We start from the raw sequence: 72,089 nt of genomic DNA on the forward strand, positions 1-72,089 counted from the left end.
AAAGGCAGAAGGCCCAGCGGGAAGAAAAGAAACGCAACCAGGTCAAGGGAGGGAACATACACGCACACAACGACCAACCATAGACTCGACTCCGTCTCCTGCTGCTTACGTAATTTGATTTACCTTATTTGTTTACTGATTGAAAATTTTGTGTTCCTAACTTCTTGTCATCCTATGTAAACATTATGAGAAATATATTTAATTTCTTTATGATATTAGGTGTCACAATGCCGAAGTGGAAACATAAATCCAATGTTGCGATCAGGAGAAAAAAAGAGTGAATCAACTTATTGAATCAGGAGGAGATGCTTTAAATAGGTACTTTTTTTGGCAACAAGTAGTGTTGATGTCCACCACCAATTGAGCATTGAATTTTGGTTTTATTTGAGGTACTCAAAAAATTAGTAGGGAATGTTATACTTTGCATCTCTGTTTGTCTTCCTATAGCTATATCCACTGTTAAGAAAATCGGCCGATTCAGCGATTAGTCGCTACTCGATGGTCACCGATTAACCAATTAACTCATGTATCGACCGATCAACTGATTTATCGTCCGATTAATCGGCTAATTTGCCCATTAATCACTAATCGTCAGCCTACCGAGTTGACACTGATAAACAATTTCCTCAACACCGGCTATATGGCATTTCTTAGTGTAACAACTTTTTATAGACATCTCAGACTATAAACGTATCATAGGATGTTGATTTTTTTTAATATTTTACAAGTAAAACTAGACACATATATGCATACATACATATAATCTTCGGAGCCTTTTTCTTCACCTCGCCCAAGGGCCTCGTTAAAGATAAAGCCGGCCCTGGGAGTAACTTTGCTGAGTTTTACCGATATAGTTGCACAAACTACCACAGTTAAAATAGTCTTGTTTTGGAGACCGTGGCAAAAAGCACCATCAGCTCAACCGTACGGCCTGAGATGGAGAACACTTGGAGAGCGCTGCAGCATTTTGACAACCTGTTTGGAACAAAAGAAAACTTGCAGAAATATCAGAGGATTTTCTATAGGAAAATTCCTACGGAGCATTTAGAACAAAAGAATATGAACACTCCTTATAAGATTTCTTTGAAAATCCTATGACACCTGCTAATTCATAGAAATTTTGGAGGACAACTAACATGCGGATTCACCTCGTGTTTTCGTCTACTTTATATCTATACTTTCAGTGCTCTTTTCTATGTAACATTCAAACAATGTATTTGAAACTTTTCTAGGTTCTGGTTTCTATAGAAATTCAGTCTACATGATATCTCCTGCATTTTTCTTATTCCTATCCCAAGGGTGCTTGAAAGGAGACACGTGTGACCATTCTGAAATACTCCCTCGGTCCTAAAATATACTATATGTTAGAATATTAGGCAATTTCCGTGTGAGTTTAATTACCGGAAGCAACATTACAGATGCACAAGCATACTTAACCACACACATCAGACTAAGCACATGCATCAGATCTGAACATGGAACAAGTAGCAGTGCAATGTAGGAGAGGAAAAGCACGTATATCGCAACCGGGAAGGTCGCACCAGCAGCAGCAGCACCATGGGAATTGTTGATGTCGCATATGGTGTAGTCGGAGTCGTCGATGAAGCATTCGAACCAGCGAAGAAGAACACGAACAGCAGCGAGCAGTCGCGCCGAGACGCTCCCCAAAAACCTTATCGTCCGTCTCCGGTGCAGGATATCAACGGACGGGGTTTCGGAGGCCTGCTCTCCCGGACGGCTGTGCACGCAGTCGCCGGGATGGGGAAGACTAGAGAGTAGCGCAGCAAAAGGAACTTCGTGAGAGAGACGGACTAGAGAGTTCTGAGAGCTGTGGACTCCAGATCTGATTTGTATCCTTGTATAGCCTGGGAGGAGAGCCGACCCGACCGCGTTGTCACGCGTAGGAAGTCAGGGACACGCGGCGAGCATGCACATGCAGGTCGACATGTACCCAACTCAGTTGGTGCACCAAGCAAAAGTTTAGGCTTCCTTGAGTGTGTCTCGAACTCGAACTCGAGTCACGAAACGCGACGTGCGAGCCGAGGCGGGCGGAGGAGGAGGAGTGCGCGAGGGCTCCTTCTATTCTCACTCACTTGGAAGGACTAGAACAACAACCCTTATATACCACTCCAACTCTCTCCCAACTAGCAATATGAGACTAAACTTTGTCCCCCAAGGTTGTCCCAAGCTGCCAACGTACGTGATGAGCCTTGAGATTTCAAAAATTGTAGACTACATGGACTGCCTTACTGGGTTGTAGCCCATCTACATTCAACACTATGTTCTTAAATTTCGCTGGCCAACGAATTATGACTATGATTTATACTTATGATATGTCCTTAAAATTTATATAAATCTATATGGAATGAAAAAGATTTGGAACATAAATGCGACGATACCATTTATACACTCTAAATTCATGCCAGTAATTTGATATATATTGGTCATTGGTGGTTAAATTCATGCATTAAAGACCGTGCCACCGAGAAGGCTACTCATCCTAATACTCCGTACTACTTACTACTCCCTATGTTTTAAAATAAGTATCTCAACTTTTTTTAGACATAGATTCTATAACTAAAATACCTTTAGATACACTGTATCTAAACAAAAGTGAGGCAATGCACTTTTTAAAAAAATTGGAGGTAGTGCAGTAGTTAATTATTTGCTGGATTGGTCATTCGCACTGCTCACATGACGCGCGTCCTACAAAACTTAGACACGCTGCCATCGTTTTCCCCCATTCCCAGGAGAGAAAGGTGGCTGCGCAGTTTCGTTGTTTTTCTTTTTCTATCTTGACCACTTTCTGAAGATTAAAATTATTCTACATAGAGAAAGGTGATAATATGTGGAGTGGTTACAGACGAAAAGAGTCACATCTCACGTGCACGCCATCACATAGAAAAGCCATATGAAGGCTGAGCCCACTCCGGGAAAACTTTGTTGCTAGTCCAGATTTAGGCACTGTGTTGCTTATACTACCTTAATCGACCTAGATATATGTCCTGATCTTTATATATCTGTGTCGATTAAAACCGGTCGGAGGAAGTATTATTGCACGTGTTTTATTTGTTAGTTTATTTAATTTTATAAAATGGCGTGTTACCGAAGTATTTTATGTAAGAAATATGCCTTAGAAACAATCATAAAGACTATTATATTTTGTTTGTATCCATAAGTTATTGTAATGTTTCTTGAATATCTATACCATGCAACTTGTATTAATTGGCAATTACATGAACTATTTGTGAAACTTTTTACTTGTACAATTTTCTAAAATTCTTCCTAGTCGGAGTTAATGTTAGAACACATGTGAATATTTGACTAGCATATCGGTTGATTGATGTCTATGTTTCGCAAGTCCTAGATATGGAGATTTCAAACCAATAACGTGGACACATGTTATGAACATAGGGTCATAGGGTCGGACTAACCAACACGAGACATGGCAATTATACTTGCAGTTCTCTCTACACAATGTATACGCTTTGCACTTACACCTCAGATTGATGTATGTACTTGGGATGTGAATCGACCTACTTTGGGCTATCAAGCGCTACACCGCAACAAGATAATTATAAAGGTAGATTTCATGTCCTGGCGCACATCCTTCGGCTGAATATATGACCAGATATGGATCCAATGGGTAACCAGCGGAACAACCTGCAGAAAAGATAGGAAACTTATTTTGTTAAAGATTAAATCTGTGCGGACATTCCATATTGCCCAAAGTAAAGCGCGCGCACTCACTCTAATGTGGCCTTTATCTTTCATAGAGACACCATTTAACAAGTTACCAAACATATTAGTCACATTTGCACGCGCATGAATATTGAAAATCACATAGGTAATACGTCACAATATTTTCGCAAAGGGGCAAGCAAAAAATAAATGATGAATTGACTTATCTTGATCACAAAAGCAGCATTTAGAACACCCCTGCCAATTATGTTTTTTGAGATTCTCTTTTGTGAGAATTTTACCTAGTTGTGAAGGAACCACATAAAAATTCTATTTTCAGTGAAAGTTTGATCTTCCAAATATATTTCTTGAAATCCCCAACAGGACTATCAAGCAAATCAAAATACATAGATTTAACCGAGAAATGTCCCGACACCATGAGTTGCCAACAAACACATCATTGTCATCAGACAATTGAACTCCCATGATACGAGTAACAAGATGAACCCATCTATCCCACCTATCATCCAAAAGCGCCCGTCTAAAACCTATGTTTAAAGGGGTCACACCCATAACATGAACAACAGACACATTAGCTCGATTAACAACTCGATAAAGAGAGGGGTATTGCTCGCATAGGGGTATATTCCCTAGCCATGCATCCTCCCAAAATCTCGTATTTTGCTCATCCCCGCCTCTCATGAAGAAATCATCCTTTATGTTCATTAATCCTTTCCAAAAAAAAAAAGGAGAGTCGGTTGGTTTCGCATCAACTTGAGACAAGGTTTTTTCCTTAAAATATTTATTTTGCAATAGTTCTTGCCAAACACCTTGTTCAATACATAACTTGAAAAGCCATTTACTAAGTAGACTCTTATTTTTTAGTTCAAGCACCTCAACACCCAGACCCCCCTGATCCTTTGGTATGCATATGATATCCCACCTTGTTAACCTATACTTTCTTGTATGACCATCACTTTGCCAAAATAAACGAGATCTGAAAATTATAGCCTTTTTCTAACCCCTATTGGAACCTCAAGAAAAGATAACATAAACATTGGCAAACTCGTAAGGAAAGAATTGATTAGAGTTAACCGATCACCATAGGAGAGCATCTTACCCGCCCAACAGCTCAGTTATTAAAAAAATGATTCTCCACCGGCTTCCATTCACTATTTGTTAGCTTTCAAAAATGAATTGGAATACCCAATAATCTAAAAGGCAAAGAACCAACGTCGCACCCGAACAAAGTCCTATATTCTAACTCCACGTCTTTCGCCCTCCCAAAAAAAAACATCTCACTCTTATGGAAATTAATTATGAGACCTCACAGCTACTCAAAAATACATAATAGTAGTTTCATATTTAGAGCTTTGTCTAAATCATGCTCCATAAATAAAATTATGTCGTCGGCATATTGCATAATGGCTAGCATATCAGCGACAATATTAAAAAGGATAGGAAATAAAGGATCTCCTTGGCGTAACCCCTTCTTTGTCTGCAAATAATGACATATGTCAACGTTAACCCGAATACCTACACTCTTCTTTTTAATATAACGTTGCACCCATTGGCACCACGCGGGATCGAAACCTTTCATATGCATCGTCTATTGTAAGAAGTTCCAATTAACCTTGTCATAAGCATTTTTTAAATCAATATTAAACAACACCCCATCTATTTTCTTCCTATGAAACTCATGGATGGTCTCATGAAGAATAACCACACCTTCTAAAATATATCTACCTGGTATAAACGTAGTTTGTGTTTTGTACAACACTCTCGGCTATACTCGTCACTCTATTTGTTCCAACTTTCGTAAAGACCTTAAAGCTAACATTAAGGAGGCAAATTGGACAGTATTTATGAATTTGAGTCGCAATTTCTTTTTTAGGTAAAAGTATAATCGTTCCAAAATTCAAGTGGAATAATAATAGTAGCACACCATTTTGAAAGGCAATAAACATCACCTTAAGGTATTTTTTAGTTACCTCCCAGAAACTTTGATAGAATTCAGCCGGAAATCCATCCGGGCCGCGGGGGGCTTTATTCTTACCATTTGAAAGATAGCCTCATGCACCTCATTTTCAGAGAAGGCCGCAGTCATAATACCTTTCTTCCACTGAAATCTGCGGTATATCCTCTATATATCATAGACTCTTCCATGATCCAAGAGTTCACCGCCGGAGGCCCAAATAGCGATTTATAACTCAGAAATATAATTTTTAATGTTCTCCTTCCCAATAACCGTCCCTTCATCTTGCTTAACTTGGTATTTTTTCTTCCTGTGTCTTGATTGACCTATGGATTTGAACATATGAAATGTTGTTCATTTCATTTAATGTGGCGCCGTAGCACGAGTTATGTTCTGATTATTTAATAAAATGAGGATATATATGCATCCGAGAAAAATAAAGGCTGGAAGCTCAACATTCCTTTCCAAAAAAGGAAAAAAAAAAGGAGAAGTATCTTGCATATATGGAACTATGGTCGTACGGCATATATAGTACGAATAAGGAATAATCGTGCTCGTTCATATGTCATGCATGGTTGCAACTGCGACAACGTTCTTAATCGATCCACTGTCCGGCGGCTAAGCATGGCTCTACTGCTTGTTTGGCTACCTCACTAGCTATCCTCTCACTAATTAACTTCAATTAGCTTCACCATTATGAGTGTCTAATATAGCATACACGCGCAATCATCGACGCAAGCTGTTGCTATATATGTCCAAGTTTCCGCTCTCAACTTGCGTTTGTGCATCAGCTGGTCATCTTTAGTACTCTGAAGTTGCACTTACACATATGTTTGCGCTCTGAAGTTGCACTTACATAACGGTTAATGAATCATATTTCACTTGTTCTGCCGTCCTTTCCTTGATGCGCAGACAACCACTCGCGTTGGACTTTTTCGATATAAAACAGTTGCACACAGAAGTACAAAGCCGTAGCAGGTAATTCACCAGCTACACTACTACAGAACGTCGTGATCATCCTCCCGTAAAAGCACGTGCGGCTTCCGATGCCTTGTCGGAAGCTTCCGATGCCTTGCATTGCACACAAACTATGTTGCCTCGCTGACATATAGCTGCTCACGTGTTACATCCATCTAACAATACCCAATTTGGTAATAATTCTGAGTTGCTGACCTCCGAGCATTGGTCAGCCCCATGTATACATACCCTGCAGGAGAGTAGCTAGAGCCGCGAGAATCAGGCCGGCTGGGGGCAAAGCAGTGGGTTGTGTGTGTACACAAAGCTCAGCTACGAGCTATAGCAATGGAGACAGCCGCGGTTGCTAGCGATGAGGAGGGCGGCCGCCACGAGAAGGTGTCATTCATGGGCATGTTCAGGTACGCCGACGGCACGGACCTGCTGCTAATGCTGATCGGCACGGTGGCGGCACTGGCTAACGGCATGTCGCAGCCCCTCCTGACTATCGTCTTCGGCGACGTCATCGACGCCTTCGGCGGCGCCACCACCGCCAACGTCCTCCAGCGGGTTAACAAAGTAAGCCACGACAGTCTATAGCCCCATCTCCTAACGCACTTAGCTTCCATGGCAGGCTTCCCCTGCCATCTTCTCTTTCTTTGCAACTTCCTAATCTGTGTGTGTACTTCATAATCTATACCTAATAATAAAGGAGCTAAGGTTTCTGCCAAAATTTTCGTCCAACTTTTTATTGGACGGATTTACCCTCCCACCAAACCACATAATACTGCACTTTGCCATTATACCGGTTCGCTATTTTTATTTCCGGTGTGTCTCCGCTCCCGAACGATCCCCTCAAGCCTCAGATGGCATGGCCCCGATCTGTTTCTCCTTCTCCACAATCCCTGCTCGATGATGATGCCGTCCGCGACGAGTCGGTCCTGCGCTTCCAAGGTTGACTGCTCCGGCGCCGCCACAGTTCGCCACCCTCCTTCATATCCGTCCACTGGAAGCTAGGGCGCTGTTCGGCCAGGCCCAGCAACATGGGAAGAGGGTCGTCCCGCAGATGTGGGCTAGACGGTGCCGTGACATGGGAGGACGTTCGCCGTTCGGCGCTACACAGCCATTCGGCGGTGGTTGACCAGTTTGTCGGAAGCAGACTGTGGACGCCGAGCTGCAGCCTGTCCCGGCGGCAGCAGGGCCGGAGACGCCGCGGTGGCTGCCCTGGCCAAATCGATGGCGACAGCGTCTTCATCGTCCCCTCTCCCCTGATCTCCGTCGACCGCCCCTCTAACCCGATCTCCCCCGGGCGCAACTCCTCCTGTCCTCCGGAGGTTGACAGGGTTGGGACTGAGGAGACCCAATTCTTGAAATTGGTCGTCCAAACGGGCTAGAAGAAAGAAGCGGATCTTGAAGAAGGAAGGAATTGGAGACGGGAGCATCGTGGATAATGCTACACTCGTCGGACTGTCGGCAGAGTAGAAGAAGGCGATGGTCTAGAGCGGAACTGGGATTTCGCGTGGCTATGACTCTATGAGAGGTAGACGGGAATGTCCAAGGGTGAGACTGTGGTCGATTTGAGCCACACTTGCTTTGCTTTGATTCTGTGTAAAGTTCCAAGCGGCGGAGATGGGGAACGATGATGTACATGCTCTGCTTATTCGGTATGAAAAAATAAGAATAGGAAAAGCGGTGGATAAGAAACATGTGGTAGAAATTTAAGCTAGCTAAGCCCGGTAGCTAATAAACTAAACAAGCTACATCACTTGCTTTTTTAAAAAGGGAATATGATCAAGCTTGTCAATAGATGGGTTCCATGTATTAGTCTAAAATTGTTATGCAATTTCAATCCATTTTTTGGAGGTTATATTGATGTGCTTATACGTGAAGGCAAGATTAAGTTATTTACGATCATTTTATTTTCCGCGAGCCAAATGCACATATAAAAAAAAACTCGAGTCCCTCAATCGAAATGCCAACTCAACAGAAAGTTTGTGTGTTCGAGATTGGTGCGCCTAAAATATTACTTTAATCGGTGTTTGCCATTTTTTTCTCCCCCTTCTGCCGACTTACCTAGATTTCCAAACCCCATGCTTCAGTCGTGCCACGAAGGATGTTGACAACAACGTCACGTGAATCGGTTCACCGCATGAAGCAGAGGTACAATGACCTTGGGCAAGGCGATCAGAGGCAGCAAAAACATAAAAAAAATTCAGAGAGCAAGGCGCATGGCAAGAGCACCACGTAAGAAAATTCCGGTTACAGTTTGAACTAAAATGATGGTGGTCAGGCTGACGACGACTAGGAGCTCATCTTGGATGAAGTAGTCAACTTCGTAAACTCAATGGTTTAGGTAGGTAATAATGTCAGCGGCGATATGGATGAATTAGCGAAGGCTAATGGCGTGAAGGTCACATTGCGGAGGATTCCTAGACGAGAGGAGGAACCTGCTCATCTACAAGCTCAAGGACGATCTGCTCAAGGCCCCTTGAAGTACAAGATGTTGATCATAGTGAGAAAGCTGGGCTACGAGAATGCCCCACGGATACCCAGTAGCTCCACGAGACCGTGCATTCAGCGAAGGGGAAGAAATATCACGTGGTCTTAACAATGTAACAACATCCGCAAGAAAGACCTTTCATTCTAACAATAGTATGGCCCAACAAAGAAGCCGTGTCCCTGCTAAGGAAGGGTTTCACCCCACCAAGAAAAATTGATTTCTAGAGTGATATTCTCCACAATTTTAAAATATTGAGTATTAAAAAAACCGTAGCAACGCACGGGCATTTGTGCTAGTCATTGTAAATTTGGCTAGTTTAGTCATGCACTCTCATGCGAAACTACTAATTATTTCATATTATCACAAGAAATGGTTCCAAAATATCACTATTTTATATACTCTCTCCGATCCATAATACTCCCTGCATTTCACAGAATAAGGCGTCCTCTTTTTGCGTGTTTTTTCTTTGACTAAAAATTACTCTAGATATACAAAGATTATTGTTTAAAATTAGCATTATTATAAATTGTTTTTCAATATGATATCAATTACATACAATATAATTAAAATTGTGTTGCTCAATTTGTTTGGTCAAAGTTCATCTTGAAATGTGGGTGCGCCTTATTCATTAAAACGGAGGTAGTAAGTGTCGTGATCTTAGTCCAAAACTAAAACCACGACACTTGTTATTTTATTGGGATATATACATTTTGATAATTAATGATGTTCAAAGGTGGTCACTGGAGATATATTTGAAACAGTGTATATTTATACAGGGTTGCAGGGGGTATACAAAAGCATGATACACCATGACATAAACAAAACATCTAGACCCTAATTATGTGGACACCCTTATGCTTAAAGGATCACAACCGCTAGTTCTTCGTAAAAATTAATTAAATCACCAATGTTGACCATTATAACTGTTTTTTATTAAATGGACTCTCAATACAATACTAAGTAAGGATTATAAAACGCAAGATGAATCTTAAGGATTATAAAACAAGTATTGTATGATCATTGATACGAGGAGTGTTTAATGTTAGAGTTGTATAGTCCCTTTTCCGTTATTCCCCAGTGTATGAGGGGCTTACCTGCACATTGTCACACATGTACATGTACTGGCTTATGGCCCCCTGTGAATACAAGTTGCTCATTCACAATATGGTATCAGAGCTCTAGGTTTAGCTCTTTGCACGCTGCAACTCCGTGCTCGATCCGCGCCGCCGCCGATGATCCTTCCGGCCGCCGCTGCTCCACCTTCCTCCTTCTCTCCCGTGCTTGTCGGGATCGAGCTCTTTTAGCCTTCTTTTTCGTCGTGTTGGAGCTCGATCTGGAGCTCCTGCTGCCCCGGTGCAAGCCTGCCCCGTCCAAGCCACCTCCGGCCGGCCCCGCCCCCGCCCTGGCCGGCCTCGTCTCGGCCTCTTTTTCGGCGCCGCTTGCTCCGGCCGGCCATCTCCTGGCCAGCCCACGCGCTGTCAGCCTTGGCTTCTCGTGAAGTGCCGTCGAGCCTCTCTGCTCGTGAGCCACCACGCACAACTTGATCGGGCCAGATCCAGATCTGAGGGTTGACCAAAAAAAAGGGAGAGATGGCGTCCTCTGGCTACGTGAGTATCCCTCGTTGTCCTGTGATCTTCGATGGTACCAACTATGGAGAGTTTGCTGCCTTTATGCGCATTCACATGTGTGGTCTTCGGCTGTGGGGTGTTCTCACCGGCGAGGTCTCTTGTCCGCCGCGTCCCACAACTCTTGTGCCTCCTACCCCGCCGTCCGTGCCACAAGCCCTTCCTGAGGATGCTTCTCAGACTGATCGGGATGCCGCCAAGTCTGCAGAGACTGCTGCTGATGAGGCATATGAGGAGCAGATACTTGCATATTCAGAGGCACTAGGCTCTTACCGTGACAGTTTGGCTGCCTTTACTCAGTGGTGTGATGAGGATGCCAGGGCTGCTACCGTTCTTACTCAGAGTGTTCAGCCACAGTTTGCTTCTGAGTTTATGGGCCTTGCTACTGTCGCTGAGATGTGGTCTCACCTTCGTCAGCGCTATCAGCCCTCTGGGGATTCTCTGTATTTTCCTGTGTTCCGTCAGGAGCATGATCTTCAGTAGGGTGACTCTACTGTTGATGAGTTCTACACCCAGTGTGCAGCGATCTGGCGCCAGCTTGACTCCCTTCGCAGTATTGTCTGTGGTACTTGCCAGTGTTGTCGGACAGTACGTTTAGATATGGACTTCCAGAGGATCCATGAGTTCCTGTCTAGACTTCGCCCAGAGTTTGAGCTTCGTCGTGCTCAGTTGTTTGCTCGAGGCCGTGTTCCTATCTCAGAGGTATTGACTGAAGGAGATATGCCCTAGAGGCAATAATAAAGTGGTTATTATTTATATCTCTATGTTTATGATAAATGTTTATATGCCATGCTATAATTGTATTAACCGAAACATTAGTACATGTGTGATATATAGACAAACAAAGAAGTCCCTAGTATGCCTCTTAACTAGCTTGTTGATTAATAGATGATTAGTTTCATAATCATGAATATTGGATGTTATTAATAACAAGGTTATATCATTATATGAATAATGTAATGGACACACCCAATTAAGCGTAGCATAAGATCTCGTCATTAAGTTATTTGCTATATGCTTTCGATACATAGTTACCTAGTCCTTATGACCATGAGATCATGTAAATCACTTATACCGGAAAGGTACTTTGATTACACCAAACGCCACTCGCGTAAATGGGTGGTTATAAAGGTGGAATTAAGTATCCGGAAAGTATGAGTTGAGGCATATGGATCAACGATGGGATTTGTCCATCCCAATGACGGATAGATATACTCGGGCCCTCTCGGTGGAATGTCGTCTAATGTCTTGCAAGCATATGAATAAGTTCATAAGAGACCACATACCACGGTACGAGTAAAGAGTACTTGTCGAGGAGACGAGGTTGAACAAGGTATAAAGTGATACCGAAGATCAAACCTCGGACAAGTAAAATATCGCGTGACAAAGGGAATTGGTATCGTATGTGAATGGTTCATTCGATCACTAAAGTCATCGTTGAATATGTGGGAGCCATTATGGATCTCCGGATCCCGCTATTGGTTATTGGTCGGAGTGAGTACTCAACCATGTCCGCATAGTTCACGAACCGTAGGGTGACACACTTAAAGTTGGATGTTGAAATGGTAGAACTTGAATATGGAATGGAGTTCGAATATTTGTTCGGAGTCCCGGATGAGATCCCGGACATCACGAGGAGTTCGGAATGGTCCGGAGAATAAGATTCATATATAGGATGTCATTTTATGTGAATTAAAATGATGCGGAAGGTTCTATGGAAGGTTCTAGAAGGTTCTAGAAAAGTCCGGAAGAAACCACCAAGGAAGGTGGAGTCCCGGTGGGACTCCACCACCATGGCCGGCCAACCCTAGTGGGGGAGGAGTCCCAAGTGGACTCCCCCATAGGGGGCCGGCCACCCTCCATGGAAGGTGGAACTCCCACCTCAAGTGGGAGTCCTAGCTTGGGTAGGTTTCCCTATTCTATGGAAGGTTTTGGGTTCGGGTCTTATTCGAAGACTTGGAGTCCAACACTTGGGGTTCCACCTATATAATGAGGGGCCAAGGGAGGGGGCCGGCCACCCCAAGACCACAAGCTAGCCGCCCCCCTTGAAGTGGCCGGCCACCCCCTCCCAAACCCTAGCTGCCCCCTCTCCTCCATATCTCCCGCGTAGCTTTAGCGAAGCTCCGCCGGAGTTCTCCACCGCCACCGACACCACGCCGTCGTGCTGTCGGATTCAAGAGGAGCTACTACTTCCGCTGCCCGCTGGAACGGGAGGTGGACGTCGTCTTCATCAACAACCGAACGTGTGACCGAGTACGGAGGTGCTCGCCCGTTCGTGGCGCCGGAGCGATCGTGATCAAGATCTTCTACGCGCTTTGCAAGCGGCAAGTGAACGTCTACCGCAGCAACAAGAGCCTCATCTTGTAGGCTTTGGAATCTCTTCAAGGGTGAGACTCGATACCCCCTCGTTGCTACCATCTTCTAGATTGCATCTTGGCTTGGATTGCGTGTTCGCGGTAGGAAAATTTTTGTTTTCTATGCAACGTTATCCTACGGTGGTATCAGAGCCGTGTCTATGCATAGATGGTTGCACGAGTAGAACACAATGGTTTTGTGGGCGTTGATGCTCTTGTTATCTTTAGTTTGAGTACTTTGCATCTTTGTGGCATAGTGGGATGAAGCGGCTCGGACTAACTTTACATGACCGCGTTCATGAGACTTGTTCCTCGTTCGACATGCAACTTGTATTGCATAAGAGGCTTTGCGGGTGTCTGTCTCTCCTACTATAGTGAAGATTCAATTTACTCTTCTATTGAAAACATTAGTATCAACGTTGTGGTTCATGTTCGTAGGTAGATTAGATCTCTCTCGAAAACCCTAAACCACGTAAAATATGCAAACCAAATTAGAAACGTCTAACTTGTTTTTGCAGGGTTTGGTGATGTGATATGGCCATAATGTGATGATGAATATGTATGAGATGATCATTATTGTATTGTGGCAACCGGCAGGAGCCTTATGGTTGTCTTTAAATTTCATGTTGAGTAGTATTTCAAAGTAGTTGTAATAGTTGCTACATGGAGGACAATCATGAAGACGGCGCCATTGACCTTGACGCTACGCCGACGATGATGGAGATCATGCCCGAAGATGATGGAGATCATGTCCGTGCTTTGGAGATGAAGATCAAAGGCGCAAAGACAAAAGGGCCATATCATATCACATATGAACTGCATGTGATGTTAATCCTTTTATGCATCTTATTTTGCTTAGATCGTGACGGTAGCATTATAAGATGATCCCTCACTAAAATCTCAAGATAATAAAGTGTTCATCCTTAGTAGCACCGTTGCCAAGACTTGTCGTTTCGAAGCATCTCGTAATGATCGGGTGTGATAGAATCAACAAGTGCATACAACGGGTGCAAGACAGTTTTGCACATGCGGATACTAAGGTGGCCTTGACGAGCCTAGCATGTACAGACATGGTCTCGGAACACGTGATACCGAAAGGTAGAGCATGAATCATATGGTTGATATGATGAACACTTTGAGTGTTCGCCATTGAAATCACACCTTGTCTCGTGATGATCGGACATAGGTGCGGTGGATTTGGTTCGTGTGATCACTAAGACAATGCGAGGGATATTGTTTTGAGTGGGATTTCATCTAGATTTTTAATTATGTTGAATTAAAATTTGAACTCAATTTGTCATAAACTTAGTCTAAACTTTTGCAAATATATGTTGTAGAGATGGCGTCCCCAATCAATTTTAACCAGTTCGTAGAGAAAGAAAAACTTAAGAGCAACGGTAGCAACTTCACCGACTGGTTCCGTCATGTGAGGATCTTCCTCTCTGGCGGAAATTTGCAATATGTGCTTGATGCACCGCTAGGTGACCCTCCTGCAGAAACTGAAACCGATGAAGTAAAAGCTGTTTACGAGACTCGGAAAACTCGGTACTCTCAAGTTCAGTGTGCCATCCTGTGCAGTCTGGAATCCGATCTTCAAAAATGTTTTGAGCACCACGATCCTCATGAGTTGATGAATGAGCTGAAAGCTATTTTTGAGACTCATGCGGCCGTGGAATGCTATGAAGCATCGAAACAATTCTTCAGCTGCATGATGGAAGAAGGCAACTCGTTAGTGAGCACATGCTCGCCATGACCGGGCATGCGAAGAAACTCGGTGACTTGGGAATAGTGATTCCTAACGACTGGGGATTAATCGTGTCCTTCAATCACTGCCACCAAGTTACAAGAACTTTGTGATGAACTACAATATGCGAGAACATGAACAAGGAGTTACTCGAACTCTTTGGTATGCTAAAAGCTGCTCGAGATTGAGACCAAGAAAGAGCACCAAGTGTTGATGGTCAACAAGACCACCGGCTTCAAGAAACGAGGGCAAGTCTAAGGGAAAATTCAAGAAGGGTGGCAAGAAAGCCGCCACGCCTCCTATGAAACCTAAGAACGGCCCTAAGCCCGATGTTGAGTGCTATTACCTGCAAGGAGAAGGGACACTGGAAGCGTAATTGCTCCAAGTATCCGGCTGATCCGAAGAGCGGCCTTGTCAAGAAGAAGAAAGAAGGTATATCGGATATACATGTTATAGATGTTTATCTCACTGGTTCTCGTTCTAGTACCCGGGTATTTGATACTGGTTCGGTTGCTCATATTTGTAACTCGAAATAGGAACTAAAGAATAAACGAAGACTACCGAAAGATGAAGTGACGATGCGCGTTGGAAATGGATCCAAAGTCGATGTGATCGCTGTGTGTGCACACTTCCTCTACATCTACCTTCGGGATTAGTTTTAAGCCTAAATAATTGTTATTTTGTACCCGCGTTGAGCATGAACATTATATCTGGATCTTGTTTAATGCAAGACGGTTATTCATTCAAGTCTGAGAATAATGGTTGTTCTATTTTTATGAATAATATCTTTTATGGTCGAGCACCACAAAAGAATGGCTTATTTACGTTAGATCTCGATAGTAGTGATACGCATATACATAACATTGATGCTAAGCGAATTAAATTGAATGATAATTCTACTTACATGTGGCAATCGTCGACTTGGTCATATTGGAGTGAAACACATGAAGAAACTCCATACCGATGGATTACTTGAATCACTTGACTTTGAGTCACTTGATAGATGCGAAGCATGTCTAATGGGAAAAATGACTAAGACTCCATTTTACGGTATGATGGAGCGAGCTACTGACTTATTGGAAATCATACATACCGATGTGTGCGGACCAATGAGCGTAGCATCGCGCGGTGGTTATCGTTATGTTCTAACCTTCACGAGATGATGCGAGTAGATATGGGTATATCTACTTAATGAAACATAAATCTGAAACTTTTGAGAAGTTTAAGGAATTTCAAAGTGAAGTAGAAAATCAACGTAACAATAAGATTAAGTTTCTGCGATCTGATCGTGGAGGTGAATATCTGAGTTATGAGTTTGGCATGCATTTAAAGAAATGTGGAATACTTTCACAATTGACACCGCCGGGAACACCTCAACGAAACGGTGTGTCCGAACGTCGTAATCGAACTCTCTTAGATATGGTTCGTTCTATGATGTCTCTTATCGATTTGCCGTTATCATTTTGGAGTTATGCATTAGAGACAGCCGCATTCACTTTAAATAGAGCACCATCAAAATCCGTAGAAACGACACCAGTATGAATTATGGTTTAATAAGAAACCTAAGTCAGTCATTCTTGAAAGTTTGGGGTTGCGAAGCCTATGTAAAGAAGTTACAACCGGACAAGCTAGAACCCAAAGCGGAGAAATGCGTCTTCATAGGATACCCTAAGGAAACTATAGGGTACACTTTCTATCACAAGTCCGAAGGCAAAATCTTTGTTGCTAAGAACGGAACCTTTCTTGAGAAAGAATTTCTCACTAAAGAAGTGACTCGGAAGAAAAGTAGAACTCGATGAGATTGATGAATCTATACTCGTTGATCGCAGTAGCGCAGTACCGGAAGTTGTATCTGTACCGCCTACACTGGCAACAGAGGAAGCTAATGATAATGATCATGAAACTTCGAACGAGGAAACTACTGAACCTCGCAGATCGACAAGGGAGCGTACCACTCCTGATTGGCATGATCCTTGTCTAAATGTCATGATTGTAGATAATAATGATGAGGACCCTGCGACGTATGAAGAAGCGATGATGAGCCCAGATTCCAACAAATGGCAAGAAGCCGTGAAATCCGAAATGGGATCCATGTATGATAACAAAGTATGGACTTTGGTAGACTTACCTGATAGCCGAAAGGCTGTCGAGAATAAATGGATCTTCAAGAGAAAAACAGATGCTGATGGTAATATTACTGTCTATAAAGCTCAACTTGTCGCAAAGGGTTTCCGACAAATTCAAGGAGTTGACTACGATGAGACTTTCTCACCTATAGCGAAACTAAAATCTGTGAGGATTTTGTTAGCAATAGCTGCATTTTTTGATTATGAGATTTGGCAGATGGATGTCAAAACGGCGTTCCTTAATGGAGACATTGAGGAAGAGTTGTATATGGTACAACCCAAAGGTTTTGTCGATCCTAAAAATGCCGACAAAGTATGCAAACTTCAGCGTTCAATCTATGGACTGAAGCAAGCATCAAGAAGTTGGAACCGACGCTTTGATAAGGTGATCAAAGACTTCGGGTTTATACGGTGTCATGGAGAGGCCTCGTATTTACAAGAAAGTGAGTGGGAGCTCCGTAGCATTCCTGATATTATATGTAGATGACATATTATTGATGGGGAATGATATAGAACTATTAAGCGAGTGTTAAAGGTTATTTGAATAATAGTTTTTCAATGAAAGACCTTGGTGAAGCATCGTATATATTAGGCATCAAGATTTATAGAGATAGATCAAGACGCCTAATAGGGCTATCACGAGTACATATCTGGACAAGATTCTAAAGAAGTTTAGAATGGACGAAAGTAAGAAAGGGTTCTTACCTATGTTACCAGGCAAGGTCTTGAGTAAGACTCAAGGACCGGCTACGACAGAAGAAAGAGAAAGGATGAGTAATATCCCCTATGCCTCGGTAGTAGGATCTATCATGTATGCCATGCTATGTACTAGACCGGATATAGCACATGCTTCGTTAGTTTGACTAGCGAGATATCAAAGTGATCCGGGAATGGAACACTGGACAGCGATCAAGAATATCCCGAAGTACTTGAAAAGAACTAAGGATATGTTTCTTTGTTATGGAGGTGACCAAGAGCTCGTTGTAAGTGGTTACACCGATGCAAGTTGGAACACCGATCCTGATGACTCTAAGTCACGATCTGGGTACGTGTTTATATTGAATGGTGCTCGCGAGTAAGTCGGGCAAGCTCGAAGCGGTGCACGGTGGCAAAGTCTTCAACGTGAATCGAGTACATAGCGGCTTCGGAGGCTTCATCGGAAGCGGTATGGATGAAGAGGTTCATTGTAGAGCTCGGTGTGGTTCCTAGTGCATTGGACCCATTAATCATTTACTCGTGATAACATGGGTGCCATCGCCAATGCACAAGAGCCAAGGTCACACAAGAGGCTGAAGCATATCAAGCTGCGTTACCACTCGATTCGCGAGTACATCGAAGATGGAGAAGTAAAGATTTGCAAAGTACACACCGATCTGAATGTAGCGAGATCCGTTGACTAAAGCTCTCCCTAGGGCAAAGCATGACCAACACCGGAATGCCATGGATGTTAGGTATATTACAATGTAATCTTGATTATTGACTCTAGTGCAAGTGGGAGATCGAAGGAGATATGCCCTAGAGGCAATAATAAAGTGGTTATTATTTATATCTCTATGTTTATGATAAATGTTTATATGTCATGCTATAATTGTATTAACCGAAACATTAGTACATGTGTGATATATAGACAAACAAAGAAGTCCCTAGTATGCCTCTTAACTAGCTTGTTGATTAATAGATGATTAGTTTCATAATCATGAACATTGGATGTTATTAATAACAAGGTTATATCACTATATGAATGATGTAATGGACACACCCAATTAAGCGTAGCATAAGATCTCGTCATTAAGTTATTTGCTATATGCTTTCGATACATAGTTACCTAGTCCTTATGACCATGAGATCATGTAAATCACTTATACCGGAAAGGTACTTTGATTACACCAAACGCCACTCGCGTAAATGGGTGGTTATAAAGGTGGGATTAAGCATCCGGAAAGTATGAGTTGAGGCATATGGATCAACGGTGGGATTTGTCCATCCCGATGACGGATAGATATACTCTGGGCCCTCTCGGTGGAATGTCGTCTAATGTCTTGCAAGCATATGAATAAGTTCATAAGAGACCACATACCACGGTACGAGTAAAGAGTACTTGTCAGGAGACGAGGTTGAACAAGGTATAGAGTGATACCGAAGATCAAACCTCGGACAAGTAAAATATCGCGTGACAAAGGGAATTGGTATCGTATGCGAATGGTTCATTCGATCACTAAAGTCATCGTTGAATATGTGGGAGCCATTATGGATCTCCAGATCCCGCTATTGGTTATTGGTCGGAGTGAGTACTCAACCATGTCCGCATAGTTCACGAACCGTATGGTGACACACTTAAAGTTGGATGTTGAAATGGTAGAACTTGAATATGGAATGGAGTTCGAATATTTGTTCGGAGTCCCGGATGAGATCCCGGACATCACGAGGAGTTCCGGAATGGTCCGGAGAATAAGATTCATATATAGGATGTCATTTTATGTGAATTAAAATGATGCGGAAGGTTCTATGGAAGGTTCTAGAAGGTTCTAGAAAAGTCCGGAAGAAACCACCAAGGAAGGTGGAGTCCCGGTGGGACTCCACCACCATGGCCGGTCAACCCTAGTGGGGGAGGAGCCCCAAATGGACTCCCCCATAGGGGGCCGGCCACCCCCTCCATGGAAGGTGGAACTCCCACCTCAAGTGGGAGTCCTAGCTTGGGTAGGTTTCCCTATTCTATGGAAGGTTTTGGGTTCGGGTCTTATTCGAAGACTTGGAGTCCAACACTTGGGGTTCCACCTATATAATGAGGGGCCAAGGGAGGGGGCCAGCCACCCCAAGATCACAAGCTGGCTGCCCCCCTTGAAGTGGCCGGCCACCCCCTCCCAAACCCTAGCCGCCCCCCTCTCCTCCATATCTCCCGCGTAGCTTTAGCGAAGCTCCGCCGGAGTTCTCCACCGCCACTGACACCACGCCGTCGTGCTGTCGGATTCAAGAGGAGCTACTACTTTCGCTGCCCGCTGGAACGGGAGGTGGACGTCGTCTTCATCAACAACCGAACGTGTGACCGAGTACGGAGGTGCTCGCCCGTTCGTGGCGCCGGAGCGATCGTGATCAAGATCTTCTACGCGCTTTTGCAAGCGGCAAGTGAACGTCTACCGCAGCAACAAGAGCCTCATCTTGTAGGCTTTGGAATCTCTTCAAGGGTGAGACTCGATACCCCCTCGTTGCTACCGTCTTCTAGATTGCATCTTGGCTTGGATTGCGTGTTCGCGGTAGGAAAATTTTTGTTTTCTATGCAACGTTATCCTACATTGACTGAGCTTCGTGCTGAGGAGACCCGTCTGTGTGGTGCTTGACTGCTTGGGACACCTTCTATTCTTGTCGCTCGAGTCCCCCCTGCTCCTACACTGCCGCTCCTACCCACACCAGCGCATGCTGCTTCTGGAGTAGCCCGCTCTTCTCGTGGTGGGAGTCGCCCTCGCCCTCCTCGGTTTTGCACTCGGAGGACTGGTCACCTTGAGTCTGACTGCTATCAGAAGCAGCGGGGTGTGCCTCCCCGTGCTCCACCTTCAGCGCATGTCGCCACTGGCTTTACTGAGCAGGATATAGCGAGACTTCATCGTCTCCTTGCCTCCTTCGGCTCTGCTTCGACGGGTACTGCCGCCTCCGCGGCTGTTTCCTCTCCACATTCATGTACATCTTCGTGGGTTCTGGATTCTGGAGCTTCTTTTCACATGTCTCCTGATTCTTCCTCTCTCTGTCTCTTCTCTTCGCCCTCTTCATCTTCATGTTCATGTTCTTACTGCCGATGGTACTTCTCTTCCTGTTGCTAGTCGTGGCACTCTTTCTACTTCCTCCTTTTCCGTTCCTGATGTTTCTCATGTTCCCCGTCTTACCATGAACTTATTTTCCGCTGCTCAACTCACTGATTCTTGTTGTCGGGTCATTCTTGATGTTGATTCTTGTTCTGTTCAGGACACTCACACTCAGGCACTGGTTGGGGCTGGCCCTCGGTGTCGTGACTCCCATGGACTTTGGGAGCTTGACTGGCTTCATGTTCCTTCCTCCACCACTTCACCAACTGCACCATGTGTGCTTGCTGCTGCCACTACCGCCTCCTTTCAGTAGTGGCATCATCGTCTTGGTCATCTTTGTGGTTCTCGCTTGTCGTCTTTACTTCGTCGAGGTCTTCTGGGGTCTGTCTCAGGAGATGTCTTGTTTCAGGGTTGTCAGGGTTGTAGGCTTGGTAAACAGAATCAGTTACCTTATCCTACCAGTGAGTCTGTATCTCAACGTCCGTTTGATTTGGTCCATTCTGATGTATGGGGTCCTGCACCCTTTGCTTCCAAGGGGGGCCACCGCTACTATGTTATTTTTATCGATGACTTCTCTCGCCACACTTGGACTTATTTTATGACCTCTCGCAGCGAGGTTCTCTCGATATATAAGCGGTTTGCTGCCATGGTCCATACTCAGTTTTCCACGCATGTACGTGTCTTTAGGGCTGATTCTGCCGGTGAGTATATCTCCCAGCTGTTGCGTGGTTTTCTTGCTGAGCAGGGCACTCTTGCCCAATTCTCCTGCCCTGACGCCCATGCCCAAAATGGTGTGGCTGAGCGCAAGCATCGCCACCTGCTTGAGACGGCTCGTGTGATGACGATCGCTGCCTCTCTTCCTCCTCACTTCTAGGCTGAGGCTGTGTCTATTTCCACCTACCTCATCAACCTTCAGCCCTCCACAGCCTTGCAGGGTGGCATTCCTCTTGAGCGTCTTACTGATCACACTCCTGATTACTCGACTCTTCGTCTTTTTGGTTGCGTTTGCTATGTTCTTCTTGCTCCACACGAACGCACCAAACTGACTGCTCAATCTGTTGAGTGTGTCTTCCTTGGCTACAGCCCTGAGCACAAGGGATATAAGTGTTGGGATCCTATTGGTCGTCGGATGCGCATATCTCGGGATGTCACTTTTGATGAGTCCCGTCCTTTCTACCCGCGTCCCTCCTCCTCTTCCTTCTCGACGGATGATATCTCTTTTCTCATGTTCTCTGACTCACCTCCTTCTATGCCTCAGGTCCCTACACCGCCGAGTCCCTCACCACCTTCTCCTTCTTCGCCCACCAGACCCCCCTCTCCTTCCCCACCGCCTTCCCCACCCTCCACACCTTCCTCTCCCATGTCACCTTCCTCGCCTACGGTGGTTCATCCTTACCCTTTTCACTACTCCCGTCGTCCCCGTGAGGATGATGCTACTTCTCCTAACATGCCCTCTACCTCTGATGCGATGCCCTTTCCGTCCGAGCCGACTCATCATCTTCGTGCTCGTCCTCGTCCTCCTCCTGATCGCTATTCTCCCACTCACTACGGTCTTTCTGCTACCCTTGAGCCGACCTCTTATCGGGATGCCCTTGCTCATCCTGAATGGCAGCTAGCAATGGCTAAGGAGATTGCTGCTCTTGAGCGTACTGGCACTTGGGATGTTGTCACTCCTCCTTCCTCTGTTCGTCCCATCACCTGCAAGCGGGTCTACAAGATCAAGACTCGCTCTGATGGTTCTCTTGAGCGCTACAAGGCTCGTCTTGTCGCTCGCGGTTTTCAGCAGGAGCATGGTCGTGACTATGACGAGACCTTTGCTCCGATGGCTCACATGACCACCGTTCGTACTCTTCTTGACGTTGCTTCGTTCGTCACCGGTCCGTCTCTCGGCTTGATGTGCAGAATGCTTTTCTTAACGGTGAGTTAAGTGAGGAGGTATACATGCAGCCACCTCCTGGCTACTCTGTTCCCGATGGTATGGTCTGTCGTCTCTGGCGCTCTCTCTATGGCCTTAAGCAAGCCCCTCGCGCCTGGTTTCAGCGTTTTGCCTCTGTGGTCACCGCTGCTGGTTTCGTCTCTAGCGCACATGACCCTGCGCTCTTTGTCCACACATCCTCTCGTGGTCGTACTCTGCTTCCTCTTTATGTTGATGACATGATCATCACAGGCGACGACCCTGAGTACATTGCCTTTGTCAAGGCCCGTCTTCGCGATCAGTTTCTCATGACTGATCTTGGTCCTCTTCGCTACTTTCTTGGGCTAGAGGTTTCCTCTACCTCCGATGGCTTCTATATCTCCCAGGAGAAGTATATTCAGGACCTTCTCACTCGTGCCGCTCTTGGTGATGAGCGCAATGTCGAGACTCCTATGGAGCTCAATGTCCGCCTCCGTTCCACTAATGGTGATCCTCTTCCGGACCCGACTCGCTATCGTCACTTGGTTGGGAGTCTTGTCTACCTTGTTGTCACACGTCCTGACATCTCCTACCCAGTCCACATTCTGAGTCAGTTCATGGCTGCTCCCACTAGTGTCCACTATAGTCATCTTCTTCGTGTTCTTCGCTATCTTCGTGGCACTATCTCCCGTCGGCTTTTCTTTCCTCGCTCCAGCTTCTTACAGCTCCAGACCTACTCAGATGCTACCTGGGCTGGTGATCCAGAGGATCGCAAGTCTCTTTCTGCCTACTTTTCTTTCTTGGTGGCTCTCTCATTGCTTGGAAGACCAAGAAGCAGGTTGCAGTCTCTCGTTCGAGTGTTGAGGCTGAGTTACGAGCGATGGCTCTCTTGACGGCTGAGGTGACTTGGTTACGCTGGTTACTTGCGGACTTTGGTGTTTCTGCTGACGCTCTGACTCCGCTCTTATCGGACAAGATGCTGGTGCCATCAGCATTGCGCGTGATCCGGTGAAGCACGAGCTCACCAAACACATCGGTGTTGATGCCTTCTATGTGCGTCATGCTGTGCAGCATCAGGTTATGGCTCTTCATTATGTGCCTTCAGAGCTTCAGCTTGCTAACTTCTTCACGAAGGCCCAGACTAGAGAACGGCATGGTTTCTTTCTCTCCAAACTCAGTGTTGTTGATCCACCATGAGTTTGAGGGGGGTGTTAGAGTTGTATAGTTCCTTTTCCGTTATTCCCCGGTGTATGAGGGACTTACCTGCACATTGTCACACATTACATGTACTGGCCTATGACCCTCTGTGAATACAAGTTGCTCATTCACAACATTTAACACTAGTAAGTCAAAACCATTGGTCCATAGGTTGCCTAAAAAAAAATTTACACGAGGCCTCCCTAGTCGCCGCCACTCCAATTAAGCTCATTCTTTTTCTTGCCGTAGATGGTATCTCGACACAACTCTCAATCAACTTGTTTTGAGAAGGTTGCACGGGTGGAACCCGGTCCTCTGAGCTCTGATCGGTTCAGGAAGTTAGTCTATAGGTGTTGCCTGCATGGGGATTTTCTGCAAGGAGGCACCAAAGGGCTTTTCCCTTCATATTCCTTCCATTATCAGTTTACCATCAGGACCATGGCTGAGAAACATGGTTGTTTCTTTTGCCATCAGATAAAAGGTATCCATGAATTCTATAGCTTGAAGATAATATTGTAAGGTCTTGTATGAACCAGCCTAACTACATGAATTGTGCCGCTTGAGCTAGCATTACACATGGATATAAATATTTAGAGCTCCAGCTTTACACGTTGCCTCAATAAGTATTATTTGTTAGTTGAAGACACTTGTTGTATGTTACATGTATACAATATTTACACGCTGGAATGATGTGGAGTGGTAGTAATTTGGATCTATCACTCGCAAGAATTTCTAACAAGCCGAGAGCTTTTGGCCATGCATAACCCCTGCTCTACATGTATAGTTCGATTTATTTACTTGCACAGTAAATACAAGAATACATTTTTCACCCTATTGTCATTTCATTTTTGCAGGCAGTTCTAAAATTTGTCTACTTGGGCATTGGAGCTGCAGTCGTCTCTTTTCTCCGTGAGCATGAGCAAACTTTGTCGACCTGTCAATATGTGCTTGCAGTCTAGATCACCTACTAAGATATACTACCTCTGGCCGGAATAAATTGACGCCTCTACCACCTAACAACACGCATGCATGGGTCTCCCTCCGTGCCGACTAAACCCAACCGGAGGGAGTAGCTAGTTGTTAACCATCCTTGTCATGTTTCAGAAATAGAAGTTAATACACATACTACTGTTTTAAATTTTGAAGTATCTTCATGGTGCAAATTCCAAGTTGTGTTTCTAATGTTCTCTAGCAAAACCGTTGAATATGGGATGCACAGTGTTAAATGGTCTAGTTTTCGACTGGAAGGTGATAGATGAACAACCATATGAAAAGCCAGCTGCAATCATGGTGACAAAAAAAATTCTTCATGTGGCACAGCCCAAGAAAAAATGGAATCATATGTAAGCCATATAGTGATGATCATGTCAAGTTAGAATAACTGTATGCACGCATGTTGTATATGCAGAGGTTTCATGTTGGACAATTACCGGCGAAAGGCAGGCGACTCGCATTCGATCTCTGTACCTGAAATCTGTCCTGAGACAGGATATAGCATTCTTTGATGTAGAGATGACACCTGGGCAGATAGTGTCAAGAATGTCTGGCGATACTGTGTTAGTTCAGGATGCTATTGGTGAGAAGGTTAGGTTTCTTTTCAAGTCAAATGAAGAGCACATATTATTCATTATATTGCAACTCTAATTAAAACTTCTATAAATATGCTGTAAAACTCTTCAGGTCGGCAAGTTCCAAAACCTTGTGGCTACTTTCATTGGTGGTTTCATCATAGGTTTTGTGAAAGGGTGGCTTCTATCTCTTGTAATGTTGGCCTCCATACCTCCGGTTGTATTTGCTGCAGGACTAGTGGCAATAATACTATCCAGAATCTCTACCAAAGGTCAAGAATCATACAGTAATGCAGGGAATGTTGTCCAACAGACAGTTGGAACCATAAAAACAGTAAGTTCAATTCACAAAACAATTTAAGAAATGGCTAGTATGAACATTCCTAAAACAGGGTGTGGGATTATTCTGAAATTTTCTGTGCTCACGAACTAAGGTTGTGGCTATACCTGTTAACAGGTTGTTTCTTTTAATGGGGAGAAGCAGGCCATCTCAGCATACAATAAATGTATACACAAGGCGTACAAGACTTCTGTTGAGGAAGGACTTACCAATGGCTTTGGAATGGGTTCCGTTTTGTGCATGTTCTTCTGTAGCTATGGTTTAGCCGTATGGTACGGTGGAAAGTTGGTACTTACAAAAGGATACACAGGAGGACAAGTTATCACTGTCTTATTTGCTATCATGACTGGGGCAACGTAAATTCTTTACTCTCACTTGAACTAGATTTCATATTATAATGATGCTTCGTGTCACATTACTGGTAGTGACAATTACCCATTTTTCGTCACAGGTCTTTAGGTAGTGCAACACCCCTTGTATGACAGCCTTTGCAGGAGGACAGTCTGCAGCACACGGATTGTTCACAACAATCAGGAAGGAACCAGAGATTAATCCTGACGACAAGACTGGTAAGAAGCTAGAAGACATCAGGGGTGATGTTGAGTTGAAGGATGTGTATTTCAGCTACCCTGCAAGGCCTGATCAATTGATATTTGATGGATTCTCGTTACATGTGTCCAGTGGCACTACAATGGCTATAGTTGGGGAGAGTGGGAGTGGCAAGTCAACAGTTGTTAGTCTTGTAGAGAGATTCTATGATCCGCAGGCTGGTGAGGTTTTGATTGACAGTATTAACATCAAAAGCTTACAACTTGACTCTCTAAGAAGAAAAATTGGTCTTGTTAGCCAAGAGCCCTTGCTCTTTATGACCTCAATTAAAGATAATATAACCTATGGAAAAGAAGAAGCAACAGTTCAGGATATCAAGAGGGCTGCTGAGCTCGCAAATGCAGCAAATTTCATTGATAAGTTGCCCAATGTGCGTGAAAAATTATCATTGTGTGGAGTTCCAACTTCTTCCATTTGAGAAGAGAGCTAATATTTCCTTTTACCTCGTACTAGGGTTATGACACAATGGTTGGCCAGCATGGTGCTCAGCTTTCAGGGGGGCAAAAGCAAAGGATTGCAATTGCCAGAGCTATCATCAAAGACCCCAAAATACTTTTGTTAGATGAGGCTACTAGCGCATTAGATGTGGAGTCGGAGAGGATAGTTCAGGAGGCACTGGATAGGATCATGCTGGACAGAACTACTATTGTGGTTGCACATCGTCTAACTACTGTCAGGAATGCTGATTGCATATCAGTTGTTCAACAAGGAAAGATAGTTGAACAAGGTGATGATTCCATTTTCTTTGCTCACTTTTAATCAGTCACATGTTTGGGCAGTTTGGAATAATTTAGCTTTATTGATCACTCTTGAACATATATGAATGTACTTTTTATATATAGGTCTCCACGATGAACTAGTGCTAAACTCAGATGGCGTTTACTCTCAACTATTTCTACTTCAAGAAACTTGTGAAGAGAAAAAAATGGATCCTCAATTTTCTGATCCAAGGTCTAAAAGTGCAAGCTTGTCAATGAAGCGATCAATCAGTGGATCTGTGGGGAATAGTAGTGGACACTCTTTCACACTCCCCTTCGGACTTCCTGGCACAATTGAATTGTCGGAAGGAAATGATACGCATGGGGAGAATCATAGAGATCATAGTGCTGATGGTGAGGTACAAATGAAAGCTCCATTGGTACGACTAGCACATCTAAACAAGCCAGAGGTACATATTCTTCTGTTAGGATCCCTAGCTGCAGCAGTTCATGGAGTGCTTTTACCAGTGTTTGGTCTCGTGCTCTCAAGTGCCATCAAAGCTTTCAACCGACCACCGGATGAACTAAGAAAGGATACTAGTTTTGGGGGTCTGATGTGCGTTGTAGTGGGTATCATATCAATAATCGCAATACCAGCCGAGTACTTCCTGTTTGGAATAGCTGGAGGAAAGCTTGTAGAGCGCATCCGGTCATTATCATTTCAAAGCATTGTGCACCAAGAAGTTGCTTGGTTTGATGATCCTAAAAATTCCAGGTTGCTTTCAGCTTTTCTGTTGGTTTTTTCTTTATCTAGATTCTGTGAACTTTACTTTCAGGTACTATAATTGACAAATCATATCTTACAGCGGAGCACTTGGTGCAAGACTATCAATTGATGCTTCGAACGTTCGGCGTTTAGTGGGAGATAATTTGTCCTTAATTATACAGATTATCTCAACACTTTTCACAGGAATTGTCATTGCTCTGATAGCTGACTGGAAGATAGCTTTGATCATCATATGTGTGATTCCACTTATGGGTATTCAAAGTTATGTCCAAATTAAGTTCTTGAAGGGTTTCAGTCAAGATGCTAAGGTAATACTTTAAACAATTTTTTGTGGGAGGTTTCATAAGCAATGAGTCGACTACAACACAATGATAGACCCTAAAGTTTACTAAAAACTTGAATTTTAATATGTGTAAGAAGCCAAGAAAAACTACATATTGAGAAAGTAAATCGTGATAGAACTTTATTCATATGATTTGTGAAAGTAAATTTGAAAATATTTGTTAAATATGTGTTAAATCTTGCTATTTCCGAAAACACACCTTTTGGGGAGCCAGGGAGAGTAATAAATCATAGCATGTCAGGTTTCTTTTGACTGTAATAGCAGGAGCTCTGCTTTTTCATTATAGAAAGGGCGTAAACCCCAAAATATTACACAGTGGGTACACTTGTATCAAGCAACACAAAAGAACCCAAGCTCAAGAAGCAACAGGGGCACTGTCTTCAAAAACACCCACCCAGCTGACATCATTCTTCACAGCCATGTGCTAACTCAAATAACTTCATCTCAGTAATAATCTGATTAGCAAGCACCGCTGCGGACATTGAGACGCTCTGAAAAATACGCCTCCCTCTTTCCTTCCAAATGTTCCAGACTACATAGGCTGCCAACGTGATCTCCTTTTTCTTTGCTCATGCATCTTCCCTCTTCGCACCTTTGTCCACCATCTTGAGATTGAAGATGATCTGCTGGCCACCTGAGCCACTCTCAGATGAGAATTTTGAAAGTTACTACACACTTCCTTCGTGTAAGAACAACACAGAGCGAGGTGTGGTGCTGTTTCCAGCTCTTGATCACGAAGGCTGCAGCAATCATCATGAGGCCATCCTCTAGATCTAAGCATGTCTGCAGTCCAATTCTTGTTTTGAAGGATAAGCCATAAGTAGAACTTCACCTTCCCTCCAGCCCTTATTTTTCAAACATATTCCAAATCCGGTTCCAAGCAACGCCCATGAAACTGCGCCTCATAAGCTGAGCCAGCAGAGTAAACACCATCTACTGTGAGGTTCCATTTGATCGAATCTTCAGCATGGTACAGCCGGGCATGTCAGGTTTCTACATTATGCTATAAATACTAGTTCATTATCCATGTTTTTCGATGAAGTATTTAAGTCATGGTTGTTGGCTCGAACTGCTGCATGTTTCTCTAAGAACATTGAGCACATCCGAGTTCCATCTTGGACAGGGGCATGCACAACTCAGTTCTCATGCTTGGCTTAGAAACTTACACTATGTCCTAAACTGTGCAATCACGCCTTATCATAATTGTTCAAGCCTATGCCATGGTCTATTTTCTCAAGAAATTTTGATAGTGGTAGGTAACTCTGTTATGTGGGGAGTTTCCTTATTCTAAAGCTATGGTTATTCATGTACCTATATCTAAGGACACATGAAGCTTCCAAATGTAGCCAATATGTTCACTTATCCTCTTCCAGGGTTTGCGGAAACCTAACACGAGTGGTACTCTTGACATGATCTGTGCCATTGAAATATTTTTTCCTTAAATAATCATACACTATTAGATCTTGCTTACTAAGTAGGTTATCCCGCAACCATTAATCTCCAAAGAAGTGTGTGTTAAAGCAAAGAATCTTCCATAGGAGGTCAACTTGAATTTAATTGCTGATTTATTTTTCCTGAAAGAGATACTCTACACCTTTCCTGGTTTAATTAATAATGAAGCGGATTCTAAGAAATCTAAACGGGAAGAACTTGATTTACAACCAAAAACTTATTTATACCAGAGTTCTATCTCTTTAGCAGTGCAAAAGAAGTATATCTCGCTTTGTTGGAAAGTTGGTTCTTAGGCATGGCAAGTACTCAAGTATACACAAAACAAGCTCCACATTTACAACATGTTATTTTTCATTCAAGCTTTTTGGCATGGTGAGAAAGCAAAGTGAAGGGGTGGATGAACCAACACACTCCATTTATTATAAGTGAAGATAAAAGAATTATTTGATGATGATTTTAAAGTGCAACCATTTCTCTATTTTATTAATAGCACTAAGAGTTAGCACTTACTCTAGATATTTGTTTCTCACTTTCTCGAAACACTTTAAGTCAATGAGATGGATTGTTTTTTCTCCAGATGATGTATGAAGATGCAAGTCAAGTGGCCACTGATGCAATTATTAGTATCAGAACTGTAGCTTCTTTTTGTTCTGAGGAAAGAATTACAAGAATATATGATCAAAAATGTGAAGCTTCAATGAATCAAGGAATCAGAACAGGAATAGTTGGAGGTATTGGATTTGGTTTCTCATTCTTGATGACATTCCTTACTTACGGTCTCTGTTTCTATGTTGGCGGGCAATTTGTGCACCATGGCAAATCAAATTTTGGTGATGTTTTCGAGGTATGCAAATGTATATTTAGCAGTATAGTTTTTTTCAAAGGGATTCTCTTCCCGTGCTTTATTTTTGTAGTCTTAGTCTTAGTCCCTCCATCCTTAACCCCGGTCACAACTTTACGTGGTAATTTCACATGATAACTCATGCTTGCAGGTTTTCTTTGCACTACTTTTAGCAACTATGGGGGTATCTCAAACAAGTGCAATGGCCTCCGATTCAACAAAAGCAAAGGCTTCAGCTATCTCCATATTTGCTTTGCTAGACCGTAAGTCTGAAATCGACTCAAGCAGCAATGAAGGTTTAACATTAGATGACGTCAAGGGCAGCATTGATTTCCAACATGTCAGCTTCAAGTACCCAACTCGTCCAGATGTTCAAATTTTCAGTGACTTTACATTGCACATTCCATTTGGCAAGGTAAGCCTACGTTTTCTTATATCCATCACATTTTTTATGTACGGTAATGTACCCAATATCTCATTTTCATCATGGTTTTATATAGACGGTTGCAATTGTTGGTGAGAGTGGTAGCGGCAAGTCAACTGTCATCGCAATGTTGGAACGATTCTACAATCCCGATTCAGGTACCATCTCACTGGATGGAGTAGAAATCAAAAGCTTAAACATCAATTGGTTGAGGGGCCAAACAGGACTGGTGAGCCAAGAGCCTGTGTTGTTCAATGACACAATCCGTGCGAATATAGCCTATGGTAAGGATGGAGAGGTCACTGAGGAGGAGCTCATTGCAGCAGCGAAGGCATCCAATGCACATGAGTTCATATCTAGCCTTCCCCAAGGATATGAAACCTCTGTTGGGAAGAGAGGTATACAGCTATCTGGTGGCCAGAAGCAGCGGGTGGCTATTGCAAGGGCCATACTGAAAGATCCTAAGATACTGCTGCTTGACGAGGCGACTAGCGCCTTGGATGCTGAGTCGGAACGGATTGTGCAGGATGCCTTGGATCGTGTGATGGTTGGCAGGACCACGGTTAATTGTGGCACACCGTCTCTCTACAATCAAAGCTGCCGATATCATCGCAGTTCTCAAGGATGGCACAATAGTAGAGAAAGGACGACATGAGGCCCTCATGAACATGAAAGATGGAGTGTATGCTTCATTGGTTGAACTTCGCTCAGTGTCATCATAATACTAGCTATGATCAGTATCCTTTCAATTACTATATCTATACACGTATGTGGATGTGGTACATGTTCATTGACCCTCTTCTTCTTGCTGTTACGATGGCATACCTATTGTGTGGTGCTTGAAGTGGAGCTGGAGAAGTGAGCAGTCTGTCGTTGTATCTAAGAAATAAAGATTCTGCTCCTGATTTTCAAATGTGCGTTTCAAAGGAGTACAATTTTCTGCTCCCTTTGAAGACCGTTTGTAAAAAAGTAGACATATCCTGTAAAATATGAAGATGCTTTTTCAGATGCTGTAGCTATCTATCTTGAGCTTAGAAACTGATCTTACTGCAGTAAATTGTTCAAGTAGCAGTAAGGAAATAACGGGGTCTTACGCACATACTCGTCAACTCCAAACAGCCACCCACCAATACTGAGATCCTGACCGGATCACCCATCAAGGCTTGACTAAGCGTATCCGTGGGCGTCGAGCAGCAGACTTTCCAAGCAGGCCGGCGGCCTCGACATGCTGCAAGTGCCCATCTAGAGAGGCGTGTACAGGGTGGTACCAGCTGCGGTCATTCAGCAGACGGAGCTTATTTTTGTGAGAGGAAGGGATACCACGGCTAGGAGACTATGCCACTACAAAGTTCGGAGTGGCCGGCGTTCTATCGTCGATCAGAAGAACCTTCACCCAGTGGCGGCCTCTGGTCTGACTATAGGTTTCTCCTTGGACAGTTGTTGGGCCATGTCATGGCCCAGTGGCTTCTCATCCAAACTAAAATGTGTGTGGGCCATATATGCAGGTTGCAGTTGAGTGAGTTGGTACTGAAGCTCTTATTCAGTTGACTGAAGAAATGATGCCCTTCAGTCCGGTGCTAGCTGTGCTGCTTCACTTCTCTGAGCACATGATGAGAGTTCTTAAAATAGAGACCCAAAAAGGTTTACTTTTTTTAATTGTGGATGCACCATGTAAATCGCATAATTCACCCTCCTGTGTTTATGTTTCAGTACCCTACTTTTTCCCGAGAAAAGGTTCCTAGTGATGTGTTGTTTAAAATATTGTGTTTGTAGTTTAAAGAACAAAAGCTCATGTAACTTCCACTTACACAACACTATGTAAGACAGGTTTCAGTGATTCCCTGTCGATGTGAATAACAGTAAGTGCAACATATTTTGTATGTACGGTGCAACCCTTCTTATGAACATTCTGGGTGGACATTCTCCAAAGAAAACTATACTACCAATGATCATATTATAGTTGGGTGTAGGAAATGGTCAGTACTTCCAGCAATTATACTCATACCTGCGAGTCATTTGCTTCTGAACCGCTATTTGTGAAGAACACCTTTCCCATTTTCCTTGCAGTGAACATGCTAAGGTCATCCGCAAGATCCTGAAAGTATCAACATGTCTCCATCATCAGTATTTGCAAATTTAGTAAATGAATTTAACAAACCGATAGTCAATAAGAGGTATTTGCAGAATTTTACCAATGTTAGTCTGGTTGTACAACTCCAAAATGGGTGATAGAAAGGTAACTTGTTAAATTGCGCAGTTGCAGCTTTGAATAATCAGGGCTCAATGCCACCTGAAGAAATCGTGAATAGTTCATCAAAGAGGAATGAACTTAGAATTTATTCATAACTCCCATATAAAAATGGTATAGGTGTATAGTCAAAGCTATATAGTTATATAGTTCCCATTGATATCATAAACATAAGAACCCTGCATATATAGTTCATCAACGTGGTGCAGGGTAATCAACTAAAGTTTCCATTTAAAAAATCCAGTGCTATATGAGTCAGATGGTCAACAACCTCAGATCTCTCAATAACCTGTGGATGCACATCGTTGCTCTGCCATCCAGCTGTCAAAGGTGCCAATATGCCATGCACATTAAACCTGTAAAGGTTACACTTTCAAAATCAGCAATAGCTAGTAGTAAATTTATAGAATCCAACTCCATATATACCCTGGTGCATCACAGAGTACACTTATGCGATAACTCTAAAACTGAAAAAGAGCATATACCCATTTTCTTCAGTTGAGTTAGACTGAGGAGACCATGTGGTTGATCTGGAAGCACCGCAAATCCGGTGTCTTTGACGGGGAGCGCCCTTCAGTCCCACGAGTGAACGAGAAGATTATGCTCCTGGGTTTTCACATGATAAGACTGAAGTAAAAGGGATTTATTATAACCATATGTAGGGTTGTCCATGTGATAAGAGTCTGGCTTAGCAAAGAATATGGTATTTCCACAACTGTTTCTGTTGAAGATCAAATGCAGAGATCCAGTATTCTGTTATCTACAAAATCCTATCTAGGCTGTTTGCGTCAAAAGTTGAAGCCATGACTAACTCAAATAATAGATATTATCAGGGATCTAGTTGTCTGACAAAATACCTAATAACATAGGGAAGTACATGTTCTATAAAGGATATTACTGGACGAGAAGCCTTTTGAAGGAAGCGTACCTCAGCGAGGCATTCCAGGGAATACAGGCAAGAGGATGCAGCAAAGAGAAGCCTGAATCCAAGTCATCTAGAACAGCAGTGGAGAAGCAAGTTGGCACAAGAGGTGATCCTAAAATACCACAAACTATATATGATTCAGTTAGTAGCTGTTCTCAAAGCTTTGCAACAGCATCAGTTAAAATTAAATTGCAAATCAGATTCTACTACAGATATCAAGTCAACTTAGAAAACCCAAGTGGTTCACAATGGCACAATAATAATTGTAGTACTACTATTTACATATGTCCAAAAAAAAATGTAAGCCAAATGGTGCCAAGTACTCTCATTCCTGAACCAGGACATCTATTTTTGCGTCAAGTCATAAGCACATGACATCTATTTTGTATCAAGTCATAGACAAAGATTTATACTCCAAGCATAACATTGTCCACTTATGGTGACTACAAAGGTCCAAAACAAGAGATAGAATGCAGTAGTAATAGTCTAATAGACACCTATGAAGTTTCACAATTCAGTTAACTATCAAACGGATACAAATTTTTAGAATCATCCCTCCATCGGCCTCTAATACCGCAAGATGGAGATGCATACCTCATGTTTGTTTTTTTGGATAGAGCAGAACATGGAGAAGAAAGAGAAGCACCAATTAAGTCATTCGAAACAGCAATGAACTAAGAATAAAGTTGGGACAGAACTTGTTCATTGCTGTTACAGATATGTTGTTTGGAAAACTACTATGTTTATTTGCAGCAGCCTCAGATAAATAAGAATTCAAGGCAAACTATAGATTAAATTGCAGCATGTTGGCAAAAGATACTCAGACATCTAATGGCACCATCGTTTTTTCACATGTGCAGATAATATGCCCATTCAAAGCCACTCCACATCTTTCAGGCAAACAATTCCTACTAATGCTTCAGATTTCGCATATCCTAATTCATCGACATTCTTCATCAAACACAATCAATCTAGAAAATGGCAAACCATAAGATGATACAGAGCTGGAAGTGCAACATCATTCTATTCAAGATAGTAGCATCGTACAACATCCCAAGAGACAGACAGAAAAGGCACGAGCTAAACTAGCAGATGCAGTTACGAGGAAGTGAACTTGGTGACGGCCTTGGTGCCCTCGGAGACGGCGTGCTTGGCGAGCTCGCCGGGGAGGACGAGGCGGACGGAGGTCTGGATCTCCCGGGAGGTGATGGTGGGCTTCTTGTTGTAGCGGGCGAGCTTGGCGGACTCGCCGGCCAGCTTTTCGAAGATGTCGTTGATGAAGGAGTTCATGATGGACATGGCCTTGGAGGAGATGCCGATGTCGGGGTGCACCTGCTTGAGCACCTTGAAGATGTAGATCTTGTAGGTCTCGACGCTCTTCTTGGCCTTCTTCTTGCCCTTGCCGCCCTCCTTGGCGGCGGTCTTGGCCGCCGGCAGGCGCTTCTCCGCCTTGGGCTTCTTCCCGGCGGGGGTCTTCTCCGCCGCGGGCTCCTCCTCCACGGGCTTCTTGGCCGCCGGCTTCTTCTCCGCCTTGGGGGCCATCTCGTCGGAGAGGAGAGGAGCGGCGGCGGTGGGGTACTGGGGTTTTTTTTTTGAACTAAGGGTACTGGGGTTTGGCTGGAAGGAGGTGGGGAATTGCAGTTGCAGATGAGATGTGATGATTCGATGAGGGGGCGGAATGATTATATAGGAGGAAGGAGGTGGGCGGTGATTGGTGGAACGGTGTGTGCCGCGGATCGCTGTGATGGATGGGTACGATGCTTTGGCGTTGCTTCGTCTGGACGGTCAGGATGCGCTTCGGCGCGGATTGCTCCGGTGCCGAAAAGTTGTGTCCGCCAACGGAGGCGGGAAACGGAAAAGCCGGGACGCGTCGACTGAGCAGGGGGAAATGGAAATGGACTAAATTCTTGTTTCAGTATTACGTAATGTAACTCCCACTCCCCCTGCTCTCCCTCTCCCTTATCTCTTCTACACTAGAGAGGCGAAAAGGGAGGAGCTTAGTTTCCCTCCGTCCACCGCCGCCGGCGAGGGCGCTGGCTCCCTCTCTCTTCTCTCGTCGCTCCGGCAGCGGGGGGGAGTGGGGGAGCTCCAGCTCCTTTGGCCGCCTGGCGTGTAGATAGCTGTAGGGTAGGTATTTTGGGTGGTGGCGCTCCGTCGGTGCCGTCGCCGCCGCGAATAAGGTGTTCCGGGCCTCTGCCTGGACGGCGCTCTGCGGCGACGAGGACGAGCCGTGGACATGTATCTTCGCCGCTCGTTCTGGACGGCGGAGGTTGGGTTTCCAGGCGAGTTCTTCGAGGTGCCGGCGGAGCTCTCGTCAGGGGATTTTGTTCTTCTGCTTCTACCGCGCCACGGCGTCGTCTCCTCCAGCGCCGCCGGGAAGCTAGAAGAAGGTGTACAGGAGTGAAGTTGGCTGCTGCTGACGCTGCCCTTAGTGGCGGTCTCGGCAGGCGGGAGAGGATAGCTGTTCGGGAGCAGACTGAAGGCTCATCGGCGGCAGCTCCGCCGATTTTCCCCGCTTTGTTCGGTGTGTTTCGGTGGAGTTGGAATCCGATCTACAGCATGGGGATGACCCCCGGTCGATGCGCCCCAACGTCAACGGCTCCTCCGTGCGGGGAGCTTCTCCTTCGACTCGTAAAGCCAGCGACGGCGAGGTGCTGGCTCGGATCCAGTGAGATGTGGAGAAGATGGTGTGCAGGGACTCCCAGTGGCCTTTTTGTTTTTTCCTCTTTGTTCGGGGGTCTTTCTGCATTTGTTCCTGGACGCGTGTACTTTCCCGTGTCTTCTGGTGGTTTCCGCGTGTGTTGTATTGCTGATATTTTAAATTAATGAACGCGGTTTACCTCTCAAAAAAAAAGTATTACGTAATGCCTACTAGATGTTCAGAATCGGCTGCTTTCAGCTTGGATTTTAGTCTTTGAGATGCTCTTCTGTTAGCTAGCTTCCCGAAAGTATCTTTCACACATGGACACCAATACTCTCCTCACTTTTAGATTTTCGAAAATTTTAAAATCGCACGTTTCTAAGTTTCAAAAAATTATGACGTTAAATATATAGATAGATATATACGGGTGGGGTGTATGAAAAAATTGCCGGTAAAAAGTAATTTCTATTTTAAACAATATAAAAAAGACAAAATTCTGACGGTAAATGTAGTAAAATAGGACTACACTAGTGTATCCCAAATTTGTCTTTTTGTATTTCCCAAAATTTAAAGTATTTTTTATCGGGACTTTTTTGCATACACTTCTGATGAACATATCTATCTACATATTTAACATCATAATTTCTAAAAACATAAAAGTGTGAGGTTTTAAATATTTTAAAATGCTGAAAGTGGAGGGAGCACTAGTGCCCATATGCACCAAATCCCTATCCGCTAGCTTCGGCCTATTGGGGAAAGCTTCATGTGCATTGCTCAATTAATTCTTCAGCACTTCTAGTGAGCTGACGCATTATTTTTGCCACGGTCAACGTATGATAATGGCGACTAGCGTCTCGCCGAGTCCCCCCGCGGGGTTGGTTGGTTCCCACCCGTGGCAGCTTGATTCCCACCATCGGGAAAGGGCTCGCATAACACCCATGGCCGGCCACAACCTTCGCTTGGAGCCACCTGGCTGATATGGTGCACGCCCGCTACCCGGATGATCCGGAATCGGCAAAGCATGGCGTGAGGATGGCGTTCAAGGCGGGGGAGGTCACTGAAGGGATTCGTAGCAAAGAAAACAAAAAATTTCCTACCGCGAGAACGCAATCCAAGCCAAGATGCAATCTAGAAGATGGGAGCAACGAGGGGATGAACGAGACTAACCCTTGAAGATTTCCAAAGCCTACAAGAGGAGGCTCTCGTTGCTGCGGTAGACGATCACTTGCCGCTTTCAAAAGCGCGTAGAAGATCTTGACGGTGCCACAATCGGGCGGCACCTCCGTACTCGGTCACACGTTCGGTGTTGATGAAGACGACGTCCTCCTCCCCGTTCCAGCGAGGCAGCGGAAGTAGTAGATCCTCCTCGGAATCCCGACGGCACGACGGCGTGGTTGCGGTGTCGATGGAGAACTCCGGCGGGGCTTCGCCTAAGCGTATGCGGGAGAAGTGGTGGAGGAGGAGAGGCTAGGGTTTGGGGAGAGGGGGTGGCTAGGGCGCCGGCCATGGGCAGCCCTAGGTGGTGCGGCCAAGAGTGGCTGCCCCCTCCCTCTCCTCCTCATTATATAGGTGGAAATCCCCAAGAGTTGTAGTCCAAGTCTTCGAATAAGACACCAACAACAAAACCTCCCATAGGTGGGAAACCTACTCAAGGGGGGAGTCCTACCCAAGGTGGGACTCCCACCTTTCCCTTAGGTGGGGTGGCCGGCCACCTATGGACTCCACCCTTTAGGGTTTGGCTGGTCATGCAAGGTGGAGTCCCTTCGGGACTCCACTTTCCATGGTGATTTCTTCCGGACTTTTCTAGAACCTTCTAGAACCTACCATAAATGCACCGGATCATTTCCAAACTTGGAATATGACTTCCTATATATGAATCTTATTCTCCGGACCATTCCGGACCTCCTCATGATGTCCTGGATCCCATCCGAGACTCCGAACAAAACTTCGAACTCCATTCCTTATTCCATATCTACTTAAACGACATTAAACCTTAAGTGTGTCACCCTACGGTTCGCGAACTATGTAGACATGGTCGAGATCTCTCTCCGACCAATAACCAATAGCGGGATCTGGAGATCCATATTGGCTCCCACATATTCAACGATGACTTAGTGATCGAATGAACCATTCACATACGATACCAATTCCCTTTGTCACGCGATATTTTACTTGTCCGAGGTTTGATCATCGGTATCTCTATACCTTGTTCAACCTCGTCTCCTGACAAGTACTCTTTACTCGTACCGTGGTATGTTGTCTCTTATGAACCATTCATATGCTTGCAAGCTATTTAGACGACATTCTACCGAGAGGGCCCAGAGTATATCTATCCGTCATCGGGATGGATAAATCCCACTATTGATCCATATGCTTCAACTCATACTTTCCGGATACTTAATCCCACCTTTATAACCACCCATTTACGCAGTGGCGTTTGATGTAATCAAAGTACCTTTCCAGCATAAGTGATTTACATGATCTCATGGTCATAAGGACTAGGTAACTATGTATTGAAAGCTTATAGCAAATAACTTAATGACGTGATCTTATGCTACGCTTAATTGGGTGTATCCATTACATCATTCACATAATGATTTAACCTTGTTATTAATAACATCCAATGTTCATGATTATGATACTAATCATCTATTAATCAACAAGCTAGTTAAGAGGCTTTACTAGGGACTCATTGTTGTTTTACATAACACATATGTATCAATGTTTCGGTTAATACAATTATAGCATGGTATATAAATATTTATCATAAACATAAAGATATATAATAACCACTTTTATTATTGCCTCTTGGGCATATCTCCAACAGTCTCCCACTTGCACTAGAGTCAATAATCTAGATTACATTGTAATGTACCTAACACCCATGGCATTCTGGTGTTGGTCATACTTTGCCCTAGGGAGAGCTTTAGTCAACGGTTCTGACACACTCAGAAACGTATGTATTTTGCAATTCATTTGCGTCTTCACGCATCACTCATTTTCCAAATGAGTCGGCATTAAATATGTTTGGTCTTCGGTGGAACCTTAATTGCGCGGTCCGAAATATGTCACTAATATTGTCATACACAATATAGCTTCAAAGTTACGACACTATCGGAACTACACCAAGTTCTCAAAGAACCTCTTGACTTAACATCCTCGGTCATTGTCAAAACAACGACATATTACGCCTTCGTTTGTAGAATCCGTCACAACATTTAGAACTCTTCTAAATCTAGCATTGTGCTACCTTTTAAACAACACTTAGCCTAATTTTGAGATTGAAATTTTATTTTTATATGTGACAAAACCAACTGATACGCGTACAGCACGCGTCCGTTGGGAACCCCAAGTGGAAGGTGTGATGCGAACAGCAGCAAGTTTCCCTTAGTAAGAAACCAAGGTTTATCGAACCAGTAGGAGCCAAGAAGCACGTTGAAGGTTGATGGCGGCGGGATGTAGTGCGGCGCAACACCAGGGATTCCGACGCCAACGTGGAACCTGCACAACACAACCAAAGTACTTTGCCCCAACGAAACGGCGAGGTTGTCAATCTCACCGGCTTGCTTGTAACAAAGGATTAGATGTATAGTGTGGATGATGATTGTTTGCGAGAAAACGAGTAGAACAAGTATTGCGAGTAGATTGTATTCAATGTAAAAGAATGAACCGGGGTCCACGAGTTCACTATAGGTGTCTCTCCCATAAGATAAATAGCATGTTGGGTGAACAAATTACGGTCGGGCAATTGACAAATAGAGAGGGCATGACCATGCACATACATGATATGATGAGTATTGTGAGATTTAATTGGGCATTACGACAAAGTACATAGACCGCTATCCGGCATGCATCTATGCCTAAAAAGTCCACCTTCGGGTTATCATCCGAACCCCTTCCGGTATTAAGTTGTAAACAACGAGACAATTGCATTAAGTATGGTGCGTAATGTAATCAATAACTACATCCTTGGACATAGCATCAATGTTTTATCCCTAGTGGCAACAGCACATCCACAACCTTAGAACTTTCTGTCACTGTCCCAGATTTAATGGAGGCATGAACCCACTATCGAGCATAAATACTCCCTCTTGGAGTCAAGAGCAAAAACTTGGCCAGAGCCTCTACTAATAACGGAGAGCATGCAAGATCATAAACAACACATAGGTAATAGATTGATAATCAACATAACATAGTATTCTCTATCCATCGGGTCCCGACAAACACAACATATAGAATTACAGATAGATGATCTTGATCATGTTAGGCAGCTCACAAGATCCGACAATGAAGCACATGAGGAGAAGACAACCACCTAGCTACTGTTATGGACCCATAGTCCAAGGGTGAACTACTCACTCATCACTCCGGAGGCGACCATGGCGGTGAAGAGTCCTCCGGGAGATGATTCCCCTCTCCTGCGGGGTGCCGGAGGCGATCTCCGAATCCCCGAGATGGGATTGGCGGCGGCGGCGTCTCGGTAAGGTTTTTCGTATCGTGGCTCTCGATGCGGGGGTTTCGCGACGAAGACTTTAAGTAGGCGGAAGGGCAACGCGGGGGCCACACGAGGGCCCCACACACCGGGGCCACGCGGCCGGGGTCCGGGCCGCGCCGCCCTGTTGTGTCGGCGCCTCGTGGCCCCACTTCCTTTCCCCCTCGGTCTTACGGAAGCTTCGTGCAAAAATAGGACCACAGGCGTTGATTTCGTCCAATTCCGAGAATATTACCTTACTAGGATTTACGAAACCAAAAACAGCGAGAAAACAACAAGCGGCTCTTCGGCATCTCGTTAATAGGTTAGTGTCGGAAAATGCATAAATACGACATATAATGTGTATAAAACATGTAGATATCATCAATAATGTGGCATGGAACATAAGAAATTATCGATACGTCGGAGACGTATCGGCATCCCCAAGCTTAGTTCCTGCTCGTCCCGAGCAGGTAAACGATAACAAAGATAATTTACGGAGTGACATGCCATCATAACCTTGATCATACTATTGTAAGCATATGTAATGAATGCAGCGATCAAAACAATGGTAATGACATGAGTAAACAAATGAATCATAAAGCAAAGACTTTTCATGAATAGTACTTCAAGACAAGCATCAATAAGTCTTGCATAAGAGTTAACTCATAAAGCAATAAATCAAAGTAAAGGTATTGAAGCAACACAAAGGAAGATTAAGTTTCAGCGGTTGCTTTCAACTTATAACATGTATATCTCATGGATAATTGTCAACATAGAGTAATATAACAAGTGCAATATGCAAGTATGTAGGAATCAATGCACAGTTCACACAAGTGTTTGCTTCTTGAGGTGGAGAGAAATAGGTGAAGCTGACTCAACATAAAAGTAAAAGAAGGGTCCTTCAAAGAGGAAAGCATCGATTGCTATATTTGTGCTAGAGCTTTGGTTTTGAAAACATGAACAATTTTGTCAACGGTAGTAATAAAGCATATGTATCATGTAAATTATATCTTACAAGTTGCAAGCCTCATGCATAGTATACTAATAGTGCCCGCACCTTGTCCTAATTAGCTTAGATCACCTGGATTATCATTGCAATACACATGTTTTAACCAAGTGTCACAAAGGGGTACCTCTATGCCGCTTTGTACAAAGGTCTAAGGAGAAAGCTCGCATTTGGATTTCTCGCTTTTGATTATTCTCAACTTAGACATCCATACGGGACAACATAGACAACGAGATAATGGACTCCTCTTTTATGCATAAGCATGTAGCAACAATTAATGTTCTCATATGAGATTGAGGATATATGTCCAAAGCTGGAACTTCCACCATGATTCATGGCTTTAGTTAGCGGCCCAATGTTCTTCTCTAACAATATGCATGCTCTAACCATTTAAATGAGTGGTAAATCTCCCTTACTTCAGACAAGACGGACATGCATAGCAACTCACATGATATTCAACAAAGAGTTGATGGCGTCCCCGAAACATGGTTATCGCACAACAAGCAACTTAATAAGAGATAAAGTGCATAAGTACATATTCAATACCACAATAGTTTTTAAGGCTATTTTGTCCCATGAGCTATATATTGCAAAGGCGAATGATGGAAATTTTAAAGGTAGCACTCAAGCAATTTACTTTGGAATGGCGGAGAAATACCATGTAGTGGGTAGGTATGGTGGACACAAATGGCATAGTGGTTGGCTCAAGGATTTTGGATGCATGAGAAGTATTCCCTCTCGATACAAGGTTTAGGCTAGCAAGGTTATTTGAAACAAACACAAGGATGAACGGTGCAGCAAAACTCACATAAAAGACATATTGTAAACATTATAAGACTCTACACCGTCTTCCTTGTTGTTCAAAACTCAATACTAGAAATTATCTAGACTTTAGAGAGACCAAATATGCAAACCAAATTTTAGCAAGCTCTATGTGTTTCTTCATTAATAGGTGCAAAGTATATGATGCAAGAGCTTAAACATGAGCACAACAATTGCCAAGTATCAAATTATTCAAGACATTTTAGAATTACTACATGTAGCATTTCCCGATTCCAACCATATAACAATTTAACGAAGAAGATTCAACCTTCGCCATGAATACTATGAGTAAAGCCTAAGGACATATTTGTCCATATGCAACAACGGAGCGTGTCTCTCTCCCACACAATGAATGCTAGGATCCATTTTATTCAAACAAAAACAAAAACAAAAACAAACCGACGCTCCAAGCAAAGTACATAAGATGTGATGGAATAAAAATATAGTTTCAGGGGAGGAACCTGATAATATTGTCGATGAAGAAGGGGATGCCTTGGGCATCCCCAAGCTTAGACGCTTGAGTCTTCTTAATATATGCAGGGGTGAACCACCGGCATCCCCAAGCTTAGAGCTTTCACTCTCCTTGATCATATTGCATCATTTCCCTCTCTTGATCCTTGAAAACTTCCTCCACACCAAACTCGAAACAACTCATTAGAGGGTTAGTGCACAATAAAATACATTGCATAAAGCTACTGGACATTAATGGATCAAAGAAATTCATCCAACATAGCAAAAGAGGCAATGCGAAATAAAAGGCAGAATCTGTCAAAACAGAACAGTTCGTAAAGACGAATTTTAAAATGGCACCAGACTTGCTCAAATGAAAATTCCCAAATTGAATGAAAGTTGCGTACGTATCCGAGGATCACGCACGTAAATTGGCATATTTTTCGAGCTACCTACGGAGAGGCAGGTCGAAATTCGTGACGAGCAAAGAAATGCATTACTGCGCAATGAATCGAAATCTAGTATGAACCTTACTATCAAAGACTCTACTTGGCACAACAATGCACAAAACTAAGATAAGGAGAGGTTGCTACAGTAGTAAACAACTTCCAAGACTCAAATATAAAATAAAGTACTGTAGTAAAAACATGGGTTGTCTCCCATAAGCGCTTTTCTTTAACGCCTTTCAGCTAGGCGCAGAAAGTGTGTATCAAGTGTTATCAAGAGATGAAGCATCGACATCATAACTTGTTCTAATAATAGAATCAAAAGGTAACTTCATTCTCTTTCTAGGGAAGTGTTCCATACCTTTCTTGAGAGGAAATTGGTATTTAATATTACCTTCCTTCATATCAATGATAGCACCAGCAGTTCGAAGAAAAGGTCTTCCCAATATAATGGGGCAAGATGCATTGCATTCAATATCCAAGACAACAAAATCAACGGGGACAAGGTTATTGTTAACGGTAATGCGAACATTATCAACTCTCCCCAAAGGTTTCTTTATAGCATTATCAACAAGATTAACATCCAAATAACAATTTTTCAATGGTGGCAAGTCAAGCATATCATAAATTTTCTTAGGCATAACGGAAATACTTGCACCAAGATCACATAAAGCATTACAAACAAAGTCATTGACCTTCATCTTAATGATGGGCTCCCAACCATCTTCTAACTTTCTAGGAATAGAAGCTTCACGTTCTAATTTCTCTTCTCTAGCTTTTATGAGAGCATTTGTAATGTGTTTTGTGAAAGCCAAGTTTATAGCACTAGCATTAGGACTCTTAGCAAGTTTTTGCAAGAACTTTATAACTTCAGAGATGTGGCAATCATAAAAATCCAAACCATTATAATCTAAAGCAATGGGATCATCATCCCCAATGTTGGAAAAAAATTCAGCAGTTTCAGCAGTTTTAGCAGTTTTTTGCAGTTTTGTAGGCTTTGCATTAGGAGTAGAAACATTGCCAACACCAATTATTTTACCATTGATAGTAGGAGGTGCAGCAAAATATGAATCATTAACATTACTAGTGGTGGTAATAGTCCAAACTTTAGCTACATTATTCTCTTTAGCTAGTTTTTCTTTTTCTTCTCTTTCCCACCTAGCATGCAATTCGGCCATTAATCTTATATTCTCATTAATTCTAACTTGGATGGCATTTGCTGAAGTAACAATTTTATTTTCAATATCCTTATTAGGCATAACTTTCGATTTCAAAAGATCAACATCAGAGGCAAGACTATCAACCTTAGAAGCAAGAATATCAATTTTATTGAGCTTTTCCTCGACAGATTTGTTAAAAGCAGTTTGTGTACTAATAAATTCTTTAAGCATAGCTTCAAGACCAGGGGGTACACTCCTAATATTGTTGTAAGAATTCCCATAAGAATTACCATAACCGTTACCATTATTATAAGGATATGGCCTATAGTTATTACTAGAATTGTTCCGATAAGCATTGTTGTTGAAATTATTATTTTTAATGTAGTTTACATCAACATGTTCTTCTTGGGCAACCAATGAAGCTAACGGAACATTATTAGGATCAACATTAGTCCTATCATTCACAAGCATAGACATAATAGCATCAATCTTATCACTCAAGGAAGAGGTTTCTTCGACAAATTTACCTTCTTACCTTGTGGAGCTCTTTCCGTGTGCCATTCAGAGTAATTAATCATCATATTATCAAGAAGCTTTGTTGCTTCACCAAGAGTGATGGACATAAAGGTACCTCCAGCAGCTGAATCCAATAGGTTCCGCGAAGAAAAGTTCGATCTGCATAAAAGGTTTGGATGATCATCCAAGTAGTCGGTCCATGGGTTGGGCAATTTTTAACCAAAGATTTCATTCTTTCCCAAGCTTGTGCAACATGCTCATTATCCAATTGTTTAAAATTCATTATGCTACTTCTCAAAGATATAATTTTAGCAGGGGGATAATATCTACCAATAAAAGCATCCTTGCATTTAGTCCATGAATCAATACTATTCTTAGGCAGAGATAGCAACCAATCTTTAGCTCTTCCCCTTAATGAGAAAGGAAACAATTTTAATTTTATAATGTAACCATCTACATCCTTATACTTTTGCATTTCACACAATTCAACAAAATTATTGAGATGGGTAGCAGCATCATCAGAACTAACACCAGAAAATTGCTCTCTCATAACAAGATTCAGTAAAGCAGGTTTAATTTCAAAGAATTCTGCTCGTAGTAGCAGGTGGAGCAATAGGTGTGCATAAGAAATCATTATTATTTGTGGTTGTGAAGTCACACAACTTAGTATTTTCAGGAGTGGCCATTTTGACAGTAGTAAATAAAGCAAACTAGATAAAGTAAATGCAAGTAACTAATTTTTTTGTGTTTTTGATATAGAGTGCAAGACAGTAAATAAAGTAAAGCTAGCAACTAATTTTTTTGTGTTTCGATATAATGCAGCAAACAAAGTAGTAAACAAAATAAAGCAAGACAAAAACAAAGTAAAGAGATTGGATTGTGGAGACTCCCCTTGCAGCGTGTCTTGATCTCCCCGGCAACGGCGCCAGAAAAAGAGCTTGATACGCGTACAGCACGCGTCCGTTGGAAACCCCAAGTGGAGGTGTGATGCGAACAGCAGCAAGTTTCCCTCAGTAAGAAACCAAGGTTTATCGAACCAGTAGGAGCCAAGAAGCACGTCGAAGGTTGATGGCGGCGGGATGTAGTGCGGCGCAACACCAGGGATTCCGGCGCCAACGTGGAACCTGCACAACACAACCAAAGTACTTTGCCCCAACGAAACATCGAGGTTGTCAATCTCACCGACTTGCTGTAACAAAGGATTAGATGTATAGTGTGGATGATGATTGTTTGCGAGAAAACGAGTAGAACAAGTATTGCGGTAGATTGTATTCAATGTAAAAGAATGGATCGGGGTCCACAGTTCACTAGAGGTGTCTCTCCCATAAGATAAATAGCATGTTGGGTGAACAAATTACGGTCGGGCAATTGACAAATAGAGAGGGCATGACCATGCACATACATGATATGATGAGTATTGTGAGATTTAATTGGGCATTACGACAAAGTACATAGACCGCTATCCGAGCATGCATCTATGCCTAAAAAGTCCACCTTCGAGGTTATCATCCGAACCCCTTCCGGTATTAAGTTGTAAACAACGAGACAATTGCATTAAGTATGGTGCGTAATGTAATCAATAACTACATCCTTGGACATAGCATCAATGTTTTATCCCTAGTGACAACGAGCACATCCACAACCTTAGAACTTTACGTCCATTGTCCCGGATTTAATGGAGGCATGAACCCACTATCGAGCATAAATACTCCCTCTTGGAGTCAAGAGCAAAAACTTGGCCGAGCTTCTACTAATAACGGAGAGCATGCAAGATCATAAACAACACATAGGTAATAGATTGATAATCAACATAACATAGTATTCTCTATCCATCGGATCCCGACAAACACAACATATAGAATTACAGATAGATGATCTTGATCATGTTAGGCAGCTCACAAGATCCGACAATGAAGCACATGAGGAGAAGACAACCACCTAGCTACTGCTATGGACCCATAGTCCAGGGGTGAACTACTCACTCATCACTCCGGAGGCGACCATGGCGGTGAAGAGTCCTCCGGGAGATGATTCCCCTCTCCGGCAAGGTGCCGGAGGCGATCTCCAGAATCCCCCGAGATGGGATTGGCGGCGGCGGTGTCTCAGTAAGGTTTTCCGTATCGTGGCTCTCGGTACTGGGGGTTTCGCGACGAAGACTTTAAGTAGGCGGAAGGGCAACGCGGGGGGCCACACGAGGGCCCCACACACCAGGGCCGCGCGGCCAGCGTCCATGCCGCGCCGCCCTATTGTGTCGGCGCCTCGTGGCCCCACTTCCTTTCCCCCTCGGTCTTCTGGAAGCTTCGTGCAAAAATAGGACCCTGGGCGTTGATTTTGTCCAATTCCGAGAATATTTCCTTACTAGGATTTACGAAACCAAAAACAGCTAGAAAACAGAATCGGCTCTTCGGCATCTCGTTAATAGGTTAGTGCCGGAAAATGCATAAATACGACATATAATGTGTATAAAACATGTAGATATCATCAATAATGTGGCATGGAACATAAGAAATTATCGATACGTCGGAGACGTATCACCAATATCGGTGCAACACCTTACAGCGATTTGTTTGTCATTTCTCCATACAAAACTATTTATATATCCTTGGTTCTTCTAAAGTACACAGGGATATTCTTACTGTTTGTCCAATGATTATCACATCAATCATTCTGGTATATGCTCCTAACATTTTAGAGCACAGGACATCTGATTGTGTACATATCAATTGTGATCTAAATCACTCATGTGTTTTTACTCATTGAGTGTCAGATACACTCAAGTTTTGTTAAAACTTCACATGACAAGAACATTTTCTTAATATTTCTATATTGAACTACTTCAATATCCTTTCTATGTACTTTGACTTAAACTTATTATGTGTTTCAATCTATCTTCATAGATCTTGACACTAAATATGTTTCAGCCCATATCCTTTCATTGAAGTTAATTCTCAATGAAACCTTTTATAATCAAGTATATAATTACATCATTTATAACCAACTATATGTATCTACATAAAGTATTATAAATATGTCTCAGCGCTCCCACTTAATTTCTTGCAAATGCAAGCCTCTTCATCGTTTCTGATGAAATCAAAAACTCTTTGACTATTTCATCCGGTGAAGATTCCAACTCCGTGATACTTAGTTCATCCAATTGAAGTTCGTTTACCTATCTAGTATTCCACGGACTAGCAAAACAATTGGTTGTATCTTGTATACACCTTTAATACACACTTCTGTTAAGTAATGTATTTTGCCATCCTACTATCATATCTCATGAAAGAAATATGTAGCGATTACTAGAATAATCCACATAGACTATAATCTTATCGTAGTCAACTCTTTGAACTTTGTCGTAAACAACTTTTCAACAAGTCGAGCTTATTCAAGGATATTCCATCCAAGTCCATCAATTTTATAGATCCGTTTACTTTCAAAAAGTATTCATCTATCTTGGATTTCATGACGTATAGCCATTTTAACGGAGTCAGGGCCCATCATAACTTCTTTGTATGTAGTTGGTTTATCATTGTTCAAAAAACAATCCTTTGTTCACAAATCATTTATTTGATCACAAAGTAAACCATACCTACAAGGTTCAATAAGTACTTCGATCTCCATGACTATAACATTTTGTAGACATGGGAGCCATGATCGTCGTGGCCGCTTCCGGAACCAATTCCGATGCTTGCGCTACTCCGATCACTATGCTCGGGTTCATAAACCTTATCAAGTTTTATTGTCCTCCCACTCAAATACTTCGCTAAAAACAATTTCTTGGAAATAAGTAAGAAACATCGACAAACACTTTTGTCTTTGTCTCCATAGTGGAAAGAATTCCCAATCAATTCTGTGGGATAACCAACAAAGACATTCATCCGATTTTGGTTGTAAACTTATTTACTTTATGCTATTGTTATCACCAGAATTTGACCGAATCAGAGGTGGGCCGCGATCAAGATGGACTTGAAGAATATACATGGAAGAATATACGTGAATCGGCCTTATATGCAACAGTTTGGGCTAGTTGGTCCGTGTATCTGTAACATAGTAGGATACGTGTCGGTTAGTTAGAGTTTGTCTCGTGCACGGTTGGGATTATTCCCACGTTAGAAAGTCTACGGACTATAAATATGTATCTAGGGTTTATGAAATAAACAACAATCACGTTCACCACAAACCAATCTAGGCGCATCGCCAACTCCCTTGTCTCGAGGGTTTCTTCCGGGTAAGCATCATGCTGCCTAGATCGCATCTTGCGATCTAGGCAGTATAAGTTTATTCGTCGTTCATGCGTTGCTCGTACTGAAGCCTTTTTGATGGCGAGCAACGTAGTTATCTTAGATGTATTAGGGTTAGCATTGTTCTTTGTATCATATGCTGTCGTCGTGCAACCCTTATACATCTAGCCGCCCTTACACCTATCTTAGGTGTAGGGGCGGCACCCCGCTTAATCATTATTCAGTAGATCCGATCCGTTACGGTTGCTCCTTGTACTTCAAGGATTAGTTTAATATCTGCAATAGTTAGGCCTTACAAAGGGTTGAAGGATCCAGCGACGTGTAGGGTGTAGTTTGCTAGTCCTAGACAGGATGTTCCGGGGATCAACCTCGTGTTGGTTTTTAGGCCTTATCTAGGATCGGCTTACGATCACCGTGCGCGGCCGCGAGGCTCAATCACGAGTAGGATCTTCCGATTATGCGGTGAAAACCCTAAATCGTCGTAGATCGTTTTAGCTTTATCTTCATCAAGCAGGACCACCATATATTCGTACACCTCGTGCGAATCATGGGTGGATCGGCTCTTTGAGCCGATTCACAGGACAACCTGAGAGCCGATCGAGGCTCGTATTTAATGTTTACGTGTATGCCATGCATGAAACTAAGCGAGGCATCATCCATCACCTTCCTGACCAGGTATAGGTCAGGTGGCACGCCCTTGCACCAGCATCGGACGTGCGTGCCGGAATCTTTGCGGGCCGTCGCTCGGAGGGACCAGGGCCAGCCGCAGCCCTAAGTTGTTCCCGGCTCACCTGTGTTGCCCGTTGCTGCTCGCCGGTGGGTTTTCGACCGCAACACATTCTGGCACGCCCAGTGGGACCTTCTTCGGCATCAACCACATCGCCATCTACATCTGAGATGGCGGACGGCACTCCAGTCACGTACGAGGATCTGACCGAGGAGCTCAAGAAGAAGTATGACGAGGTCAAAACAATCCTCGAAGCCGACCTCATCGGCTCTTTTCACAGAACCCGCTCACATGGCATCAGGTGGAAATGGTTCTCACCTGAAGGCGCGCTCGATGGAGTGGACCTGTCCGCCCCGTCAGAAGAACGCACCAGGTCCCTGCGTCAGGAGATCAACTACATGGTGGCTCACTCGCTGCACCGCCATTCTGAGAGCCTGGTGAACACTTTGGAGCGTGTCGCTCTTTGGGTGATCCAGGAAATCATGAGTCGTCAGTACTCTCCGTCAGGACCAGCTCTCGGGACTTTCCAAGGAGAGATGCCACTCCAGTCCCGTCCACCGTTGCCATTCGCGTTGGCAGCACCAGAAGTGCCGAATTCACCGGCATACGTCGTCTACAAGATCGGTGGTGACCCTAATGACTACCAGTTCTTGTATGAGGTGCCTAAGGAGATCCCTCACGGTTACACGTGCACATACGTGCCAGACTGCAGTAACTGGGCGCTCACAAACCAGACTGCAACAGCAGGGACTTCTGGAAAAGCAGGAGGAACTTCAGCGACAGATCTTGAGAAGCAGACGTGGCTAGCTAAGTATGCCACTCCGACAAACCTCCAGAGCCCAGCTCCTGCAGTTGGCTCAGAGATGGAAAAGCAAGCATGGCTGGCTAAGTATGCCACTCCGGCGAATCTTCAGAGTTCGACTCCTGCAGCCAGCACCGCGGATCAAATCAGTACGATCCTGAGAGACCAGTTCGGCATGGTGCCGAAAAGGAGGACAATCGGCTATTCCAAGCTGTATCCCAACGAGTACGAGTTGATCCCGCTACCACCCAAATATTGGCTCCCTGATTTCTCCAAATTTAATGGATCAGATGGTTCCAGCTCCATCGAGCACGTGAGCCGATATTTGGCACAGCTGGGCACGATCTCAGCGGCAGACGAGCTACGCGTGAGGTTCTTTGCACAGTCCCTCACAGGATCGGCTTTCGGGTGGTACACATCGCTGCCACCAGACTCAATCCGGACGTGGAAGCAGTTGGAGGAGCAGTTCCACATGCAATATCACTCAGAGGCTTCCGAGGCCGGCATTGCCGATCTAGCACAAGTACGTCAGAAGCGTGGAGAAACTGTGGCAGAATACGTCCAGCGCTTCAGACTTGTTAGGAACCGATGTTATTCGGCTCGTGTCACTGAAAAGAAGCGATCGAGTTGGCGGTGGTGGGCCTTGCATCACCAATCAAGGACATGGCCTCCCAAGCGTGACTACCCTTCACCGGCGCATATGGTTCAGAAACTGTCGTTATATGAACAGCGCCACCCAGACTTGTACCAGGACAAATTCAAGCGTGCGGTAGTCCTGGTTGAGGCAGACGAAGACGAAGGCTCTGCGGGAGATCAAGAGGTAACAGTGGCTGAATGGACTCAAGGGGCAACCCCCATATCCTGCAAATGGGTTAAGCCACCAGGTCCGCCCAGAGGGTTTGATTTCGACGTAACTAAAACTGAGCAAATTTTTGACCTCTTACTTAAGGAGAAGCAGTTGAAGTTACCCGAAGGCCTCAAAATCCCCACGGTACAGGAGCTGAACGGAAAGCCATACTGCAAATGGCATAACTCGTTCTCCCATACCACCAACGACTGCAGGGTGTGGCGTCGGCAGATCCAAATGGCGATAGAACAAGGACGTCTAATTTTTAACCGAGACGCCATGAAAGTCGACACTCACCCCTTCCCCGCCGTTAACATGGTGGAGTGCACTTACCCCGAAGGGTGCCAGCCAGGATTCTCGTTCAACATCAACATGGTAGGACCCGGACACCACTCGTTAAGGACGGAGACGAGGCGACCTGCTCTCGTAGCAAGGACACAGAGGAGGCCGCTCCACGCGATCGGCTCCGTCACGATGGCAAGCGCTACATCACAGAGGGAGAAGTGAAGAATATAAGATATCAGCGACCTCTCTCTGATCACCTCCTCAACAAGTACGTGAGTCAGTATGACCAACGCCGACGGACCAACGATGATGATGAAAGAGATCGTCTGGCTAGGGACGCCAGGAGGCATCGTCGGCATGATCGCGATGAGGAGGAGGACGAGCGCCGTGCCAAGGAAAAGTCAGGGGAGCGAGACGAAGAGGATAGGCACTGGGACTGTCCCTTCTTCAGACACTGCTGGGATTCAGGAATGAGCCGATTGCCTACAATCGGCAATTGCCCAGAATGTAAACAGAAGAAGAAGGAGGCAGCTAACGTGTCCGTGTTCCAACGCTTAGGGCCTCTCCCGCCTCGGAACAAACACGCTGAGTCCCCTCGAGTGGAAGATCTCGGGGATTTGGAAGACGATGTTGAAGAAGAAGAAGACAGGTACCACCGGCCAAGGTGGTGCCCTGATGGACTCAGCCGTTCCCAAAAGCGTAGGGTTCAGCGACTACGTGGCTTGGAGGAAGCCGAAAGGCTATACCTGCGCACGCTAAGGAAGGCGCGGCCTGATCTGGCCGCGAAAATTCAACGAACCCTGGATGAAGAGGGTCGACCACAAAAAATGGAGTGGCGCCCCAAGCAAAGGAAAGCCGATGATGAAACATCGGCTGGCACAAACATGGTGTTCATCCTTCCGATGGAGTTTAGTGCTCCAGGATTGGACGAGGCACCCATGGCACAACTTGACTGCGGCCCACAGCCGGTTATCTTTGAGAAGCCACGAGAAAGAAGCTACAGACATCTGAAGGCCCTGTACTTGCGAGGTTATATCGACGGGAGGCCTGTCAACAAGATGCTGGTGGACACCGGAGCGGCAGTAAAATTATGCCATACTCTATGCTACGTCGGTTGGGACGCTCTAGCTCGGATCTGATCAAGACCAACGTGACATTGAGCGATTTCAACGGCCAAGCGTCTGACGCACAAGGTGTTCTGAACGTGGATCTGACCGTAGGAAGGAAAACCATCCCTACAACGTTCTTCATCGTCGATAGCAAGAGCACCTATGCTGTTCTGCTAGGAAGAGATTGGATCCACGCCAACTGTTGCGTTCCATCCACGATGCACCAATGCGTAATACAGTGGGATGGAGATGAGGTAGAGGTCATCCAGGCCGATGACTCAGCCGAGATTTCAACGGCTGGCATGAACGCTTGGGAAACAGCAGGCCAAGAGCCACTCTCAGGCATCAATTTGGACGACTGCGAGCGCATCGACGTAACAAAGGATGGGGTTAGGCTGGTCTTATCCACCGGCCTGACCGTATAGCAAGAGCAAACCTATGGACAAACGTGGCGAGGCCGATCCTTGGGATCGGCCCCAAAGATCTATGGAGGAACATTACAAAACCTTCATTGAGCGATTCAATCAACATGGAGGCCGATTCCAGCAATCGGCCAAAATTATCTTCACCACACGTTCGGCCTGGGTTCAACGTCGATCTAATGGGCAGCGGTTACGTCGGCTGATGAGAGTCAACACGAATCCTAACGGAGCCGTCGTTCAAATACAGTGCCTTGGCTACCTACAGAGCCGATATCTGCAGTTTTATGACAGATTCGGCTCGGGGGCACCTAACCAGATGAACATGTGCAGATGAACATGTGTGCAGTGAAATGTTGGGGGCCGATAGGAAAATCGGCCAGTAAAAAAAATCATCATCACGATATATAGCCGATGCAAGGGTGTCGACTTTAGAGCTAAGAAACAAAGCCGATGACTCTAGTACAAGATCTACCAGCTGCGTGTTCGAGACACGGATTTCGACCAGGTCGGTTTTCGTCGGTATCAGCTTTTAAAGGAAGAAAAGGTGATCGGCTCCGGTGTATCTACCGACAGCCTGGCTAAGTTGGCCACTTACCCAGCTACGCTCGTGGGCGTGATTAGGACCTCTGCATGGTGGTTTTCTCAATTTGCCTGAGTTCAGGGCCCTTGGACTGAACTGTGTATCCTCGCCACTGTTCTCACCTTAACTGAGGCTCGGGGGGCAGCTGATTTGGTAAACACTCTGTTTTTTGGGAGCCGATTGGAGTTGCATCAGCTGACCCTGCATCATAACCTTCTTCGAAAGCGACGAGTTGTTGTAGAAGAAGACTACTAGAGCTGCGGAAGGGTGTCTGAAAGGGGAGCCGTCATCATCTACAGGGTTTGGACCGTCCTGTTGCTGCAAGAGGATGAAGGAGACTGGATTCTCAAAACAGCCGATGAACAGCCATCGGCTATAGGATTGCAAAATATTATGGTCAGGTATCAAATTACAGTCTGAATTTGAGAAGTGCTTGACTGACGGTCTAATTGGTATCTGAGTCTGGCTTCATGGGCGTCTGAGGCAAAAAATCCGATACGTTGCTATCGGTCTTGGTGCGGCAAACGGAAGACTTGAAATTGGATTAATTGAGAGTCAAATTGGAAGAACAATTCTTATTGATTCAAAGGAGCGGCTTTACAAGAAAGAGCCGATGGCTCTCAAAAGGGGGATCCAATGCCTAGTGCACTGCTACTACTAGTCCTACACTAATTTGCCCCTGTTCTAGGGGTCGTCGCTGTCCTCGTCGTCGCCATTGTAGCTGCCGTCGGCGCTGCTTCCAGGGAGTTCCTCGTCGCTGCTGCCCCAGCCCTCGGCCGGAGCCTCTTCTTCCTCGTCATCATCATCGTCCTCACTGTCCGCCCATGCGCGGAATCGCTTTGCCGGCGGGTACCCTGTAGAGGAGGAGGAATCATCCTCCTCCTTTTCTTCTACTTCTTCTTCTTCTTCTTCCTCCTCGTTGGAGGAGGCGGGTTTCGCCCAGGGGTGGAGGTCGTCTTCGCTGTCGCTCTTCAGTTCCCCTTCGAGGAGGAACCCGAGGTCGTCCTCCCCATCGGTCAGAGGAAGGTCACCATCTGACCCAACGAGTGCCTCGGGTGGGCCGTCTGGCGCTTGGTCAAAATTCCACTCATGTTCGCTCAAGGAGGCAGATTGGAGGGAGAGGCCTGAGGAGATGGAGGAAGAGGACGACATTGCTGCAGGGGAAGAGGGTTTCTTGGTGCCGATGGCCAGAGCAGAGCAAGAGGATAAAGTGGCGAACCGTTCGGCGCAGTTAAATAAAGAGGATATAGTGGAGATTCAATGCCATAGCAGTTTCCGAGGAGGTGGTGCCCAACAGGAATAAATCTGCCAAGTCACGCGGAGAAGTTGAGAAGGCAAGGCATCATGATGAAGGATACTGCGACGGTTCTGCCACGACATGACCCGACGAAGAAAAGCAGAGTGATTTTGGAATTATCAATTCCAAAACCAGGGGGGCATGTGTTATCACCAGAATTTGACCGAATCAGAAGTGGGCCGCGATCAAGATGGACTTGAAGAATATACATGGAAGAATATACGTGAATCAGCCTTATATGCAACAGTTTGGGCTAGTTGACCCGTGTATCTCTAACATAGTAGGATACGTGTCGGTTAGTTAGAGTTTGTCTCATGCACGGTTGGGATTATTCCCACGTTAGAAAGTCTACGGACTATAAATATGTATCTAGGGTTTATGAAATAAACAACAATCACGTTCACCACAAACCAATCTAGGCGCATCGCCAACTCCCTTGTCTCGAGGGTTTCTTCCGGGTAAGCATCGTGCTGCCTAGATCGCATCTTGCGATCTAGGCAGTACAAGTTTATTCGTCGTTCATGCGTTGCTCGTACTGAAGCCTTTTTTGATGGCGAGCAACGTAGTTATCTTAGATGTATTAGGGTTAGCATTGTTCTTCGTATCATATGCTGTCGTCGTGCAACCCTTATACATCTAGCCGCCCTTACACCTATCTTAGGTGTAGGGGCGGCACCCCGCTTAATCATTATTCAGTAGATCCGATCCGTTACGATTGCTCCTTGTACTTCAAGGATTAGTTTAATATCTGCAATAGTTAGACCTTACAAAGGGTTGAAGGATCCAACGACGTGTAGGGTGTAGTTTGCTAGTCCTAGACAGGATGTTCCGGGGATCAACCTCGTGTTGGTTTTTAGGCCTTATCTAGGATCGGCTTACGATCACCGTGCGCGGCCGCGAGGCTCAATCACGAGTAGGATGTTCCGATTATGCGGTGAAAACCCTAAATCGTCGTAGATCGTTTTAGCTTTATCTTGATCAAGCAGGACCACCATATATTCGTACACCTCGTGCGAATCATGGGTGGATCGGCTCTTTGAGCCGATTCACAGGACAACCTGAGAGCCGATCGAGGCTCGTATTTAATGTTTACGTGTATGCCATGTAGGAAACTAAGCGAGGCATCATCCATCACCTTCCTGACCAGGTATAGGTCAGGTGGCACGCCCTTGCACCAGCATCGGACGTGCGTGCCGGAATCTTTGCGGGCCGTCGCTCGGAGGGACCAGGGCCAGCCGCAGCCCTAAGTTGTTCCCGGCTCTACTGTGTTGCCCGTCGCTGCTCGCCGGTGGGTTTCTGACCGCAACAGCTATGCATTCCAAAATTTAAGAAAGGACTATTAGGGTTCATACCCATGCCATAACTCGTATGGTGTCATTTCAACGGATCATGATGATGCTCTATTTAGTGTAAAAGCGGTAGTCACTAAAGCATAATCCACAAAAATATAATAGCATCAATATTTTATCTCATCATTGACCCAACAAGGTTTGGATACATCTCTCGGATACTCCATCATCACTATGATACTCCAAGAAACGTGAGTTGTAGAACAATTTCATAACTCTCTTAGATGTTTGCTAAAACTCGTAATTCAAATATTTCCACTATGATCCAATCATAGATATTTGACTTTTCTATTACGATGATTTCCACCTCATTCTGAAATTTATTTGAATCCATTCAAATGTTTCAAACTTCTTCCTTATCGAATATATCCACATATATATACTCAATTCATTGTTGGAAGTTTTTATGAAGTAGCAGAATCTCCCGCACAACCTATGCCCAGTGAACCACATACATCATCATGTATTTTTCACTAAGTTAGTTGCCGTTCAACTCTTGGCCTATGAACGGTATTTCAGTCATTCTCTTTAGAAAAGATTTGCAAGCACCAAACGATTCAAAAATCGAATGACTCCAAAAATCCATTTGCATGGAGTTCCTTCATGCGTTCCTTTCTAATATGACCTAAATTGCAGATCCACAAATAAGTGGAATTCAAATCATTTGCCTTATAGCATTTTAGCGTCAGTATTATGTATGTGTGTTTCACCATTAAGATTTATAATAACTTATCCATCGTACATGGAGTAATGTCATAATTTGAACAACTCATTATTTTCATTTGACCAGAGCAAAATAACAATTATTAAGTTCTTTATTATAAATTCTAAGGGCTAGATAGGATGCCAATGACGAACATAATAACACTTTATTTTTGTTCCAGAAGTGCATTCCTATCATATTCCTTGTCAGTCACTTAGGCCATTGTATTCTTGTATTGCGTTGTTTTGTATGACATTTCATACCAACCAATATAGTACTAATACCCAAGAATTTCATTGTGTGACCAAACTAGGAATACAACCATAACATGTATATCATGTATATACACCTGAGCTAGACTTTCTAGCCTTCTCTTTTCTTTCTGCCAAAATATCTTTTTTAGTTTCTCTTTTAGCTTTCCTCATTATTCAGAAAATACTTCATCTTCAATAACTTCTAGGTTTGTTGGTCAAATACCAATAACCTTGAGGTTCTTACTTTGAAGTTGATCATCATATGACAAGTGTTTCAGATTTCACTATTAGTAACTTTGTAATATGATGAACAATTTCACTCATAATTTTATCCATCATATCATGACGACTTTTCCGAGACCATGTCTGTACATGCTAGGCTCGTAAAGTTTAACCTCAGTATTTGCATGTGCAAATCTTGCTTGCACCCGTTGTATGCACACGTAGAATCTATAACACCCGATCATCACGTGATGCTACGAAACGACGAGTCTTAGCAACGGTGCATACTAAGGACGATCACTTCATGGATATGCGAATATCGTTAGTGCCCCAATAGTTGGAGGATTGGGACGCCTTGCGTCTTCAACCTTCCTACATTCCCATAAAACTTATGAGTTTATGTAGTCTCACCAAATTATATTCTATCATCTTGCAATAAGGTCTTAGATATCATATATATCTCATACCTTGATTATTTCGAAAACAAAATTTTCAGCTCCTTACTTTTCAAACAGATTTGAACTTCAAGTTTCACGAAGACAAGATAACTTTAGGTACTAATTGAAACCATAGCTCTTTGAATCAACAATGTGAGGTTTACTAAAAGTTTGCAATAGGACTTAATCATTTCTTGATTCTTTAACAATACGGTACCAGTTCGTAAAGTTTCTTGTCAGATTTTAACAGTATTTCTATCTCAATTATAAGACTAGCGCTTGGTAGAAAATGGATGCCAATACTACAAATTAATTCAAAATACTACTCGGACTATGTTTATGATAATTAGTTCATGTTTTAATCTAATTACTAATGAACTCCCACTTAATACAACATCCCTCATAGTTGTTAAGTGGTACACGATCCACATCCACTACACCAAAACCGATCATCACGTGAGATGATGTAGCTTCAATGGTGAACATCAACATGTTGATCATATCATTCATATGACTCGTGTTCAACCTTTCGGTTTCCATTGTCCCGAGGCCATGTCTGTACATGCTAGGCTCGTCAAGCAAACCCAAGTATTCCGCGTGTGCAACATGGCTTACACCCGTTGTATGTGAACGTTGAGTCTATCACATCCGATCATCACGAGATGCTTTGAAACGACGAACTGCGCAACAGTGCATACGAGGGGAGAACACTTTATTATCTTGATATTAATGTGAGGGATCATCTTATAATGCTACCGTCGCGATCTAAGCAAAATAAGATGCATAAAGGATTAACATCACATGCAATTCATATGTGATATGATATGGCCCTTTAGTCTTTGCGCCTTCGATCTTCATCTCCAAAGCACGGACATGATCTCCATCATCAACGGGCATGATCTCCATCATCGTCGGCGTAGCGTCAAGGTCCATGGCGCCTTCTTCATGATTGTTCACCTCATGTAGCAACTATTACAATTACTTTGAAATACTACTCAACATGAAATTTAAAGACAACCATAAGGCTCCTGCCGGTTGCCACAATACAATAATGATCATCTCATACATATTCATCATCACATCATGGCCATATCACATCACCAAACCCTGCAAAAACAAGTTAGACGCCTCTAATTTGGTTTGCATATTTTACGTGGTTTAGGGTTTTCGAGTAAGATCTAATCTACCTACGAACATGAACCACAACGGTGATACTAGTGTTGTCAATAGAAAGAGTAAGTTGAATCTTCACTATGGTGGGAGAGACAGACACCCGCAAAGCCACTTATGCAATACAAGTTGCATGTCGAACGTGGAGCAAGTCTCATGAACGCGGTCATGTAAAGTTAGCCCAAGCCGCTTCATCCCACCATGCCATAAAGATGCAAAGTACTCGAACTAAAGACAACATAAGCATCAATGCCCACAAAACAATTGTGTTCTACTCGTGCAACCATCTATGCATAGACACGGCTCTGATACCACTGAAGGGATTCGTAGCAAAGAAAACAAAAAATTTCCTACCGCGAGAACGCAATCCAAGCCAAGATGCAATCTAGAAGATGGGAGCAATGAGGGGATGAACGAGACTAACCCTTGAAGATTTCCAAAGCCTACAAGAGGAGGCTCTCGTTGCTGCGGTAGACGATCACTTGCCGCTTTCAAAAGCGCGTAGAAGATCTTGACGGTGCCACAATCGGGCAGCACCTCCGTACTCGGTCACACGGTCGGTGTTGATGAAGACGACGTCCTTCTCCCCGTTCTAGCGGGCAGCGGAAGTAGTAGATCCTCCTCGGAATCCCGACAGCACGACGGCGTGGTGGCGGTGTCGATGGAGAACTCCGGCAGGGCTTCGCCTAAGCGTATGCGGGAGAAGTGGTGGAGGAGGAGAGGCTAGGGTTTGGGGAGAGGGGGTGGCTAGGGCGCCGGCCATGGGCAGCCCTAGGTGGTGCGGCCAAGAGTGGCTGCCCCCTCCCTCTCCTCCTCATTATATAGGTGGAAATCCCCAAGAGTTGTAGTCCAAGTCTTCGAATAAGACCCCAACAACAAAACCTCCCATAGGTGGGAAACCTACTCAAGGGGGGAGTCCTACCCAAGGTGGGACTCCCACCTTTCCCTTAGGTGGGGTGGCCGGCCACCTATGGTGGAGTCCACCTGGGACTCCACCCTTAAGGGTTTGGCTGGTCATGCAAGGTGGAGTCCCTTCGGGACTCCACTTTCCATGGTGATTTCTTCCGGACTTTTCTAGAACCTTCTAGAACCTGCCATAAATGCACCGGATCATTTCCAAACTTGGAATATGACTTCCTATATATGAATCTTATTCTCCGGACCATTCCGGACCTCCTCATGATGTCCTGGATCCCATCCGAGACTCCGAACAAAACTTCGAACTCAATTCCTTATTCCATATCTACTTAAACGACATCAAACCTTAAGTGTGTCACCCTACGGTTCGCGAACTATGTAGTCATGGTCGAGATCTCTCTCCGACCAATAACCAATAGCGGGATCTGGAGATCCATATTGGCTCCCACATATTCAACGATGACTTAGTGATCGAATGAACCATTCACATACGATACCAATTCCCTTTGTCACGCGATATTTTACTTGTCCGAGGTTTGATCATCGGTATCTCTATACCTTGTTCAACCTCGTCTCCTGACAAGTGCTTGATGTCCACGTTCCCCCTCCTTTCCTGTAGACAGTGTTGGGCCTCCAAGAGCAGAGGTTTGTAGAACAGCAGCAAGTTTTCCCTTAAGTGGATCACCCAAGGTTTATCGAACTCAGGGAGGAAGAGGTCAAAGATATCCCTCTCATGCAACCCGGCAACCACAAAGCAAGAAGTCTCTTGTGTCCCCAACACACCTAATAGGTGCACTAGTTCGGCGAAGAGATAGTGAAATACAGGTGGTATGAATATATATGAGCAGTAGCAACGGTGCCGAAAAATAGCTTGTCGGCGTGTAGTTGATGGTGGTAGTATTGCAGCGAGTAGTAACGCAAAGAAACAATAAACAAGCAGTAGTAACGCAGCAGTATTTAGGAACAAGGCCTAGGGATTACACTTTCAGTAGTGGACACTCTCAACATTGATCACATAACAGAATAGATAAATGCATACTCTACACTTTTGTTGGATGATGAACACATTGCGTAGGATTACACGAACCCTCAATGCCGGAGTTAACAAGCTCCACAATAATGCTCATATTTAAGTAACCTTATAGTGTAAGATAGATCAACGGACTAAACCAAGTACTAACATAGCATGCACACTCGTCACCTTCATGCATATGTAGGAGGAATAGATCACATCAATATTATCATAGCAATAGTTAACTTCGCAATCTACAAGAGATCATGATCATAGCATAAACCAAGTACTAACACGGTGCACACACTCGTCACCTTTACACACGTGCAGGAGGAATAGAACTACTTTAATAACTTTGCTAGAGTAGCACATAGATAAATTGTGATACAAACTCATATGAATCTCAATCATGTAAAGCAGCTCATGAGATTATTGTATTGAGGTACATGGGAGAGAGATGAACCACATAGCTACAGCGGAGCCCTCAGCCTCGGAGGTGGATTACTCCCTCCTCATCATGGAAGCAGCGATGGCGGTGAAGATGGCGGTGAAGACGGCGGTGGAGATGGCTCCGGGGGCAATTCCCCGTCCGGCAGGTGCCGGAACGAGAGTTCTGTCCCCCGAATTGGAGTTTCGCGATGGCGGCGGCACCCCCGGAGTCTTTCTCGGAGTTTCGTCAATTGGTACTCGCGTTTTTAGGTCGAAAGGGCTTTTATAGGCGAAGAGGCGGCGCAGGGGGCACACGGGGGCGCCACACCCTAGGCCGGCGCGGCCTAGGCCTCGGCCCGCGCCGCCATGTGGTGTGGTGGCCCCCGGCCCCTCTCCGACTCTTCTTCGGTGTTCGGACGCTTCCGGGAAAAATAGGAGGTTTGGCGTTGATTTCGTCCAATTCCGAGAATATTGCCCGAACAGCCTTTCGGAACCAAAAACAGCAGAAAACGAGAACCGGCACCGTGGCATCTTGTTAATAGGTTAGTTCCGGAAAATGCATGAAAATGATATAAAGTGTGAACAAAACATGTTGGTATTGTCATAAAACAAGCATGGAACATCGGAAATTATAGATACGTTGGAGACGTATCAGCATCCCCAAGCTTAGTTCTCGCTCGTCCCGAGCGAGTAAAACGATAAAAGATAATTTCGAGGTGACATGCTACCAACATAATCTTAATCATACCATTGTAAAGCATATGAGATGAATGCAGCGATTCGAAACAATGTAAATGCAATGAGTAAACAAGTGAATCATATAGCAAAGACTTTTCATGAATAGTACTTTCGAGACAAGCATCAATAAGTCTTGCATAAGAGTTACTCATAAAGCAATAAATTCATAGCAGAGACATTGAAGCAACACAATGGAAGATTAAGTTTCAGCGGTTGCTTTCAACTTGTAACATGTATATCTCATGGATAGTTGTCAATGCAAAGCAATATAACAAATGCAATAAGCAAGTATATAAGAATCAATGCACAGTTCACACAAATGTTTGCTTCTTGAGGTGGAGAAAGATAGGTGAACTGACTCAACAATAAAAGTAAAAGAATGGTCCTTCAAAGAGGGAAGCATCGATTGCTATATTTGTGCAAGAGCTTTTATTTTGAAAACATGAAACAATTTTGTCAACGGTAGTAATAAAGCATATGTATCATGTAAATTATATCTTACAAGTTGCAAGCCTCATGCATAGTATACTAATAGTGCCCGCACCTTGTCCTAATTAGCTTGGACTACCGGATCATCACAATGCACATGTTTTAACCAAGTGTCACAAAGGGGTACCTCTATGCCGCCTCGTACAAAGGTCTAAGGAGAAAGCTCGCATTGGATTTCCCGCTATTGATTATTCTCAACTTAGACATCCATACCGGGACAACATAGACAACAGATAATGGACTCCTCTTTTATGCATAAGCATGTAACAACAATTAATAATTTTCTCATTTGAGATTGAGGATATGTGTCCAAAACTGAAACTTCCACCATGGATCATGGCTTTAGTTAGCGGCCCAATGTTCTTCTCTAACAATATGCATGCTTAACCATAGGGTGGTAGATCTCTCTTACTTCAGACAAGACGGACATGCATAGCAACTCACATGAAATTCAACAATGATAGTTGATGGCGTCCCCAGTGAACATGGTTATCACACAACAAGCAACTTAATAAGAGATAAAGTGCATAATTACATATTCAATACCACAATAGTTTTTAAGCTATTTGTCCCATGAGCTATATATTGCAAAGGTGAATGATGGAATTTTAAAGGTAGCACTCAAGCAATTTACTTTGGAATGGCGGAAAATACCATGTAGTAGGTAGGTATGGTGGACACAAATGGCATAGTGTTGTTTGGCTCAAGGATTTGGATGCATGAGAAGTATTCCCTCTCGATACAAGGTTTAGGCTAGCAAGGCTTATTTGAAACAAACACAAGGATGAACCGGTGCAGCAAAACTCACATAAAAGACATATTGAAAACATTATAAGACTCTACACCGTCTTCCTTGTTGTTCAAACTCAATACTAGAAATTATCTAGACCTTAGAGAAACCAAATATGCAAACCAAATTTTAGCAGGCTCTATGTATTTCTTCATTAATGGGTGCAAAGCATATGATGCAAGAGCTTAATCATGAGCACAACAATTGCCAAGTATCACATTACCCAAGACATTTATAGCAATTACTACATGTATCATTTTCCAATTCCAACCATATAACAATTTAACGAAGAGGAAACTTCGCCATGAATATTATGAGCTAAGAACACATGTGTTCATACGAACCAGCGGAGCGTGTCTCTCTCCCACACAAGCATTTATTCAAACAAGAACAAAAACAAGAAACATACAGACGCTCCAAGTAAAGTACATAAGATGTGACCGAATAAAAATATAGTTTCAAGAGAAGGAACCTGATAATTTGTCGATGAAGAAGGGGATGCCTTGGGCATCCCCAAGCTTAGATGCTTGAGTCTTCTTGAAATATGCAGGGATGAACCACCGGGGCATCCCCAAGCTTAGACTCTTCACTCTTCTTGATCATAGTATATCATCCTCCTCTCTTGACCCTTGAAAACTTCCTTCACACCAAACTCGAAACAAACTCATTAGAGGGTTAGTGCACAATCAAAATATACATGTTCAGAGGTGACACAATCATTCTTAACACTTCTGGACATTGCCCAAAGCTACTGGAAGGTAATGGAACAAAGAAATCCACCCAACACAGCGAAAGAAGCAATGCGAAATAAAAGGCAGAATCTGTCAAAACAGAACAGTTCGTATTGACGAATTTTAAAATGGCACCAGACTTGCTCAAATGAAAATGCTCAAATTGAATGAAAGTTGCGTACATATCTGAGGATCATGCACGTAAATTGGCTTAATTTTCTGAGTTACCTACAGGGAGGTGGACTCAGATTCGTGACAGCAAAGAAATCTGGAACTCGTGCAGTAATCCAAATCTAGTACTTACTTTTCTATCAACGGCTTAACTTGGCACAACAAAACACAAAACTAAGATAAGGAGAGGTTGCTACAGTAGTAAACAACTTCCAAGACACAAAATAAAAACAAAGTACTGTAGCAAAATAAACACATGGGTTATCTCCCAAGAAGTTCTTTCTTTATAGCCATTAAGATGGGCTCAGCAGTTTTAATGATGCACTCGCAAGAAATAATATTTGAGGCAAAAGAGAGCATCAAGAGGCAAATTCAAAACACATTTAAGTCTAACATGCTTCCTATGCATAGGAATCTTGTAAATAAACAAGTTCATGAAGAGCAAAGTGACAAGCATAGAAAGATAAAACAAGTATAGCTTTAAAAATTTCAGCACATAGAGAGGTGTTTTAGTAACATGAAAATTTCTACCACCATATTTTCCTCTCTCATAATAACTTTCAGTAGCATCATTGATGAAATCCACAATATACCCATCACTTAAAACATTCTTATCATGGTTCATATGCATAGAAGTATCATTAATTTTGGCATAAGAAGAGTTATTCTCATTAATAGTAATTGGAGCAAGATTATTATCAAGAATTTGAACATGGTAAACACGTTGCATATTAAAAGAATTGTTTTTGGTAATCCAATCATGACTATGACAAGTTTCATAAGGATAATTATAACCTATATCATAGCATTCTTTATAATAATCATCAAAGATCGGAGGCACGAGTGTCATCATAAGAAATAGAATAGTTATCTTTCACAATCGGTTTATCTATAACCATACCATCATTGTTATTAGAAGGAGATGTATCAAACACATAATGATCAGTAGCAAAAGGATTTTCAAACACCTCTTCCCCAAGCTTACAGACTTTCTATATTATTATGGGAGGAAGCATGGATAGCACTGACACTATGGCAATTATTATCATCATTTTCAGAATTAGTTTCCCGGAGATTTGCAATATCAAAAGTAGTGTGTTCATTCAAATCATGATTGCTAATGTATGTAAAGGGCATAGGAAGATCATCGTATTCAGATTCATTATCACAATAATCATTAGGAGCAACATACTTACGGTTACCTAGCGTTATCTCATTCACGCGGGGATACGCCGTTACCTCTTTCTTTTTATTCTCCTTCTTCTTCTTCTTCTTCGTTCCCTTCTTCTTCTTCTTCTTCCTTCTCCTCGTTCCCTTCTTTAGGAGGAAGAGGCTTGAAGGGTGGCTTGTCCGCATAACCTGATTTACTTTCGAAACAATAGAAGAAACTTGGGAGGATCCCTCCTTTTCATTAATTAGTTGAAAACACACAACGGTCCTATCATATTTTGGCAAGGTGTCATCTTCTAAAATATTTTGTATGTAAGTATTTGTATGGCTATTATCAATGCAATAAGAAAAACACCCATGCAGGACATCATCAATATCAAGATCACTCATATGTAACAAAGAGATTTTTCTCGACAGTTCTTCACACCCCAAAAATAAAGTAAGTTCATCATGCTGATTAGGAGTAATTTCATCATCACAATACAAATTTGCAGCACTCATTGGGTTCAAATTATCATTGGAGGAGCATTGAAAATTAAAATGACCCACTTCATGGCAAACTTCACAAATAAAAGGATAGAGGGCACAAACTTTTTTACCAAGATCATCTAGAGCCCTAAACCACTTTCTAGTTTTTTCATTAATATGATGGATGCAATATTCATCTTTGACTTGATTAATTCCGCAAGGCCTATGCATTCCACAAAAATTAACATGCTTATAAGAAATAGCATTTTTAGGAGTTTGAGCATGCTTATTGCAATAATTAACAACAATTTCATTCTTCATGCAAGCCTCTTTAAAAGGTTCATGATACTTATCAAAATTATTTTTAGGCAATTCAAAATGAGAAGCAAAGGCTTTATAAAGATTTGCAGCAACTTGAGAGTCAAGACCATAAGTAGCACTCATATTTCGAAATTTATCGGTATCCATAAAAGCTTCAATGCATTCATAATCATAATTTATACCGACTCTTTACCTTTGTCGTTCTCCCATCCTTCAGCGTTGTCCTCAATCCGATCAAGAAGATCCCACATAGCTTCAACCTCTTTGCTTGTGAAAGATCCTTCCGAACACGCGTCCAGATAGTCCTTGTGTTGTCCTGAAAGCCTCGCATAAAAATTATTAACAATAACATTACGGGGAGCTCATGAATGGGACATTTGAGCATTAGTGACTTCAATCTCCCCCACGCTTGAGAAATACTCTCTCCATCACGAGGATAAAAGTTATAAATATAATTCCTATCAATATGCACTTCATGAGGAGGATAAAATTTAGAATAAAAGAGAGATGCAATTTCCTCCCAACCAAGAGAATGTCTATTCTCCAACAATTTATACCAATGCGCCGCTTTACCGGACAAATAAACGAGAATATCTTCTTCCTCACTTCATCCATAGAGATACCCGCACACTTGAATAACCCGCATAATTCGTGCAAAAACCAGTAAATGATCTCTAGGATGGACAGTTCCATCCCCTTTATAGTGGTTGTCCATAACACATTCGATAATTTTCATAGGTATTTTATACGGAATACTTTCAGCAGGTGGATTTAAAATATCAGAAACATCATTAGAGTTATCGCATATGGGAGATAAAGCATTATCGTAGCAAAATATTTCTTCCAAAGCCGAGGAGCAAAAAAGATTATTCTTATATAAACTAGCTTCCCCAAGCTTAGACTTATCCATAGTATTAGCAGTAATTGCATTCATACTAATAACATCGCTACTAGCATGCAAATAAGGTTCCATAGGTTTTTTAATTTTCGCATCAAACAATTCTAAATCAGGAAAAAGATTAAAAAGCTCACCAATTTTTTTGTTGTTTTCCATTATGCCTAACTAGTGTAAACAAGAAACAAAAAGATGCAATTGCAGGATCTAAAGGAAATAGCTTCGAGCACAAACACAATGGCGCCAGAAAAGTACTTTACCTGGAACCGGAGTATGAGTGCCTTTTACCTTTCCTCCCGCAGCAACGGCGCCGTAAAAGTGCTTGATGTCCACGTTCCCCTCCTTTCTTGTAGACAGTGTTGGGCCTCCAAGAGCAGAGGTTTGTAGAACAGCAGCAAGTTTTCCCTTAAGTGGATCACCCAAGGTTTATCGAACTCGGGGAGGAAGAGGTCAAAGATATCCCTCTCATGCAACCCCGCAACCACAAAGCAAGAAGTCTCTTGTGTCCCCAACACACCTAATAGGTGCACTAGTTCGGCGAAGAGATAGTGAAATACAGGTGGTATGAATATATATGAGCAAGTAGCAACGGTGCCGTAAAATAGCTTGTCAGGCGTGTAGTTGATGGTGGTAGTATTGCAGCGAGTAGTAACGCAAGAAAGCAAGAAACAAGCAGTAGTAACGCAGCAGTATTTAGGAACAAGGCCTAGGGATTACACTTTCACTAGTGGACACTCTCAACATTGATCACATAACAGAATAGATAAATGCATACTCTACACTTTTGTTGGATGATGAACACATTGCGTAGGATTACACGAACCCTCAATGCCGGAGTTAACAAGCTCCACAATAATGCTCATATTTAAGTAACCTTATAGTGTAAGATAGATCAACAGAACTAAACCAAGTACTAACATAGCATGCACACTGTCACCTTCATGCATATGTAGGAGGAATAGATCACATCAATATTATCATAGCAATAGTTAACTTCGCAATCTACAAGAGATCATGATCATAGCATAAACCAAGTACTAACACGGTGCACACACTGTCACCTTTACACACGTGCAGGAGGAATAGAACTACTTTAATAACTTTGCTAGAGTAGCACATAGATAAATTGTGATACAAACTCATATGAACCTCAATCATGTAAAGCAGCTCATGAGATTATTGTATTGAGGTACATGGGAGAGAGATGAACCACATAGCTACAGCGGAGCCCTCAGCCTCGGAGGTGGATTACTCCCTCCTCATCATGGAAGCAGCGATGGCGGTGAAGATGGCGGTGAAGACGGCGGTGGAGATGGCTCCGGGGGCAATTCCCCGTCCGGCAGGTGCCGGAACAGAGAGTTCTGTCCCCGAATTGGAGTTTCGCGATGGCGGCGGCGCCCCTGGAGTCTTTCTGGAGTTTCGTCAATTGGTACTGCGTTTTAGGTCGAAAGGGCTTTTATAGGCGAAGAGGCGGCGCAGGGGGGCACCTGGGGGCGCCACACCCTAGGCCGGCACGGCCTAGGCCTGGCCCGCGCCGCCATGTGGTGTGGTGGCCCCCTGGCCCCTCTCCGACTCTTCTTCGGTGTTCGGACGCTTCCGGGAAAAATAGGAGGTTTGGCGTTGATTTCGTCCAATTCCGAGAATATTGCCCGAACAGCCTTTCTGGAACCAAAAACAGCAGAAAACAGGAACTGGCACTGTGGCATCTTGTTAATAGGTTAGTTCCAGAAAATGCATGAAAATGATATAAAGTGTGAACAAAACATGTTGGTATTGTCATAAAACAAGCATGGAACATCGGAAATTATAGATACGTTGGAGACGTATCAGTACTCTTTAGTCATACCGTGGTATGTTGTCTCTTATGAACCATTCATATGCTTGCAAGCTATTTAGACGACATTCTACCGAGAGGGCCCAGAGTATATCTATCCGTCATCGGGATGGACAAATCCCACTGTTGATCCATATGCTTCAACTCATACTTTCCGGATACTTAATCCCACCTTTATAACCACCCATTTACGCAGTGGCCTTTGATGTAATCAAAGTACCTTTCCAGCATAAGTGATTTACATGATCTCATGGTCATAAGGACTAGGTAACTATGTATTGAAAGCTTATAGCAAATAACTTAATGACGTGATCTTATGCTACGCTTAATTGGGTGTATCCATTACATCATTCACATAATGATATAACCTTGTTATTAATAACATCCAATGTTCATGATTATGAAACTAATCATCTATTAATCAACAAGCTAGCTAAGAGGCTTTACTAGGGACTCGTTGTTGTTTTACATAACACACATGTATCAATGTTTCGGTTAATACAATTATAGCATGGTATATAAACATTTATCATAAACATAAAGATATATAATAACCACTTTTATTATTGCCTCTTGGGCATATCTCCAACAGTCACCACGTACGCCAGCCAGGCCGAGGTGGAGGAGGCGACGCAAGAGGCCGCCGCTGACGCAGATCGGCCTCATCTTCATAGGGACTGTCGTTGCCTATTCGACGGTACCTCGGAGGAGGGATCCTCACGAGGGGGAGAAGAAGTAGGGGCCATAGGGCGGAGTGCACACGGGACGGTGGTACGCGATTTACCCAGCTTCGGAACACCTGCACGAGGACAGGGCCTACTGCTGCTTGTCTGGAATTATCTGGGCGCTTTCGCATTGTTACAATGAGTTGTGGTTGTGCCTCTAGGGCTCCCGGGATCCGGCTTATAAAGGAGCATGGATCTAGGGTTTACATGGAGAGTCCTAGCCGGAATACAAGTTGCCTAACTACGGTACAATATCTTGTCGTGTACGTTAAGGATCCGCCTTCCTTCTAGGACGTGCTGGATCCGGATACTTCATGGGCCTTCACGGATCCGGCCTCCTTCGTAGGTCGGTTGGGATCCAGCCTCCTGCTCCTGGAATGGACTTCATCCTTCAGGATCTACAACAACTGGGCCGCCCGATGGGCCACATGCCACACCACCATCTGTGGGCCACCCGGGCTTGCCGGATCTAGGCCATGCCGTATATACCCATAAAGTATACCCACAACAGTAGCCCCCGAAGTTCTCCGAGATTCATCATTCCTCCGACTCCATTCAGCTCGGATCCGATGAGAATCTTGAAGAGCTTCAAAACCTTTACTTGTTTCCGACATCATTTATTCGGAAATCTTCCTTTCTTCTGGATCGGTAATGTAACGGAGATCCCACTTTTCCCGCGCACAACTTCCTTTTTTCCCGCGCTAAATTTTCGGAGATGCGAATCTTCTAGCCGGAAATTTCGGGAGCGCACGCTAAGTTACCCTCACGTCATTTTACCGTTTTGACCTAAGACACGTGTCGGTCATCCAACGGCGCGACTGTTCAGTTTCTACCGTTAGATCCGAAACACGAATCTCCGCGCGGGGTCTATATATAACCCTCGCCCGCGGTAACTTCTCATTCTTTCACCTTCTCACCCACGTCGTCTTCTTCCTCGCGCCGTGCCGCTCAATAGATCTCATCTCCGGCGAACTTTGCCACGGTGAGCTCCACACGCCGCCAGCCCAAGCATCTCCTCGCGCCAAGATCCTCTCGGTTGAACGGGAAATCCTTCCCGCCGCCGATTCGTGGTCACGCGAGGCGATTCTCTGCAAGTCCGGTGACCTCGACTCCACCGGAGCTCCGTCGAGCCACCGCGCCATTAACGGTAAGTGCGCCGTCCCTGTAGAAGAAGAAGTGTACCGTAGATTCCGATTAGTCAAATAGTTTGCATGGGTGCAGCCGGAAGCATGCCACTCGATTCACCACACTGTACTGATAATTCTTCGAGTAGCCCAAATCCCAGTTCGTTAGAACCAATCTGTCCGGATCCCATAGCATATCTACCACCATATGTTTCCGACATCCGGCTAGCTCAAC

General features: G+C 43.8%; 1 protein-coding gene and 1 pseudogene across 1 annotated transcript; one reads left to right on the forward strand and one right to left on the reverse strand.

The window, feature by feature from the left end:
• Positions 1-7,024: 7,024 nt before the first annotated feature.
• On the forward strand, positions 7,025-31,628 carry LOC124672325 (annotated as a pseudogene).
• A 3,374-nt stretch (positions 31,629-35,002) lies between these two features.
• Positions 35,003-35,693, reverse strand: LOC124676478 (histone H2B.1-like). Its single transcript, XM_047212527.1, has one exon. The coding sequence runs from the start codon at positions 35,619-35,621 to the stop codon at positions 35,178-35,180; it is 444 nt and encodes a 147-aa protein (XP_047068483.1). The 5' UTR covers positions 35,622-35,693; the 3' UTR covers positions 35,003-35,177.
• Positions 35,694-72,089: the final 36,396 nt, after the last annotated feature.

The sequence above is a fragment of the Lolium rigidum genome, chromosome 7 (assembly GCF_022539505.1).
Source record: "Lolium rigidum isolate FL_2022 chromosome 7, APGP_CSIRO_Lrig_0.1, whole genome shotgun sequence".
Lineage (NCBI taxonomy): Eukaryota > Viridiplantae > Streptophyta > Magnoliopsida > Poales > Poaceae > Lolium > Lolium rigidum.

Excerpts from the sequence above, each read along its gene's own strand:
- LOC124676478 (XM_047212527.1), bottom strand. The coding sequence starts at position 35,621 with ATGGCCCCCAAGGCGGAGAAGAAGCCGGCGGCCAAGAAGCCCGTGGAG.